The sequence below is a fragment of the Muntiacus reevesi genome, chromosome 3 (assembly GCF_963930625.1).
Source record: "Muntiacus reevesi chromosome 3, mMunRee1.1, whole genome shotgun sequence".
NCBI lineage: Eukaryota > Metazoa > Chordata > Mammalia > Artiodactyla > Cervidae > Muntiacus > Muntiacus reevesi.
Genome location: NC_089251.1, coordinates 78,038,685 through 78,109,765, shown reverse-complemented (window position 1 = coordinate 78,109,765; position 71,081 = coordinate 78,038,685). Strand labels below are relative to the sequence as shown.

Here is a 71,081-nt window from a genome sequence, read left to right as displayed (position 1 = left end):
CAGGTATCCCAAGTGAAGAAGCAGTGTCTGTGACTCACTATTTTCTGGAAGACTTTGATGAACCTTGATGAAACAGCTAGCAGCTAGCAAAGATGATGTGGAAAGGCTGAGTACTGAGTATTAAAGTCGCTTCAGTCATGTCCAAATCTTTGTGACCCTAAGGACTGTAGCCCTCCAGGCTCTTCCATTCACGGGATTCTCCACGCAAGAATACTAGAGTGGGTTGCCATGCCCTCCTGCAGGAGATCTTCCTGACCCAGGGATCAAACCCATGTCTCCTGAGTCTCCTGCATTGCAGGCAGATTCTTTACCGCTGAGCCACCGAGGAAGCCAGTGGGTAAGGCTACAAGTGGACATTTCAGGAAAAGGAACTGGGAGGGCCACGGGAAAACACTAATGACGGCTCCAAGTCAGGAGCCAGTGCAGGCAACAGGTCAGGGGAGTCTGGTTCTGCGCGGGGAAATGAAAAGAGGGGAACTGGGCCAGGTGGAGGGCTGGAGCCAGCTCGCAAAGGCCTGAAGGTCCAGTTCAGCTTCTCCTCCAGGTTTCTGAGCTGGAGAGTGACATTCCAAAAGAAGTATTTGAGACCTGGGCTGGAGGGAGAAGGCAGACAATAATGAGGACTGAGGAGAGGATGATATTCCTACCCTGGTAGCCTAAGAAAATCTGACAAAACATGCAGAAAGACATGTATTTTGAAGACATTTCCAAAGAAATTTAGTATTTTGGAGTTTGGACCATCTGCCTCCTCCCTAAGGATTGTTATCCAAGTGAGTGTTTGGATGGGGTGAGGGTGTGATAGGTAGAGAGAGCGGCTGGAAAACATGGTGTGTTTGAAGCAGTGAGTTCTTGAACAGGCACACAGAAGGAGGGCCCTCCCTGCTCTGAGCCGCCTGCGGGCCTGGGGACTCTGGTCAGGGAGGCCCAGGCTACCTGCCTTGCCAGGTCTTCGGGGCAGGGCAGATAGTAAATCTGGATCCTGAACAAGAGTTTTAGGTCTTTTTCAATTCTTTGATATGATGATTCTACTCCTTGGGTGGCAAAGAGAAAAAGAAAACAAGCACAATTTGGTTAAGAAGTCAAGAAACTGCCAGTTCAGAAACTAATCTGTGCAAAACGTTCAAGAGGCCAAAAACCTATTTCCATCAAAGATTGTATATGTCTGTATGTCTGAGAGCCAACGAGGGAGACAGAGTGAGTGTGAGAACGAGAGCTGAAATGCCTTTCTTTCCGTGTGTGAGGTCACTGTCCGTGGGTTCATGCATGTGCATTGTATGTATGTATATTCAGGCCTTTTCTCAGGCCCTGTGTGTACTGAACTTTCAAACCATAACAGAAACACTGAAGCTTGGCAAAGATATCACAGGAATAATTATCTAATTTCAGACCATGTTATTATAATACCTACATGATGTGTAACGAACTTAACAATGTTCATGTTATATTCACCAACTCTGAGTTAGAGATTCAACAATGCTAAACCCTACCTAGGAGGTTTCTCCAAGATCCTAGAGCAGGGGAGGCCCCAAAGAAAGCTCTTTAAGGAACATTCCCCCTATAATGGCTTCCCCATGGATCAGGAGGTTGGGCTAATAGATCCCAAGAGTTCTCTGGAAGGGAGGCAGAGGCTCGGGATGGCAACTCTGTCCTTCCAGAATTCCTAGTCCTCCCCAGCAGAGAAGCCTCTGAGACTAGTAATGAGTTAGTGGCTCAGTCATGTCCACCTCTTTGGGACCCCAGGACTGTAGCCCACCAGGTTCCTCCTGTCCATGGGGATTCTCCAGGCAAGAATACTGGAATGCGTTGCCATTCCCTTCTCCAGGGGATCTTCCCAACCCAGGGTTCAAACCCCAGTCTCCTGTGTTGTAGGCAGACTCTTTACTGTCTGAGCCACTGGGGAAAGGAAATGTCCATATTGGGGTCACAGAGGAAGAGATGTTTTCCCTGACTCAGATGTGGGCCCGGAGGCCTCAGGATCCGCAAGGCTCCCCTCTTCCCTAGGGAGCGGGATTGGACTGTGGCTGAGTGTGAGGGGAATGTTTGCTGTTTGCTGCTGCTCCCTGTTGACTTTAGCCAGTAGCTCTGTTTACAAACCCAGGTTGGTTTTCCCAGCACAGTTAATTAGACCAAAGACATCTGGTGTGAGGGCTGGGGAGGGCATCTGCTCAGAGCCTTCCCCCACAACCAGCAGCCAAGGGCCAGGGCAGGGCAGAACAGCTAAACAGGACCAGACCAAACTCGACCGAACCCAAGGTCCTCAGGAGAATGGAGGCTTCTCTCACTCTGCCCTTCTCCTGCTTGCTAAGTTAGACTGGACCCCAACTCTCCCAGTCTTAGGGGACCCTAGGAGTCAGGGCTGGATACCCCTACATCAGTGGGATCACAGGCTGGTGATGGAAGATTCAGAGCTGTCGCCTACCCTTCCAGGTCCAAAAGAACCGGCCAGAGATTTCTGTCTTTCTCATCACACAGATTGCATTCAGAACTCTTCACCCTCCTGGAGGAAAGATTTTCTAGGCCCTCCACCTCCTCCTGCCTCCTCTCGAGCTAATCTCTGACACTGCGTAGAAGAAAGAGATTAACCAGGAAAGGACCAGGGGGCAGGAAGGTGCCCAAGAAGGGTGGGGGGATCTAGGTGGACAGTTTCAGGGCGCTGAGGAAGCGGAGGGCTGCGAGGGGGAGGGGCGGCGGCTTATCTCTCCCAGGAGGGGGGAGCTCATTCCAAACAACTAATGCACTGGCGTGTGAAAGCTCCTCAATTAGCGCTAATGATGCAATCAGGGAGGGAGGAGGAGGGACCAGAAGTTCTGCTGGAGTCAGCACCTACTTACGCACATGGTACACACTCCCTTCCTCGGACACAGTGGCCCCTTCAGACACACTAACGCAACACGCTCCAGAGACAATCGGGACCACGCATGTCCGTGGGTACAAGTGCTCTTTGTACAAATTACTAGCCCGAATAAAGTTCGTGATCCGCGGCTAACGTCTGTCTGCAGGAATCCCCGGGGCAGGGGTTCGATGTGGGGCTTTAGGGACAAGGAAAATCAGAAAAGCCTGGTAGGGGAGATGGAAGAGGGCATGTCATGACTTTTCTTCGGATCCGAGTTCCCATCGTATGGGCGCTCGCAGGTGCCAGCTCCTGAGCGCCCGCCTCCCCATCCCTGGCCCCCAAATCCGCGACTAAGCGATGAGCAGCGCCCCCCGCGTGAGGCGGGCCCCACGCCCCTTCCCCGCGCCCAGCCAGCCCCACGGCCCCGGGTTCCAGGGAGGGCGCACCCCGGACCCAGCTGCTCGTCCCTTCCGGAACCCGTTACCCGCCGGCCTCGCCCCTCCGTCTGCTCCCCCACCCTGCCCCGCCGGCTCAGTTGACCGCCTCCCGGGCCCGTTATCTGGCCGCCCCGGCCCCGTTATCTGCCCTCGCTCTGGGTCCGATCCCCCCGGCTCGTTCCGGGGCCGCCGCCGCCCCCTCCCGTGCTCCCCCGGCCGGCGATCCCGGGCCTCGCGCTGGGCAGGGCCGGAGCCGCCTCCGAGCCGCTTCTCAGGCCGGGACGGCTGCGGGAGGAGGTCCCGCTGTCAGTCAGCGGGGAAGGCCGGGCCGGCCGAAGGGGGCGGCGCCGAGGACGGGCTCGGGCCGGGAGCTGGGAGGCGGAGGCGGAGGCGGAGGGGGCGGGGGCGGGGGCGGCTCCGGGCCTTATAAGCGGCGGGGGCAGGGCGAGAGGGAGGCAAGTGTCAGGCCGATGTGCCGCCCGCGAGGGGCCGGGGCCGGGGTCGGGGCCGCCGGGGCCATGCGCGTGGGCTGGGCAGGGGGCCGGCGGAGCGCAGAGCCGAGCCGCCTCGGAGCCTGAGCCTCCCGGGGCCGCGGCCGGGGAGCCGCGCGGGGCCGGCCGGCCGGGGGGAGGGGAGCGATGCGGCGCCGGCGGGCGGCGGTGGCCGCGGGTTTCTGCGCCTCCTTCCTGCTAGGCTCGGTCCTCAACGTGCTCTTCGCGCCGGGCTCGGAGCCTCCACGGCCCGGCCAGTCCCCCGGGCCCTCGCCAGCCCCGGGCCCGGGCCGTCGCGGGGGCCGCGGGGAGCTGGCCCGGCAGATTCGAGCGCGCTACGAGGAGGTGCAGCGCTATTCCCGCGGGGGCCCCGGGCCCGGGGCCGGCCGGCCGGAGCGGCGGCGCCTTATGGATCTGGCTCCGGGCGGTCCGGGCCTGCAGCGTCCCCGGCCCCCGCGGGCCCGACCCCTGCCCGACGGCGCTCCGGGCTGGCCCCCGGCTCCCGGCCCGGGCTCCCCTGGTCCGGGCCCGCGCCTGGGCTGCGCCGCGCTCCGCAACGTGTCCGGCGCGCAGTACTTGGGCTCCGGCTACACCAAGGCCGTGTACCGGGTCCGCCTGCCTGGCGGCGCGGCGGTGGCGCTCAAGGCGGTGGACTTCAGCGGCCACGATCTGGGCAGCTGCGTGCGCGAGTTCGGGGCGCGGAGGGGCTGCTATCGCCTGGCGGCCCATAAACTGCTCAAAGAGATGGTGCTGCTGGAGCGGTTGCGGCACCCCAACGTGCTGCAGGTACGAGGGTGCGGGTGCGGGCTGAGGGCGCTGGCTGGACGTGCCCAGGTCCGGCTACTCTGGCTAGAAGAGAACCCTTGTTTCCACACATAAAGAAGCGGAGCCCCAGTGACTGTGCCAGGTTGAGCTGGGGGACAGAACCCGGTCCATGGCAGCTCCCCCCCCCGCCCCGCCTGCTTCTCACTCCTGGGTGGCCTTCCGGAGAGACTCCCGGGTTCCTCAGCTTCCACACCATATCTCTTGAAGACAGACCAGGACAGAGGGTTCCCAAACTCGGGATGGGGACTGGGGTCCGTTTGGACTTAGGACCCTGCTTCTGGCTGGAGCTGGGGTGTTGTGTACCAGGGAAATGACCCCAGACCGAGACGCTGAACAGAGCTCATCCCTGAGTTAGGGGCACAGCTGCAGTGATCCGTTTACTTTCTTGATGGGATCTGAACCCCACTTCTCTCAACTTCCAAACAGTGACTTGTCTAAAGGTGGAGTGGGACAGCAAATGGGGTTGGGAAGAGCTAGAAGAAGACCAGGCTTGATTCCCCAAGAATATCTGGTACCCCACCCAGAAGCCACTGGAGGAACTGGAAGGGATAGAATAGTAGGCCACAAAATGCATGGCCCTTCTTGAGGAGACCCTGGACCTCAAAGTAGGCTTTGGGGAAGCCTTTGGGGTCCTAGCTCAATGCTCGGGGGACAGGCTGAGGGTCTGAGAGTCACATTACCTGAGCAAATGTGGCCAAGAGACTGGAGGATTGAGAAGGCCAGATGCCCAGGTTCCTACTAAATGGGACTCTGTCTCTCCCATTCACTGGGAAGCAGAGAGGAAAGATGAGACCCCACCTTGTCCCCTCCAGGCTAGACTGAGAGAGTGGGCCCCTCACAGTCCCAGCACTGCCCTAACACACCCACTTCCTCCTCTCCTCCAGCTCTCCTCCGTCCTTGAGTCAGTCCTGGGATTAGACAAACCGTTCTCTTTGCACATGTCTGAGCAGACGAAGAGGGGAATCCCTGACTGCTCCTGGCCCAGTGAACACAGGGTGTGTGCAGGCTCCCCAGCCGAGGAACCATGCCCACATCTTCCACCTCCCAGCCCACTCACATGAACCTTTCTGCACCCTGGAGAATTGAGCAAGAACCCAGGAGTCCCTCCCTCCTTTCCTCAGGAGTGAGTTGGACCCCAGGTCTGGGCATTACAGAGTAGAAGAGAGAAGTCAGAGAGCTATTGACACCACTGCTGGCTCCCAGGCTACCCCAGCCCTGATCAGACACGTATCGACTGGGTCCTGGGCTCTGAACTGGTTGCAGAAAGTCAGGCAGAGCCAGCAGCTGTGGGTGGCTTGCCTGGTGGCATAGCTGACTCTGGAGCTGCAGGGAGTGAGCAGCTGGTTACGTGGCCATTCTAACTGGGAGGATCTAGCTCTCTTCCCTTCCCAGGGGCTCCTGGGAACTTTTTGGAAACTGGGGTGTCGGTCAAATTCCGAGGCAGTGGGGAAGGTCTTGAGTGTGTTAGCAGGATATTGAGTGTTAGTTAATTGACTCAAGAACCCCCTCCCTTATGACAGATTGGAGGTTTGCTGTGCTCTCCTGTCTCTTAAGGAATTAACTCCTCCTGCCCTCTCTTACCCCACCCAGACTTAGACACGAGCATCAGCTAACCACCCCCCCATATATCACAGAATGATCCTCCACTTTAATGTCAGGCTCCCACTACAATGCTGGAGGTGTCAAAGAAAAAAAATTATAACTGGTTTTTACTCAGTCCCTCTCTAGACCAAGACTGGGTTGGCTGTGTGACTCTTAGAGGGTGGGAGATTGGGGTGAGTTACCCTAAGACACAAGTGTTACAAGACGGGGAGGGTCCCAGGTCCTTTCTGTCAGGGGAGAAGTGAAAAGCTGCCCTTACTTACAGGGAGGAAAAGGAGCCTTGGGGTGAATTTAGGGACGGCTTTGGTAGGGGTCTCATCCCCAGACCCCCAGGCCAGTATCCTTCCGACTTCAGCAGTGCCACTTCTGCCTCCAAAGAGGGTCTTCTACCTGGGGGTCTTCTTGCTCAGGAGGCTTCCATTCGGGTGTGCAGGGAACTAGAAATAATAACTAGAAATAATTCAAAAAAACATTATTTTTGAATTTAAAATTTTAAATTATTTTTGAATTTAAAATTTTAATCATTTAAAATTTCAAAATTGTTCGACTGTTTGCTGAACCAGGGAGGAGCCAGAGAGTGCTTCCCGCTCCCGGAGGCTCCTTCCCCCTCTCTGGCAGCCCCAGAGTTGGCTCCGTGGGTGTTCAAACAGCAAAGGCCCAGGACAGTTTGTCCCACTGGGCACTTTCCAGAGCTTGCCCTGGTCTCCGGCACTGCCCGGGTGGGATGTCTCCATCCATCTTCTGTGACTCCTCCCGAGCCCAGCTCTGACACACACAACACACACACACACACACACACACACACACACACACACTCCCTCACGTGATAGATGCCTCTATAGCCCAGGGTCAAAGGGCACAAGGGTCTCCCCTCCCCTGCACCTCTGTCGTTCTGGGGCCTCTGGCCTCAGATGGGGCCCCAGGCCTGCCTGGGCCCTGATTCTGGCCCTGCCAGAGTATATTTCTTCTCCCAGAGGAACAAAAGATGCGCCTGAAATGCTCAGCCTCACGCTTCCTGGGGGGGTTAATGGTGTCTTTTTATTTTTTCCTGAGGGGTGTTGATTAATACCTCGTTAACAGCGCATTTAACGACCTCCGGGTGTTTAATAACCTTCAGAAGTTTCCCACAAAGGCTCAGACTCTGGGCAAGAAAATGAGAACCAGGCCCCAGGGCTGCTCCTTTTACCTCCCCCTACCGCTGCCCCCTTTGGGATCTGGGGCCTCCCCGGGCTGATGCGGGGTGGGGAGGGAAGAAGAGGAGGGGAGAAGAGGGCACCCGGGATTTCCCCCGATCCCCCAGGTCGCCACCCTAGTGATCTGAGATGCGCCTTCCCTCTTGCCGGCAGGACTGAGGCGGCTGGCTCCAGGGATGGGGGCGCTAAAAGGTCCCTGCTGGGATGGAAGGGAGATGTAGGGGCCTGGAGTGGAACCGCGAAGGGGGGAAGCCTGCAGGGACATCTAGCCCAGGGGCTTGGCTCTGCTGGTATCCACCCCACCCCCACCCCCACCCCCATCGTTCAGCTCTCCTCTCTTCCTACTCTGGCCCCGACAACTTGGCCTTTGTGTTCCTGCCCCACAGGGTGCTGGGTGTTTTGAGCACCGGCTGATCCCCTAGCTGATGTGCAGCGAGGTGGGAAAGGCGGGAACAAGCAGGGCTCACCATGGATCCTGGTTTAGGTGTCGGTGACAAAGTCAGGCTGTGTTTCCCAGAAGCCCCTGGCCAGCTGAGCTGTACAAAGCACCCCCTCCCCCAGATCCTATGGAGTGGAAAGGCCCTTGTGACCATTCCCTCAAAGAACAGTGACCTTCCCCAGGAACTCACTACTACCCCAGCTGATATGGGGCATCCCCTCACCCCCACCAGCTATGCAAAGAACACCTAAGGGTTTGAGCCCTGGATTCTTTTTGTACTGATCAACACTTGTTACAAATCCTCAGGGAGATTGCTTTCCGTACAGAAAAATCAGAGCAAAGGAAAAATGAAGGTGCTTGTAAGTGGAAATGATGAAGCAAAGACAAGGATTAGAGCAGGGGAGGAGGTACAACAACCATTTGTTGGTTTGCCAGTTAGCAAATGGTACTCTTGGAAAGAACAAGGCTGTGGAATCAGAGTGACATATATTTAAATCCTAGCTCCTGCATTTCTTAGCTGTGTGACCTTGTGGAGGTAATTTCACCTCTCTGAGTTGGTTTCCTCACATGGAAATTGGAGATACTAATAGTACCAACTATGCCCTTTTAGGTTATTCTAAGAATTGAGTTATGCATGTAAAACATTTAGCACAGTGCCTGGCACATGGTTATCACATGGTGCTCAGACCTGCCCATTTACCTGAGTGGCCAGAGGTAAGGGGCCGCTAGAACAGTGGGCTAGAGCGCAGGCTTCCCAGGCAGAGTTGCTATTCTCTTCTGGCCTGAGCTGAAGCAGAGACCTAGGGATGGGAGGCTGGGAGCATCTGACAACCCAGCCCTTCCTCGTCCTATCCCCACCCTGTGACCTCATGACCCGCCTGGACCTCTTTCAGCTCTATGGCTACTGCTACCAGGACAGTGAGGACATCCCAGACACGCTGACCACCATCACGGAGCTGGGCGCCCCTGTGGAGATGATCCAGCTGCTGCAGACTTCCTGGGAGGATCGCTTCCGAGTGAGCAGGGAGGAGGGCCAGTCGGCCTTGGGCTCCTGGCTGGGATGGTGCTCCCTTAGAAGGTCAGCTCTCCAGAGCAGCTTGGACTCCTCCTCATCTGAGGGAGGGAGGGAGGGAAGGATGCTGCGAAGTTGACTCAGCCATCAGCCCAAAGGGTTAAAAAAAAACCAAGGCAGAGAGGATCCTGGTTTTGTACTCCTGTTACACACACACACACACACACACACACACACACACACACAGGCAGAGAGGATTCTGGTTTTGTACTCCTGTTACACACACACACACACACACACAGGCAGAGAGGATTCTGGTTTTGTACTCCTGTTACACACACACACACACACACACACACACACACACACACAGGCAGAGAGGATTCTGGTTTTGTACTCCTGTTACACACACACACACACACACACACACACACACACCCCCCGACTACAGGAGGGCCAGTGTCCTAGGTCTCGAAATATCTTAAGGTCATCTTGGCCTGCCCTCTATTTGCATGCTCTGGCCAGACCCACACTGAGATGCAACTTCAAGGAGGAGTCCCCCGGTTTCCCTTGCCTATTTCCCCACTTTCTCCGTGTTACCCTCAGGGTCAGGCCAGCCATGGGGTTGTAGAAAATCACTGGTTTGCTCCATAAGGTCCCAGGCCTCAGCCCTTAGTGAACACTTGAGCCTTTAAGAGAAAGGCAACTGCCCCCAGCTCAGTCCAGAGCCTCAGAGGAGGGCACCCTGGAGCTCCCAGGCTCCCCTCCCTGGAGAAAAGCAGTGAGCAGTCCGGTGTCTGCCCCTCAGATCTGCCTGAGCCTGGGCCGCCTCCTCCACCACCTGGCCCACTCCCCGCTGGGCTCGGTCACTCTGCTGGACTTCCGCCCCCGACAGTTTGTGCTGGTGGACGGGGAGCTGAAGGTGACAGATCTGGATGACGCCCGTGTGGAGGAGACGCCGTGCACAGGCAACGCAGACTGCATACTCGAGTTCCCAGCCAGGAACTTCACCCTGCCCTGCTCTGCGCAGGGCTGGTGCGAGGCCATGAATGAGAAACGCAACCTCTACAACGCCTACAGGTGACCTCCACCCCCACTCAGGAGGACCAGCGAGGGGCCCCAGGGGGCAAGGCAGGGAGCGGAGCTCACACGGGGTCCAAGAGACCAGCCAAGGCAGGAGACTGCCATGACCAGTGGAGTGCCAGGGGCGGGGAAAGGCAGGCTCCTGACCATGAAGCTAAAAATAGTCAGCTCCAAGGAGAATCCGGGTTGGGGGGTGGCAGCTGGAGGCTTCTTAAAATAGTGTCAGACTCAGCCTAGGGCTGGTGGGAGGGCCCTGCCCCTTCCTCCCGGGGCCCTTCACTTGTGGAAGCTCCTCTTAGAGCCAAGCCAGTGCAAGTTGGTTCTGACACGGGTCAACCTGGGGGATAATGTGGGGCTGAGGGGCGGACAGGCCCCCAGAAGGGATGGGGAAAACACACCTCAGACTTCAATTTGGTGTGGCCTTAGCATGTGCCCAGACTCCAACAGGGCACATGCTGAATTGACTCCTTAGTCTGAATCGACCCTTAGGCACCCTCTGGGGCTATATGGGTGAGATGGTTAGCCCAAGGGATCGGGCTCCCTAGTGAGACTGGGGTTCTGTCCCAAGTTGGGGTAGAGGAAGGCTATGTCCCCGCTGATTTTGAGCCCCTGATTTCTCTCGGCCCCAGGTTTTTCTTCACATACCTCCTGCCCCACAGTGCCCCGCCTTCCCTCCGGCCCCTGCTGGACAGCATCGTCAACGCCACAGGTGAGCCCTGCCTCCCATCACCTTGTCCCCCACGCCTCCAGCAAGAGTGGGAACAAGAATGGCCCAGGACGGCACACAGTCCAGAAACATCACTTCCCAAAGTAGATTCTTTGGCAAACCCCCGCCCCAGTCCTCCGGTCATCAGGGCCAAGGTTCCCAGAGGTGGGGTGGGTGGGAGTGGGGAGGGAGCCCAGGTGCCCTCTTAGAGCCACACTGCGCTCTGCAGGAGAGCTCAGCTGGGGGGTGGACGAGACCCTGGCCCAGCTGGAGAAGGTGCTGCACCTGTACCGGAGCGGGCAGTATCTGCAGAACTCCACCGCGGGCAGCCAAGCCGGTGAGTGGCCCCTGTAGGGATTCAGGGGCAGGGAAGGTGGGGAGCGGTTCGAGGAGAGTGATCCCCCTAGTTGGGGAGGTGGCTCAACCTCCCTTTGAGACTCACTTGGAGTGATGCAGAGAGACCGCTTGGCCTTCACTCAGAGATCTTCCCTCTGACTGAGCTACAACAACTCTGTATGTGTGTGTGAGTCGCTCAGTAGTATCCGACTCTTTGCAACCCTGTGGACTGTAGCTCACCAGGCTCCTCTGTTCATATGATTCTCCAGGCATGAATACTGGAGTGAGTTGCCATTTCCTTCTCCGGGGGGTCTTCCCAACCCAGGGGTCAAACCTTGGTCTTCCACATTGCAGCCAGATTCTTTACCATCTGAGCCACCAGGGATGCCCAGGAGTAACTATAATTCTGCCTTGAACTGGGGGTTGGGTTGTGACACCCCTTCTCTGGGTGGCTGCAAAGCTCATTCTGTAACTTACACCTTGAGCCTCACTTTCCTCATCTGTGAATTGGGTTCAGTATTACCTGCCTCACAAAATTCTTCCGGGGAGTAAATGATAGGTGAAACAGGGAGTAAATGATAGGTGAAATGTGTGAAAGCAGTTAACTCGTTTCCTCTTACACAATTGGAACACAGTCTCTGTTTACTTCTCTTTCCTTCCTCACCCTTCTGGGGCTAGGAGGAGGGCTGGAGGTGGAGAGGGCTCTACCTGATACCAGTTAAGAAGCCCCTGGGCAGAGAGAGAATTCCAGTCACGACTTGCAGGCTGCGCAGTCCCTCTGCTGAGCCCTGGGGTTTAGCATGGTTGGCAGGGGGCGAGGGATGGGCAGCCTCCGTATTCAAGGAGCTCTGGCCAGTCTTAGGGGTGGGGGAGCCCTCGTTAGCCCTGTAAATAAAGTTTAACGAGGTGAACAATGGCTGGCTCTGTCCCTGAGGACGCAGTTTATGGGGCTATAAATCACAGCCTGCCCTGGACTTTGGTCTAGTCCCTGTAGAAGAAGGAGGCAGGAAGGCGGGGTGGCCAAGGCCCAGGGCTTCTGCATTATCAGTCTGGAGCTGGGGCTCCCCAGGCAGCAGGAAAGACTCGGGTGAACAGGAGGCCTGCAGCAAAGCAGCTTCCGGATTGAGGAGTTTTCAGAGCCTCTGGGGGCTCTTTCTGTGAAATGGGAAGATTTCATATTCTTCCTCCAGCTCTGCCCCAAACACTCAAGTTGTGGATTCCCAAATGGTAATTCTTTGTGTTTTACATTCATCTGCATGCCTCTGAACTTCAAAAACTCGCGACTGACCCCCGATACCCAAGGAGCTGGCCTAACCTCTCTCCCCAAGGCCAGAAGGAAATGGGACCAAGGGCAGCTGGAAACTCTTGCTCCTCGAAGTGTGGTCTGCAGACCAGCAGTGTCCGAAACTGGTTGGAAATGACAGTTCCCCATCCCCACCCCAGACCTTCAGAATCAGAATCTGCATTTTCATAAGATTCCTGAAGATTCACATGTACACTGAAGTTTGGGAAGCCCAGTTTTAAACGTCTAAAATGTTCCAAGCTCAGCAACCAGCCTGGTCAACCAATAGCTCTGTGTGTGTGCGTTCGTCCCACACATGTGCCCGCCATCACACGCAGCCTAAATCACTTGTGTGCCCTTAGATTTGGGAGATATGTATCTCCCAAAAGGTAACCTGGGCTTTGCCTTTCCTGAGTGGTCATCCCAGTTCCACAGTGGTAGCTGCCTGCATCTCCATACTAGGAAGACTGGGCTGGGTTTTAGACTACATCTAAGAAATGGGTCTCCTAGCCCTTTAAGGAAAGTGGTCCCAGCCCTCACCCCTGGCCACATCTCACTTGAGCTCCATCTCCAACCCACAGAGTACCAGCGCCTCCCCGACAGTGCTATCTCCCAGGACGACTACCGATGCTGGCCATCCTACCACCACGGAGGCTGCCTCCTCTCAGTGTTCAACCTGGCCGAGGCCGTGGACATCTGTGAGAACCACGCCCAGTGCCAGGCCTTTGTGGTCACCAACCAGACCACCTGGACAGGTGAGCCCGCGGGAAAGGACATCCTGAGGGAGGTGACCAGACTCCCCAGAGGAGACTGACGGGTAGTGGTGGGTCCCCATCAGAAGCCAGAAACAATGAGAAGACAAGGCTGAGGGGATGAGACACAAGTGTCCTTGTGTTAGGGAGAGTGGCCCTGCCTCCAGGGAGAGAAACATCCAGTCCTGTTACCTCTCACTCCTGCCTCCAGGTCGGCAACTGGTCTTTTTCAAGACAGGATGGAGCCACGTGGTCCCTGATCCCAGCAAGACCACATATGTGAGGGCCTCTGGCTGAGCCATCTGCAGGCTCCGCTGACCATCCCCGCCAGCTGGGCTTGCCCGTGACTTGCCCTAGCAGCACTGCGTGTCACGTGGGCACCCCTGCAGACCAAGCTGACAGCCCAGACAGACCGAGGTCACCAGGACAACGTGCAATAATGCCAAATGTTAAAAATGTGAGTTTACCAGTCTAGGTCTGGGACTGCTGGCTCCAGGGCCAGGAATCGGGGGAGGGAGCCGACTGCCCCTCTCACCGTCTCGGCTGCCAGCGGGGCTCAGGCTGGTCTCCCCACTGGGGGCTCTGCCCCTCAATGGGGACAGTTGCATGGGCAGCCCCATCACTGTGTTTGTAGTGTGAGAATGTAGCCAGAGCCCCTGCTGCTGCATGTGCCATGGCCCAGCAGGGGCCGCGAGGGGACAATCGGTCATGGAGCGTTGTCTTAGCCAAGCTCCTGAGCGGAGACTTGAAGGGATGCTCCAAGATGTGGGTGATTCTGTGCCCCAGGGCAGCTGCCTCTGGGAACCCAACAGGGGGCGCCTGCCAGCCAGCCCAGGGGCACAGACAGAGGAGCACACAGGTATGAGCCAAGTCGTGGGTTGAGGAGCAGGTAGCAGTTTGAGCCAGGACCTGGGGCGGGGGTGGGGCCGGGGCCTTTCTGCCTCATTTGCTTTCAGTGAAAGCCGCAAAGCAGCCAAAACCAGCCTCTCCCCCATCCTGGAGTTTGTATATCCAGAAGTTTTTGTACTTCTTGTTCATTAAAATGTTTATTTTTGTAAAAAAAATAAAATCGATTAATAAAATGACATTTCACGGCAACGACTGATCTCCCCAGCCACAGTTTCTCGGCCTGACTTACTTGTGCTCAGATGTCCCTGGTGTGTGTCTGGGAGTTGGGGGAGGAGTGGTGTGTGACAAAGAAGTGAAACCTCCATGGCAGACACTGAAGTTTGCAAAATGTGTTTTCAAGCCCTGCTCCCTTGGCTTCCATCCCCCTCTCTGGTCCTCCACGTCCTTGTCCTGACCAAAGACATGATGAACCCCTTCCCCTAACAAAGTTAAGATTTTAATGTCAGCCATGCCAGGGGACCCTGGACAGTCTACAGTCTGGTTGGCTTTGCCTTGGTGGAGGGGTTGGTCCTGGCCATTATCACCACATGGTAATGCACACTTTTCTTTTTCAGAGCCTTTCTTTTCTTTTCTTTGAGCAAGAAATAAATATGTGGAAGGTGGGGAGACAGCAAAGTCCATGGAAAGCCCAACCTCTTCTTCATGGGTTTTGAGAGGGAGGGTCTAACAGGGCAAGGCCCAAGTCCATGGAGGCCCAGAGGGAAAAGGTTCAAGATCACACCGAGGCCAGAGAGAGCCCCAGCATGGATACAAGTCATCTTTTTTTTTAATAGTAATTATTTTTTAAAGCTGTGTGATTCTGTTTTGTTTGACTTAATTTTTCTTTATCTTTTGGCTGCACCATGGAGCCTGTGGGATCTTAGTTCCCTGACCAGGAACTGAACCTGTGTCTCTTGCTGTGGAAGCATGGAATGTAAACCACTGGACCACCAATGAATTCTCTGGATGCAAGTCTTCTAACTTGAGATCCCATGTCTTCTCTCCTATACACCATTCTACTTCTAGAATATTCTCAAAGTGCACAAGCCTTTGAGGGATTTAAAAAAATAACCAAACCTTACCTCGGAACCTGATTTCTTCTCACCAGATGTGAGAAGATTGGCATAATTTCTTAGGCACAGGTTGTCCCCTTAGTTTAAGTAATTGAGGAGCTGGTGTTAGTCCCGGAGTCCTCATTATGGAGCCGCTCAGACCTTCAGAGTTGTACCTCAGCGCCACCATTCCCAGCCCACACACGCTACATCCTGCCTCTGGTTACTGAGGCTTAGTGACTGTGGAGTGCAGGGAGCATCAGAGGCTCCGCAGAACCTCACAGAATGACTCAGCCAAGCTGGGCCCTGCCCATACTCATCACCCTCAGGCCCCGCCCCTCCAAGGAGGGGTTTGACTTCCACCAGCCTCCATACCCCTTTCGTCAGCTGAATCCATGCGCTGCCACACGTGTAGCCTGCCCTGTGCCAGCCAGGGTTAGAGTGTACACTGCCCTCTGTTGTTCCCCAACTGCCCACCAATCTGTGGAGCTCTGACGGTGGGAGAACCACGCCGCCATGCTGGGCCCAAGGAGGTCCCACCGGGCTGGGGCAGCAAGGTCTGCAGGGTCTGTGCCATCCACAGGGAAGCAACGACCCTGGTGGCAGTCCACAGAGAGGCCCACAGGGCTCAGGAACTGAGGAAAGAAGGCTGAAGATTAACCCGCCACTGCCTTCTGGGCTTCTAGAAGTTTCCAGATGAGGAGTTCACTGGCCTGTGGGGAGGGACAGGCTTTGGCCTCGGCAAGCCACAATTACCATTCCAGTTTTACAGACCTGAAAACTGAAGCCCAGGTCACAGCTGCAAAGGGATTTAGGAGGCATTCAAACCTAGGCCAACCTTCCAAGCCTGTCCTGGGAGAAGAATGAAGTTAGAGTCAGGGAGCCCATACTCTGAGTGATGTAAAACCTTTTCCGAAAGACTCACTTGCGGGTGGCTAAAGGCTTAGCAAACAGCTTTCTCCTCAGTGAGTGAGCCTTAACTCCAAACCCGTATCTGGGGGGCAAAAATGGTCAGACTCAGTCCTGCAGAATAGAAAGCAGTGTTTGCAGCTAGGGTTGAAGAGGGTAGTGAGTGAAAACTGACAGCCAAATCATCCCTCCCCCCACGGCCTTTTCCATGTAGCCACCTGTGAGCCTGGAAGAAGTTCAGCTCCTGAGAACATCTCGTCCCCTTCCTGCAGAAGCCAGATCCATAACTTTCCGCCCCGAAGTCTATGTTCTCTCCTCTCCTCTGCACAGCCAGTGACACCAAGACCCAGCACATGGAAGAAATGCATTCGTCCAAGGAAGCCTCAGGTGTTGGTCCCAGAGGAAGGAGGGGGGTCTTTCCCAGGGCTAGTGGAGTAGGAAAAACATCAGAGGGCCCATGATGCCACAAGGCCCCCAGGAGGCTCTGGAGGAACTCTGGCCAGTCTTTCTCTCTGCTCACTGTGTGGTCTGGGCTGTGACGACTCTCCAAGCCTCCATCTCCTTATCTGCAAATTTCAGATTTATGATACCCACTTCATAGCAGTGTTACTGGCATTGAATGAAATTACGTACAGAAAACTCTTAACTAGAATCAGTATGCAGTGCTTAAGAAACACTGATATTGTCATTGTTACTGATATGAGTGTGTTGAACCCTCCATGTTCTTCCATGGCCTGGCATACAAGAGGATCCAGGTCAGCTGTGGTGGACCCAGACACACCTGGACTGTCCCCCAACCCTCCACCTCCACCAGGGAACACTGGAGGAGGTGGAGCCAGGCTCCCCGGGTCAGTGCCCTGGATGCTGAGTGTGTGGCAGACAGAAACGGGAAGAGGATTAACATGAAAGCAGAAAATGGGATTAGGAGGCACAGGATAATGTGCCCACCCACCCCTGTCCACGACAACAGCTTCTTTCACTCTGTGGCTTCTGGAAACCAGAGTTTGGGAGGTTTGGTTGCCCCTTGGAGCCGGTGAAGAGCTGGGAAGAAGCTTGGTGGGCTTTGAATGTGGGACTACTCAGTTGGCCTGGAAGAGGGGCCCCGCTGCCTTTACATGCACTTTCTGGTCTAATCCTCATGGCACCTGTGAGACCAGTGATGGCCCAGAGAGATGAGGAGCTGGAATTCAAGCCTAGGTGGTCACTTCTGAAACTGTATGATCCTTCCCCTCTACCACTGTCTCACCCAGGAGCGCAGAGCCACCTTGAACCCAAGAGATCAATGATCTGCCACTTCCCTTGGGAACTTCCAGACTTACACTCTACCTTTGATGAGAAACCCAAAGAGTAATTTAAGGAGACCTGGTCTTCCTCTCTGGCCTCATCCCTTTGTAGTGCATGGGCTTAGGTGCCCATCTAAGGGCATGTGGGATCCTAGTTCCCCAACAGCAATGGAACCCATGTCCCCAGTATTGGAACACAGATTCTTAACCACTGGACCACCAGGGAAGTCCCAGGCCTGGGCATTTTTGAAGTACTCCTTTGAGGCCTGTCATGCAGCATTTTAATTTCCCTTGTTCACCTCTCTGTGAATCTAAGCCAGTGCTACCCGCTTGAGTGGAGAACGAGCTCCATCAGTCCCAACTATGTGAAGGAGACGGACCAGGATACTTCTCAAAATCACCTCTCAAGCCCTAGTGGATCTTTGATGACCATGTAGGGAGAAGTTCATTTTCCACCTCATTCCAGAAACCAGATCAAGGCCCCTTTCAGCTTTGTTTTTCAGGACACGACCCCTCGTCCTCCTGCCCCATCCTACCCAGCCCCCCACAGCCTCTCACCTGCCCTCCACTGGCCTCCTTCTAGCTCCAGGAGTCTCTCCTGAGTTGCAGTGACAAGACCTCCCCTCTCCCACCCCATGTCAATCATTCAGGGTCCCAACAGGAAACAGAGAGCACCAGGAAAGTTGGATATTTTTGCAAATGTGTGGGTACAAAGGAACCCCATGGGGATAGTGCAGTAACCTGGAACTAGTAGCAGTAGAGCTATTACAGACTCTACCCAAGGGAAGGAGTAGTATCTGCTATCAGAGCCCGGGAGAACCCAGGAGGACTCAAGTGACCACAGAACACCACCAGACACGATGACCTCACAAAGAGGGCCCCAGTCTCCCCTCATTCTTCATCCTCTCCTCCCCAACTCCTCCATCTCCTTCCGAGCTCTCCATCACCAAACCCACCTTGAAGCCAGAGGGAGCCTGATGTGAGGTCTGTAATTGTCACGCAGCAGGGGGAAGAAGGGGAGAGAGCTGATTGGGAGGGCCAGAGTAATACACCCAGCGCAGTGTCTGACTTCCTGTTTGAGCTTCTCTTTGGCTTGAGGGGGAGGGCAAGAGAAGACTTTTCTCTTTTGCTCCCAAATCCATTCTCAGATATCCAGCTCTTTATTGTTCTCTTAGAATAATAAGCCCAAACCTCCCAAGAGTCCTCTTCAGCATACATTCTCATCAGGGGCACCATCGTCCCCAAGAAGACAAAGCTTGGTTCTTGGGAGACGAAAAAAATCCTAGATATTGTACATATTAATATATCCAATGGAATACTACTCAGCCATAAAAAGGAACAAAATAATGAAATTTAAAGAGACCTGAAAGGACCTAGAGACTGTCATACAGAATTAAGTAAGTCAGAAAGAGAAAGACGGATATCATATACTATTGCTTATATGTAGACTCTAGAAAAATGGTAGAGATGAACTTATTTGCAAAGTCGAAATAGAGTCACAGATGTAGAAAATAAACTTGGGTTGCCAAGAGGGGGAAGCGGGGAGTGGGATGAACTGGGAGATTGGGATTGACATATATGCACTACTGTATAAAAAATAGATAACTAATGAAAACCTGTATAGTACAGGGGACTCTACTAACTGTGGTGACCTAACTGGGAAGGAAATCTGAAAAAGAGTGTATATATGTATAGGCATAACTGATATTCATTTTTCTGTACAGCAGAAACTAACACAACATTGTAAAGCAATTACACATGAACTTTTTTTTAAAAAAGGTGAAAAAAAATACGTTACACTTCAGTTCAATCAGTTCAGTCGCTCAATCGTGTCCGACTCTTTGGACGGCATGGACGACCCAATGGACGGCAGCATGCCAGGCCTCCCTGTCCATCACCAACTCCCATCAAACTCATGTCCATTGAGCCGGTGATACCATCCAACCAGCTCATCCTCCCTCATCCCCTTCTCCTCCTGCCTTCAATCTTTCCCAGAATCAAGGTCTTTTCAAATGAGTCAGTTCTTCACATCAGGTGGCCAAAGTATGTGGCCACTGATGGCAGCTTCAGCACCAGTCCTTCCAATGAATATTCAGGACTGATTTCCTTTAGGATGGACTGGTTGGATCTCCTTGCAGTCCAAGGGACTCTCAAGAGTCTCCTCCAACACCACATTTAGCCAACAACAGCAAAAAAATCTTAGATATCACAATAGTTTGTGGCCCTCCAAAGGGCCACAGTACACAAACAGACATGAGATGTAACTGTGCTGTTAAAATCCCATGGGGTGGTAGCATTTAGGAAAAAAGTATCCACAAGAGTATTGTCGGGGGGTGGGGGGGGAGATAACTGGGGGTGCAGTAATGAGACATAGGTTAAGAAGCACTGAATTAGAGTTGACCCAAAACCCTTATTTAGGCTGTCACTGAAAGCTTTGAATCTGTCACCCTCAAAAGTACACTTTATATTCTTTTCTCTAAACTGAAATATACGTTTATGTGTACTCTCTGTGCCATTCCTAATAAAAACAAAGGGCAATTTGAGTTATGTTTCACTTAATGTTTTATTCAATGTACCCTTGCCCATGATGAGCATCTTGGACCATGCAGGGTCTCCTGATCTGCGCACAGCTCACAGCATTTAGCTGATATTTGCCTACACAGAAGAGCTCGGGTCTCAGGCAAGCCAGGGGATTTCAATGCACAGTCAGTCTCTTCTCAAGGGATCAGGCCACAAAATATTTCTTGAGTGCTAGTCACTATAATGAATATTAAAATATCAAACATATCTCCTACCTTCTAGGAGCTTACAATGTCACTAGAGATGTCACAAAGATGGACAAATTCAGCAGGGCAATATATGAGCTGGGACTCTAGAGCAAAGAGACCGGTTTCCACATGTGGCTTGTGAAAGCAAAGGGCTTGATGGTCACATGTCTTACTACTAAGGGCAAGTTAACCTGGTCCCCCAGGAGCATCAGTTCCCTACCAAGAGCCCCACTGTTAACACTTTCCCACCCAGAGAAAGCCTTATCCTTACTCTGTGCCTCTTATCTGTAAGTCAGTCCCTTTTGTCACCAGACATTCCCCCCAGTCCCATGGTGACACAGCAGGCTTTGGTGTGGAGCCTGTCAGAGGCTTCTTGAAAGTGTAAATAGAGTGTGTCTACTGTTTCCCCCCTTATCCATACACTTCTTTGGCCCTTCAAAGAGCTCTAGTAGATTAGAGAGGCCCCATGTCTCCTTACCAAAGACAGGCTGCCTTTCCCCAGGAGGTGGAGTTTCTCAAGTGCTCCATAATCCAGCCCTGAGAGGTTCTGCTGACTGGCCTGGCATGGAAACAAAACTTGTGGGCTGTTTCCCAGAAGCCCTTCTGGTGCCCTTCAGGTCTTCAGCACAGAGGTCAGTCTCAAGAAAGGTCTCTCATTTTGTCCCACCCTTCCATAAAATCAATTTTCTTATCCATTTGAGGAAAGACACTGCCGCCAAAAATAACAATAATAATAAAACACACAGTATGGGGACTTCCCTGGTTGTCCAGTGCTTAAGATTCTATGCTTCTAATGCAGAAGGTGCAGGTTTGATCCCTGGTCTGAGAGCTAAGATCCCACATGCTGGGCAGTGCAGCCAAAAGTTTTAAAAAATAGAATGAAAAAAAAAAAAAAGCACAGTATGCTTTGCTCCCCATTGCTTGGAGGTTTAAGGCACTGTTATTCATCTGAACTTGCGCAGGAGATGGTCGTGAGGTTATCTGTATCACATTTCATTTTATGACATATCACCTTGTTTACACCACCTTTTCAGTTGTTTATAGGATATAGGATACCTTTAAATGCTCTGGTTTTGTTTAGTCATTTTTTTTTTCTCCCGACAATAAAAAATTTTAAAGGCAGCCATTGTTCTAAGAAATGACTATTGTACTTGGGGCACCAAGAGGCTTTAATGGGGAAAGACAGCTTGTCTTGTAGCTTGGCCTCCCGTATCTTTTTGAATCAGGCTTTGATGCTCTGCGGAGTTTTCTGACTCCATCATTGAACTATGCAGCGCTCTGCAGTTCTTAAGACCAAATGAGTTTCTTCTTTAAACATAGGCCTCTGCTTAGCACATTTAGTACTATTTGACTTGGGTCTCTAGATAGTGCTATTCCTGGAATGGACTTCACATGCTGAATTTTTCTTTTTTAATTACCCACACTCCTATCACATATGCTGAAGTGACCTTGTTTTTTTTTTTTTTTTTTCCTATAGCTTCTCCAACAATTTGCTGAGATGCAGAGATTTATAGAGAGTCCTTCTGGGTTAGGAATTTACCGGTTAACTCTTTCATGTGCAAGTTCATACTATTTCTGAAAATATACTCCCAGCAAACAATTCAAAATAGGGAAAGGTTCAAATGCGCACAAATGCTCCTTGCAACATTATTTAGAATAAGAAAAAGTGAGGGGGGTTATATGGCAATGTGATAAAACGTGTAAATTAGTGTTAAATGAAAAGAGGAGGATGTAAACCTAGGCCAGTGCTGCGCGGTACTTAGTCGCTTAGTCGTGCAACCCCTGGGACCGTATCCCACCAGGCTCCTCTGTCCATTGCATTCTCCAGGGAAGAATACTGGAGTAGGTTGCCACTCCCTCCTCCAGGGAATCTTCCCAACCCAGGGATCAAATCCAGGTCTCCTGCATTGCAGGTGGATTCTTTACCATCTGAGCCACCAAGGAAGCAGAAGCAGAAGCCCAAGAATACTGGAGCAGGTAGCCTATCCCTTCTCCAGGGCATCTTCCCAACCCAGGAATCAAACTAGGGTTTCTGCATTGCAGACAGATCCTTTACCAGCTGAGCTACCAGGGAAGCCCCTAACCTAGGCATATAACTATGTAAAAATGCACATGAGGTGATTTCCCCAGTGGCTCAGTGGTTAAGAATCTGCCTTGCAATGCAGGGGACTCTCAGTGAGGTTCTATCCCTCATTGGCGAGCTAAGATCCCACATATCATGGAGCAACTAAGCCCATACGCCTCAATTACAGAGTCCACACGCTGCAACTAGGACCCCAAATAAGTAAGTAAAAAACTAAGTTTTAAAAATGCATGTGAAAAAAGACTGGGAGGAACACACACAATTATTTTAAGTAGTTGTGAATATGCACAATTTTGCCAAGATGACAGACTAGCTTTTTTAAAGTTTTCTAAACTCTTTTTTCATTTTGTCATGTTGCTTGATTAATTTTTAAAAATGATTTCAAGTAGATCACTGCTTCGGTGGATTGATGGAGTAGCTCAATCTTTTTACCTGAAGATTGGGACAAAAATCTCGCTCCCATTTTGTTACATAACCTTCATTTAAATTGGACTATTGAAAAGTCAGCTCCACTAACACTGATTCATAAAAGGTGTTTGATGGCTTAATATAGGAGTTGATATCACAAATGAATGTAAGTCCAGCAGGGAAGCAAGTCTGATGGCTGATGCCATCTGGGGACGCTGGGCCTGAGTGCATAGGTATTTCAAGGAAATTGGGATTTTTTTCGTGATTCCCCAGATTTGTGCGTTTTGGCCACTAATCCAAATTCAAAACTAAAGTAGAAGCATTTGTGGGCCAAACAGAACAAATCTACAAGCTGGATTCAGCCAGCTGGCAGCCAGTTTGAGACCTCTAGCATGAAACCCGTTTCTGAAGTTACAGCTGACTGCCTGATCTCTGAGCATTCAGCCACCAAACCCCACCTCCCACCGTGCTATCCCGTTGACTCTTTCTCAGTGAGCCGTGCGTCACTTCTGGCTGTTTGATGAGGTTGGTAGAAGACGTTAGTCCTCAAAGTATGAAGGCTTGTGAACCTATCCCTGGTTGGAAGCATTTCTCCTACCAGAATGTGAAAGCTGGCAACATCTTTAATATTACTTTGTATTGCCGTCTGTCGCTTACGTTCAGTGTGACTGTGAAGAATGGATTTGAAGCTGTTCGAATAGGACTGGTTTCATCCTTGACCCCTTCAGTGTTATCAGATGTACCAGCCAGGTTTGGGCTGTGTTTCCAGCTTGTTGTCAATCAGATTTGAGCAATCAATGTGTTAATCACTGTTTTCTTCCAATATCACTGACCTGACACCAGTTATTGGTTTCAGAGAGCTTGCCCTCAAGATGTAGCTCCCTCTTCTGCTGTTTCTTCACTCTCTCTGTCTCCCTCTCTCTCTCATCCCTGGATACTTCTTTGGCACCATGACCAAACACAGAAGGATCATTCCTGCTTTTATGCTAGCATCTGCTTCTGCTGTCTTGGGAAGAGGCCCAGGCAGAACTTCCCTGATGGCCCAGTGGTTAAGACTCCACGCTTCCAAAGCAAGCGTTGTGGGTTCAATCCCTGGTTAGGGAAACAAGATCCCACACACAGCGCAGTCAGAAGATTTAAAAATAATAATGAGGAATGGGCCCAGGCAAACTTCACTTCTAGAAAATGACTCTTTTCCCTGCAGTGACCCCAATGGCTTTGCCACAGAGGTCGTCTCACTGTTCTCTGGAATATTTGGACCTGGACTTACAACAAAGGGCAGCTGATGCTCCAGGACTGACCATCATTCCCAGTCATGCTACACCATGGACTATCTGGCTCCACAAGGTCAGTGTGATGTCCTGAGGCCCTGGGGCCACGGCAAATGGCACCTGAAAGATCTAGGAGTTGGTGCATTGATCAATCAATTAACCACTCATCAATAAACAAATGAGCTGAGACTCCCCAAGTAGCCAACTTGGCTTTGACATAGAGACCAGCTCCCTCCTTCACCATCCGGGACCTATTGTGGTTACAAACGCCTCCTATTAGTTCTTGGTTTATTTGGGAACTGCAGATGCTGCCAGATGTTTACTTTTAACGTGAGGAGAATTACACTGCCCTTGTGGTTGAGGAAAGGGGGGCTGGGGGTGCGGGTGGGGTGGGCAAGCCCCTGCACGGCCCAGTCACTGGGGGCTCCTTCCCTCTCCCCTCCAGATGTGGCCCAGGCCCCCCGCCCCCCATTTCGCCAAGTCAGCAGACCCAGACTATTCCAAGCATGGAGGACCCTGCAGGCTCCAGAGCACAGGCAGAACCACACATGGCCCGCCATGTGGGACACATGTGTGTAACTCTGAGGTCATGCCTGGGCTCTACCAGCCCTCACAGTGCTCTCCTCCCCGCAGAATCCCCTTCTCACCTTGGTCTTTGAAGCAGCCCCTTCCTCGTCTAGACCAAAAGGCAGACGTCCCTGTGGAATGATTTGGACCATCTGTAAATGATGCTTTGGAAGTTATGGCCACGGCAGAACACCGAGACTACCCTCAGCACCCCAGAAAGCCCGATCCATTTTGCAGCTACAGTCCTGTTGCCTGCTCCCATCACCATTTGTAGAGCCCAGTAGGACTGTGGGATCTCAAGTTCCTAAGGGAAGCTGAGGCTGATGACAGAGGCCAAAAGCACCAGTATCTTCCCACCAGGGTCCAAAATCTCCCAGAGACACGGCAAGCAATTACCTACGACCCCTGCCCCTCGAAGGGAAAGGTCCTGATTCCACATAACTTTGCCACCTTCATCTCCACTGCTGGACGAGGAGGGAAAGCCTTCTCATTGTTCCAATCTATTCTCCTTCTCCCTTCTGCTTTCTTGGGCTCTAACAACCTAAAAGCTAAAAATATCCTCTTTTTCTCTTTTCTGCCTGCTATACCTGGAAAGCAGGATGAAATGGCAGAAACTCACAACCAGCCTGTACTTCCAAACAGAAACGGACCTGGGAGGAGGGAGAAGTGAGCGGCAGCACTCAGACCATCCCAGACAGGCTCCAGTAGCCTTGCAGAGAAGAGGCCCATGAATAGAGCCACACATACTTTCTTGAGAACTTATGATGTGACATCAGACTAGGCAGAGTATGAGTAAGGAGACCCACTTACTGGATTTTCTTAGAATTCCTAGGAACTATACCCGTCCCATGACTATACCCGCCCCACGTCTGAGCCATTCATCCCAAACTCAGCAACGACTGAGAGCTAGCAGGAAAAGAAAAGAACTGCCTTGATAACTTTCTCTAGATCTCATGTTTCCAACACTAAATGGGAGGCAGAAATCACAATTGTTATCTCAGTGTGGAATGTAAATGTAAGCAGTTCTTACCTGTATCCAACCCTCTCCACTGCCACCCTTCACCATCTCCATCTTCTGCAAAAACCCACAGTATATAATTATTCAGCTGGAAACTGAAGTACTTTCAATCCAGTGTTCATCTTTCTTTTCCCTCACCCATAGCTACTCCTGCACAGGACTAAGGCCAAGATGAAGGCAGCCTCCTCCAGAAAGTCCCGCTATTTTTTCCTCATGTATTCCTGCTACTCCCACCCCCGGGACCTGCTTTCTTTTCCTTCTTGTTTTCATAGAGTCTCTGACCCTTCTGAGAAGGTAGAGTCATCAATAAACAATTGAATTGTACATATATATTCCACTCTCCAGCTTTACTGAACAATGTTAGCACCAGGTAACTCTCCCTGAAAACCTTAGGATGCCCAAGGGAGGAGACACGGGGAATGAAGGACCTAAGGATACGTGGGGAGGGGTAGGGATGTGTGACTCTGGTGACTCCTGAAAGTGGCCATGAGTAAGGTTATTTCAAGGTTCTCAAGAAGGAGCAGGAAGTACCCAAAGGCTTACCTGAGTCTATGGCCTTACCCTCTACCGATCCCCTGTGGGTAGAGGTCATGGGAGACCAGGGAGAGGTCCCAGACCGGGAAGAGGTCGTTGAGGACAATAGAAGATGTAGCTGGGACCTTTGGATAGAGTTCCTGGGTCACCAAGGAGTCACTGTGGTCTAGTGGATATGAACTTGAGCTCTGAAGTCAAGTCAACCCTGGTTCTGAATCCTAGCTCCATAAATGATGCCCTGTGGGACCCCTGCAAGGATTCATTTATATCACTTAGCACTGGTTTCTTCATCTGTGAAAAGGGGCTAAAATAGTACTTACCTTCTAGGGTAGTTGTGAGGTATACATACGGACAGTAATGTGGCTGAATCATTGAGTTTATCACTTCATGTACTCTTGTTACTATTGTCTTTTACTCTTGGTTCCAGACCTGACTTACTCCAAGAGGTCCTCAGGAAAGATGACCATCTCTCTGTGGGTCAGTGTGACAGGGTCCATGCAGCCTCCCCCAGGCCTGTATTCAGTCAGATGTGGCTCTGTACATGGCAGGTGAGGCAGGCTGGGAGGGCCAGGACCAGACAGGACCACCCAGCGGGCTGGGGAAGGTGCTGGCAGGATGGCCTCAGCTGCAGCTGCTGGGCAGCCGTCCAGGGTGACAGGCAGTGCGCACGGGTGTGGAAACAGACAACAGGAGGCAGCGTGGCGGCAGCCGGCCGCTGGGAGGTGAGCGGAGGGCCTACTAGCATTTGGCAAGAGGGGGTCCTGACCAGCAGGTGGGCCACAGCCATGAGCAACTCCAGAGGGGGGCTCTGAAACCCAAGCAGGTGGGCAGCCTCAGGAAAATCTTGTCAACAGATTCCAGCACCCACCAAAGGTTAGAAGTGATGGAGAGAGGCCAAAGAGAACAAAGTAGGCCCACAGGCCCAGAAGGACATTCAGGTGGCCAAACGGAAGCTGTCAGCCTAGGACACAGGGAGGAGGAGCATTCCTGGGGCTCAGCCTTAAACCCAGCCCAGAGGATGGGAGAAGACCTGCATAGGCCGAGAGTGGGGCAGGGCCTGATGAGGGCCAGCCTGATGCTGATCCCTGGCCAGAGCCAGGCTAAGCACCAGGGCAATAGGCTCAGGCCTGACACTGAGATGTCCCCACTATATGGGTGCAGGAGAGGGAAGCTGGAGGCCATTGAGGGCTTAACTGTGAACTCTCTCTCTCTCACACACACATACACACACATATACTCTCTCTCTCTCTCTCTCTCTCTCTCTCTCTGGCTACTACTCCAGTATTCCTGCTTCTTGCCTTTTTACATTTTTTTCTCCCCCCAGATCCTCCTTGTTGGTAAAGAACCAAAGAACCAAAATAGGGAGGGTCAACTTTTTTTTTTTTTAATGAAAAGTCCAGTCCCTCAGGACCTAACAGCTCCCCCAACCGTCACCTGGCAAGTGACTTGTCTCTAGGCCCTGCTCTGCACCCCAATGGAAGGAACACACGCAGCGGTGAACAGGGAGCTGGACCCAGTGAAGGAAGGACAGTGAGGGTTCCCATAGCCCCTGACTCCAGTCCAACTCTCGCTTGTCTCTTTTTTAGGATCAGCTAAAAACTCCATGAATTCTGCTCCAGACCCATGTCTTGCCAATGACCCTGAAGACTTTTTCTGGGAGGGTAAGTAACCTTGGGAGCCAGGTGCAAGGTTCATCTCTGCTAGACCCACATCCTGACAGACACGAAAACTTAACCCACACTCATCTATATAGGCTGTTAAGCCTCGTGCTTGAGTGTCTACATTAACCCCTAAGCTTCATGTACACACACATGTTTATACTGTTTCTCAACCCACACGCCTATTCTTAGTCACTGGCCTCCAGTGTGTAAGGGCACGAGCAACAGGAGTGGGCCCCACATCAGGGAAGGACAATCACTAGATCCCCATGCCCCAGCCTCTGGGTACATCAGCCACGCTGTCCTTTTACCCGCCCTGGCCGGGCCCCTTCTTCCTGCCCAGCAAGTGATCTGAGATCTAGTGATCTGGACTTGATGGGAGCAGACCGAAGGCCTGCTCATTTTGCCCCCAGCTGTAGAGTATGGTTACTGGTGTGCATGACATTCAGATGCAGTGAGAGCTGAGCTCAGCAGACGCCATCTGGAGCTAGGGTCACAGGACCCTTCCCACCTCCAGGGCTTCCTGAATTCATAAAAGGCAGATGACCAGTGATGTCAGTCAGAGGAAATTTGATAGAGAGAAGAGGCTACACAGGTGATGGAAGAGGTAAGAAGCCATATAGGCATGCTAAGCCAATCCAGATGTGAGCAACAGCAGGGAGCCATTTCTGCCCCAGGGCTGGAAAAAGACCGGAAAGAGAGAAAGTGAGGTCACCAGGGTCCGAAGCGGGACCTGTCCAGTGGGAATCGCTACCACAGAGAGACGGGTTGTCTGATGTGAGCCGGAGCCATGAAGAGATCCAGCTTCTGCTAAAGAAGCAGAGAGAAGAGGAAGCAGAGAGAAAGAGATACCCCAAGTTTCCCCCTCCTTCCACCTTCTACCCTGCTGCCAGGCCCCCTACTGGATGAATTTACCTGAAAGCCAGAGGGCAAAGAGCCTGAGACCTGCAGGCCATACAAAGCAGCCCCCAAAGGTCAAGGGACCAATCTGAGAGCAAACAGGCTGTGGACCAGCACAGGAATGATAACCCACAAGGCCTCGGATGGGCCAGTGGTGAGAGTTTTAGAGAAATTCTAGAACCACCGCCCCAGGAAGCAGCATCCTTCTCCATCCTCTTGCTTCACAAAGATGGAAACGGACTAACTACCTGGGTGCCCTGTCAGCGTGCACAGTCAGAAGGTAATTCTGCACATTCATGACAGCGGGAGAGGCCCCTGAAGAAAACTGAACACTGTTTATTTTTTCCAATTTTTTTAAAAGATTTAGTCGTCTGCTTATGGCTGTGCTGGGTCTTCTTTGCTGTGTGGGCTTTCTCTAGTTGAGGAGAGCAGGGGCTACTCTCTAGCTGGTGCATGTGGGCTTCTCACTGCAGGGGCTTCTCTTACTGCCAAGCGTGGGTTTAGGCACACAGGCTTCAGTAGTTGTGGCACACGGGCTTAGTTGTCCCATGGCATGTGGGATCTTTCTGGACCAGGGGTTGAACCAATGTCCCCTGCACAGGTGAATTCTTTACCACTGAGCCACCAGGGAAGCTCCCTGAGCACTACTGCTTCCGTCATGTCTGACTCTCTGCGACCCCATGGACTGTAGCCAGCCAGATTCCTCTGTCCATGGAATTTCCCAGGCAAGAATACTGGAGTGGGTTGCCGTGTCCTCCTCCAGGGGATCTTCCTGACCCAGGAATCAAATCAACATCTCTTATGTCTCCTGCATTGGCAGGCAGCTTCTCTACCACTAGTGCCACCTGAGAAGCCCACCCCAAAGAAAGGGTGGCCCTCTCAAAGGTTATCTGGGTTTGTGCCCTGGTTAGGGGCTGGGCTGGGTCTAGGGTCCTTTGGGTCATTTCCTACATGGAAAAGGGCCTGGCCTGTGTCTTGGGGCATGGTGAGGGATCCAACTGGGGGCTAGGAAGGAGGCACTGTCCAGGGTACCAGGGCACTCAGCACTTCTTAGAGGAGACCAGAGAGCTCCCTCCTCCCGTCCCTCATCCCCTCCTCCAAAAAACCCAGACCACTTTGGCCCAGCTTCCTTCAGGCCTCTTCTGGTGACTCACTAAGATCTTCCGCCTGAGCTGGGCATCAGATGCCTCTACATCCCCCTCTCCATCCCACTCCCTCCCCAGAGCATGATACAGAAGCCCCTCCCTAGAATCCTTCAACAAAGGCTTCAATCCAAGTGTCCTGGGAATAGGTTGAGGGAGGCGGTACAGAGGGGAGAGGAGAATATTTCTCAGATTCTCAGATGCTTTTCTGGCCCCAGAGAAGGAAGATTTTTGCCCAGCATGGGTTTTGAGTCTGAATATGAGCCCAAGACAGCATGCAAAATGTGAAGATCTTCCCCACCCCACCTGGAACTCCTCTGGCAACAAGAACCTAACTTCTTTTTTCTTTTAAATTAATTTTTTAAATTGAAGGATAATTGCTTTACAGAATTTTGCTGTTTTCTGTCAAACTTCAACATGAATCAGCCATAGGTATACATATATCCCCTCCCTCTTGAGCCTCTCTCCCATCTCCCTCCCATCCCACCCCTCTAGGATGACACAGAGCCCCTATTTGAATTTCCAGAGACATACAGCAAATTCCTGTTGGCTATCAATTTTACACATGGTCATGTAAATTTCCATGTTACTCTCTCCATACGTCTCACCCTCTCCTCCCCTCTCCCCATGTCCATAAGCCTGTTCTCTATGTCTGTTTCTCCATTGCTGCCCTGCAGTGGAGAAGTTCTCAGTACCATGTTTCTAGATTCTGTATATATGCCTTAGTATATTATATTGATCTTTCTCTTTCTGACTTACTTCGCTTGGCATAATAGGCAGAGCCTAACTTCTGCTCAGACATTGTCACCCGCTAGTTCCAGTGTATCTGTGTCTCTTGTGTCCTCAGATGGTCTGCAAGTTCTCCATAGGCAGAAGGCCCAACTGCAGAGCGCAGAGTCTGGCCAAGGTCCCACCCCTCAGCTGCTCATATCATTCACAACAGGTCCTGCTGGGGACCAGACACCTGATTGGAAAAGTTTCAATGCAAAATGAAAATATGGTGCTCCTGGTTAAAAACTTAATTTTTTTAAAGTTATTAAAATTGTCAAGATGAGGACAGCAGAGCATTGAACCAGGTACAGAACTCTTCTAAGTGTGGGGCCCTGTGCCACGTCCCTGGTTGCACACCCATGGAGCCTGCCCTGGCCCATGTGGTATGAGTGGTAGCTTGCCTCCAGAGATGCTGGTATCAATTTCTCACCTCCCTCTGCCTGCACCCCACCCCCACTTCATGAGACAAAGTCCTTTCCCTTGAATGTACTTGACCAACAGAAGGCAATGGAAATGACATCCTCGTACCTCCATGACTAGGTCATAAGAACCCTCTGAGCCCTTCCTGACCCTCTTGGACACTTGCTCTTGGGATACTCAGAACCCAGCCGTCATGCTGTGAGAAATCCAAGTCACATGGAGAAACCATGTGTGAGTCAACAGCCCCCAGCTGTGCCCCAAGCAGTCAGCCAGGGTCAACCCCAGTGATGGGAGTGAACCAGCCTCCATGTGACCACAATCGCTGAGACAGCAGACTGAAGGCACAAGGGAACGTCGCAGCAAGAACCGTCCAACTGAGCCTGGTCAACTCACAGAGCCGTGAAAAACAGTCATAAATTGTTGCTTTGAACTGCTCAGTTTGGGGGATTCCCTGACAGTCTAGTGGTTAGGACGCAGCGCTTTTGCTGCCGGTGCCTGGGTTCAATCCCTGGCAGGAGAACTAAGATCTCACAAACTGCAGAGTGCAGCCAAGAAAATATAAAAACCTGCCAAGCTGTGGTACTAAAATAGATAGCTGGGATGGGCTCCAAGGAGTGGCATTCACTTGGAAAGCAATGTGAGCAGCCTGGGTTGTGAACCACATCGGTGCTAGCCAGCACACAGTAGGGGCTCAAGAAAGGCCAACTACCATTCACTGACCAGAGCAGCGTGTTGGCACCAGACATGTGCCACCCCCCCACCCTGACTCAAGTCAAGCCCTCCCCCTGGCGGCTGTCCTTTGTGATGAACTGTCTGCCATCTGGTTTCAACCTGACATCTCACTGACTGAAGGGGATGAGGATACTGCTGTCTCCAGAGACGCACGACCACTTCCTCCCAGCCCGTCCCATCTCAGGAAATGAAAAGCGATTTCTTTCCCCAGAGTCTGTTTACCCCTAGCAACATACCAGGGTTTCCAAAACCAGTCTCACAGCCCATTCCAGTATCTGTCTTCAGTGCAATAATAATGCAGATGCCGCACCTGCCCCCTGGGTTTCTTTTTCTGCTCTTGTGTTTGTTCATTTGTTTCTCCAGATCTTTAAACATCTGATTAAATTTCATGCTTCAGATGAAAAGTTCTGAAGATGGAAGATTATCAGACTTTGTAACTTTCATCAGCCCTCCTCTCTGCTCAACAGCTTTTTACAACATTTACTCTCTTCCTCCTCACCCTCAGCCTCCCACAGGTCCTCTTTGCCCCATGAGTTACTCTCCCAGTTGCTGATCACACAGTCCTCTCCCCTGAAGCCCATGACACCGGCAGCAGGTAGAGGATGATATCAAGTAGGCACTCAACCCGAGGCCAACAGAAGGTGTAGTCTGGCTGGGGGTGGGATTCCGTCTACATCAACTGAACACAGAGGTATCTCGGATCCAGGCTAATGTGACACTTCCTCCCTGTGATGCTTGTGATCACACATGTCCCTGCTTTTTTTAAAAAAAAAATAATAATTTTATTTCTTTATGGTTCTGCTGGGTTTTTGTTGCTGCTTGGACTTTTCTCTAGTTGCAACGAGTGGCACTCTCGTTGCGGTGCACGGGCTTCTCATGGCAGTGCAGAGCACAGGCTTTAAGGGTGCATGGCCTTCAGTAGCTGCAACACAGGGGCTTCAGTAGTTGCAGCTCCGGGACTCTAGATCACAGGCAGCACAGGCTTAGTTGCTCCGTGGCACGTGGGATCTTCCCAGTGTGGGCGTGTGTGCTAAGTCGCTTCAATCATGTCCAATTCTTTGGACCTTCCCCATGAACCTTATGGACCTTCCCAGACCAGGGGTCAAACCCATGTCTTCTTCATTAGCAGGCGGATTTTTTTTTTTTTTACCGCTGAGTCACCAGAGAAGTCCCCTCCCCCTGCTTTTTATAATACCAACTCTCCCATATTTCACCCCTTCCTAAAATGGGCAGACTGTGCAGGCAAAACCAAGAAACCAGAGACCCAAGGCACTGAGGCTGGGATGCAAAACCACAAAGTGGTTCCCAAGCCCCAGTCTCCCACTGACTCCCAACTACCCCTCCCATCCCTCAGGAAAATGCAGAGGAACACAGGCAATCCTTCATCTGCATCTGCACTCTGATCCTCATTTTTGTTTTGTGAACAAAAATCACCTCTTTAGAGATCTCGGTTGCAAACTAGGGCCTCTAGCAATTTTCACTTACTGCATTACTTGCAAGTAGTACACTCGGCTACAGGTGGCTGCTGGTCTCAAGAACAAAAATTCGAATGCAGCAGAAGACATTTCAGAGACAATGACCAATTTCTGTGCTCCCATGAGCTCCTCCACCACCATCCCACCCCCACTCATATCCAAGCAGCTAGTCTCCTCTATACTGTCTGCCTCAAGGGGAGGATGTGATAGGGGGGAAAAGGAAAATACAAGCTTTGATGTCTGGGCAAGATTAAAATATTTAGGAGAAACCTCTTGAGTGAGAGCAGGGTTTCTCTCTATCCTTCCTCTACACTCCCCAAAGATAAACAATAAAGATTCCTCTGCAATAGTGAAGGGAGATGGAGAGGCGGGAAGGTGATGGGAACAGAGAGGCTGGTGGGCCCCTGACCTGCGGGGCCCAGGCAGACAGGATGGAGAACATGCCAGTAAAGAGCCTCTGTGAGGGATACTGCCGCGTCCAGACCTCTGCACCCAGGGCCCAGCACCCAGGGACTCTGGGCTATATTTCCCAATGCCCCCACCTCCAGTGGCTCATCTTTCCACATCAGCCAGCACAGGAGCCATACTCAGCTCTCTCCCCATCCAAGCTACTGCCCCCTAGTCCCACAATGTCCCAGGACACCTGAAATCTCAAGAAAGTGGGACCCTCAACTTCCCCTACCATCACCTACCTTCACCACCCCACACACACTCACAGGGAAGCAGCTCAAAACCTCCCTCACCTCCCATGAGGATTAAATGTACACTGGCTGCAACACAGATTGAGCATGTTGAGAGCTAGCTAGGTGGCAGGCGTCTAAGCAAGGTTTTTTATGCCTAATCTTAGTGACAGAACTTTCTCCACCTGCCCTTGAAACTAAGACTCAGACCTAGTTTCCCTCCAAGCTTTCCCTCCCAGCACTGCTCATCTGCGGCACAGTTAGTTATACATCGTAACTTTTTCTTCTCTCCATTATTTCACTATTGCACTGCAATGTAACTATTTACAACCAGGTCTATCTCTGTTATTGGACTGGAATGTATTGGGACCAGGACCCAAGTCTTATTCATTTTTCCATGCCCTGTAATTGGCACATCATCAGTGTCAAACAAATGTTTATATAGTTAAATTGAATTGCACACCCAATTCCCTTTTTAGAGTCAAAAACAGGATTTGTTATTAAAACAGCTCCAGAGCAGACAGTCCTAAAGAACAAGCAATTAATGAAAGCACAATAAATCATCAGATTTCACCTGTTCCTAATTGCTGCTTATTTCTTGCTAGAGCGGTTTTTCTGGGACTTTCCACCTTGATTCTTCTCACCTTCACCGTTCTCAGGCCCCAGTCCTACCCCTGAGCCCCTTATTCTGAACTCAGGCCAGGATCTCACCTCTTATCTTACTGCGAAGGAGAATGTCTGATATGGACTCCCTCAAATTCTCATCACCCTTTCTGAAATGATTGGCAAAAGATGTGGGGGAAGTGGGATCCCATACATTGCCTGGGGGAGATTGACAAAATTGTATTGGAGTGCTGTTTGGTGAGAAATGTTAAATGTGCATAAACTTTGACCTAGTTGTTGAACTTCTAAAATTTTATGCTAAAGAAAGAATTGGATAAGTGCACCAAGACATCCACAAAGATGTTCTTTGCAGTGCTATTTATAAAAAACTAAATGCACCCTCCTACCGTAAAGACGCTTACTCCTTGGAAGGAAAGTTTTGACCAACCTAGATAGCATATTAAAAAGCAGAGACATTACTTTGCCAACAAAGGTCCATCTGGTCAATGCTATGGTTTTTCCAGTGGTCATATATGAATGTGAGAGTTGGACTGTGAAGAAAGCTAAGTGCCGAAAAATAGACGCTTTTGAACTATGGTGTTGGAGAAGACTCTTGAGAGTTCCTTGGACTGCAAGGAGATCCAACCAGTCCATCCTAAAGGAGATCAGTCCTGGGTATTCATTGGAAGGACTGATGCTGAAGCTGAAACTCCAAAACTTTGGCCACCTCATGCAAAGAGTTGACTCATTGGAAAAGACCCTGATGCTGGGAGGGATTGGGGGCAGGAGGAAAAGGGGATGACAGAGGATGAGATGGCTGGATGGCATCACCAACTCGATGGGCATGGGTTTGGGTAAGCTCTGGGAGTTGGTGATGGACAGGGAGGCCTGGCGTGCTGCGACTCATGGGGTCGCAAAGAGTCAGACACGACTGAGCGACTGAACTGAACTGAACCGAACCATTGTTTTTGCACCATCTTGTACCAACTTGCTATCTGGGATTCAGCTACTCTTCTTTGGATTCCTCTTTCTTCTCCCTTTGTCTATTATCTCAAAAGCCCACCCTAAAATTTCCTCCATGTCTCACCTCCACCAATTTCTTCAGTCTAGCTGAGACCCTCCATAAACCACCTGGAGACTATCACACTGGCCACCTTGAAGAAAGAGCATCTGTGTGAAGGGCATGCAAAACAGGGCGTGTGAAAGAGCCTCCGGAGCAAAGCGCAGCTTAGTGTCAGCTTTTCAGTTCCTGCCCGCTGAGTCTCTCTGACTCTCACCCTGGCTATGCCACTCAGCAGAGGCCTGAGCAAAATCCTTTTCTCCTGAGTCCATCTGAAATAGATTAGAATTTTTCAAAAGGGACTTTAGTTCTTTTTTTTTTAAGGGAAGGGAGGCAAATTCTGATATATTAAGCATTTAAAAAATGAGTTTGTGTGTTTCCTATCTTAAAATAATAACCACCTGGCAGGATATCTCTTCCCTAGTAAAGCTCTCTGAACTCCGAAACCCTGGCTTCCTGTTCTTCAGTTTTGTGTGCAATCCCCACCACACAGCCCCCTGCTCTTTGCCTTTGGAATGAGTGTATCAACAAGCTTGACCTGGGATGAATAATGGAAATCACACCTTTCTCTGTGGTTGTTCCAAGTAGTACTATATTTTACTGCAAACCTTTATTTTTGAAAAGGTTATTCCTAAACATGTTAAAAATATTTTTCAACAATGCCAAAATATTTACAGTGAAAAAACTTGCTTCCTCTCATCCCTAAGCCAGGCACCCAGCTCCTTTCCCCAGAGGCAGACAAAGTCTTCCCCGGCCAGCATGTGTGGAGATGAGTAGGCAGTATTCAGTCTATGCCCTGTTCTTCTCTGTGCCTTTTTCAATAATATACTTTAGAAATTGTTCCATAACATACATATAGCTAGGCTTTATTCCTCTGATCAGCTTTATGGATGTACATAACCCATCCACCAAGTCCCCTGTGGATGGATATTTAGCTCATTTCCAATCTTTTGCTGTTGTAAACATGCTGCAGTAAATATCTCTCTGTTAAAAAAAAATCTGTGTTTCCTTTTGTATGTCTGTTTTAAAAGCTAGGAATGTAGTTTTTAGGTTAGATCAAATGTGTATTTAAAATTGTGATAGATATTGTCAAACTTCCAAAATAGTTGTTTCTGTTTCCGTTTTCACCAGAAATATGTCACAGTATTGGTCTCCTCCAACCACCCACCAAACTTTTTATCTTTGTCAATGTTATCATATAAAGAATGATGTTTTGGTGTGGGTTTAATATGGATTTCTTCCAGAACAGGTGACACAGAGCAAGTAGTATAGCAGAGTGCTTGAGAGGAGAAACTCTGATCCTAGGTGGCTTGAGTGACTTGGGTAATTTATTTAACCTCTCTGTGTTTTTGGTTCCTCATCAGTAAAATAAATATCATCATCATAATGCATTCCTCATAGCGTTATCATGAAAATCAGATGCATAAATAAAAGCAAAGCCCAGTATAAGTGTTAATTGTCACTGTTACATTTTCCTGTGTTTAATGACCATTGTAATTTTTTCCCATAACTGTCCATTCATGTCCTTTGCCCATTTTTCCATTGCTTGTTATTTTTTCTTTCTGAAATGTAAAAGCTCTTTGTATATTTTTAGGAAAGAGACCCTCTGTCACTTGCGTAGCAAACATTTCCCCAGTTTGTCCTTGTCTGTTGACTTTATTGATGGCATTTTTGCCATGTAGAAAATTTTAAATTTTTATGTAGTTAAATATATCAACCTTTCCTTTTATGACTGCTGGGCTTTAAGCTATGCTCCAGAAACCTCACACTTCTTAAAGTATTCAATATGAATGAATAGAAACTAGAACTACTTCCTGCTTTTCCCTCCCTGCCCTTCCTCCGATGACTGGCTTCCTCTCCTACAAATGAGTCAAGGTTATCGCCTGGTACAGCTTTAGTGGGTTTTCCACATTCAATTTCTCCCTGCTCCCATCTGAAGTCCTTGAAGAGTAACTCCCATCTGAAGTCCTTGAAGAATAACTCCCATCAGGGCATTTCCCTGCTCTAGAGTGTTCAGTAACTACCCATCACCAACCGAAGCAAGGATAAACCTCTCATTAGAGGCATCTTTGTCAATGACATCAACTTACTTTGCCAGCTAGTGATCCCCCTAAATGTCTCTTGTCCTCCCTAAAGGAGGACTCTTGACTCTTCAGTGTTGCCCTAGATAATCTATTCCTCCTCCCTGATTTCTTTGCCACATCTACCTGTAAATTCTTCTGCCAATCTCTGCCTATGCAAATTCTCCTCATCTTTCAAGACCCATCCCAAACACCTCTTCTCCATAGTCACAACTGGTCCCCAACAGTCAGATGCGAACTCTTCTTCCCTTGCACACTCGAAGCACCTTGCTCGTTCTTTTCCTGAGACACTCCTCTCAAGCTGCCTTAAACAAACCAAGAATCCTAGGAAAAATGTGAACTATTCCCATTCATCTCTGCATCTGCTGCAGTTCCTTAACCTTTAGTTGAAATAAATTATAGACACAAGTAATCAGACTGATGGGGGCAGGAGGGCAGATTATGAGGGAGATTTCTCTCGTGAAACCAACGTATCCAGACATCTGGGCTGGGGGCTACAGGAGCTGCCTTTGCCAGCCAGCCTCCCGGCTGTGTGAGAGGGTGGGTGCTAGTTAACCTTCTTTCAGTTGGAAATGGAAGAATAGCAACCCTTAAGCAAAAGAGATAGAACTTGTTGGGTGGAGGAGCAGCCTTCAGCCTCACTGCCTGCCTCCTGGCTTCATTGTCAGACAGGGATCATGTGACCCCTGTGGAGGCAAGATGGCAGCAACAACTTAGCGGGCAACTATACTCCCGTATCATCTCAGATTCAAGTCCAGAGAGAAAGGGCACCCTCCTCCCTTCTAGAAGCCCCAGCAAAGCTCCCACTACCTTTCCTTGTCTCTTAATGGGTTAGGTGTCCACCTCTGAGCCAATCACTGTGACCACAGGAAAGCATCGCTTTAATAGGACCTGAGCACATATCTACTCCCAGATATGGATTGGGTGGATTCTATGAGTATCAGGACACAGCACACAGCCTAAAATACTTCCCCAGAAGGAAACTGACATACTGTGACCAAAAGAAGGAAGAATAAGCGCTGTTGACCAAACCACCAAACAATGACCACACAGAATACAGGAGTACGCACGGCTGCCCTCCTAGAAGACGGGTGGGTCAGCGCTGTTTCTCTCCTGCCTACCACTCTCCCTGGCCCTGGAGGCAATGGTTCTAGCTTCCAAACACAACACAGTCCCCCAAGGTTTGTGGCTGAGCCGCAGGACCAGTGCGAACAGATCCTAACCAAACCCCAGACCAGGCAATGCCTGGCGTGGTCCAGCCGGCTCCACGTTATTAGAACCAGGAGTCCCAGCCCCAGTCCCAAGAGTTGTAGGATTGTTTATCTTTGTTGGGGAAAAACTGCAGCCAGAGCCATAAATCACTGCCCAGCTGGATGGCTTCGCTGAAATGTTTGTTTAAACAGTGAAATCTCCTGACGGACTGAAAATATAGGATGGATCACTCTGTCCTTCTTGGGCCTAGTCGTGCAGGCTGGAGCCTGAGGCCTGTGAGGGGGTCTCAAAATTGGCTCCCCACCCCCACTCCCCATCCCTCCCACCCCCCAATATCAGCACTAAAGTATGAAGCCACAGCATAGCTAATCCGAAACAGCAGATAATGCAAAAGCCGTGTCTATCAATCTTTGAAATGCAATCTCTAGAGTGGTTTGCATTGGACGTGCCTTCCTAATGGAAGCTGCATTTCTGGGCTAATGTGCACAAAGAGGGTGGTCTCTGGAAGGACACTTGCGCGGAGCTTACGTGGTGAGGGCAAGTGAGTTCCACTCTCTGGGCCTCGGTTTCCTCACTTGTTATGTGAGGGAATCAGACTTGGTCTTTACATTTTCTTCCATCTCTTGCCTGCCAAGCAAGGCTGCTGTATGTTTACATTCCCCAAAGAAAGACTAGATAAACAGGACGAGAGGAAGCAGGAGAGAGAAGGGCACTGATAATTCCCTGAGGTCCCTTTCACCCCTGGGGTGCGCCCTCCAGGGCTCTCTGACCCTTCAGGGAAGGAGAGGAGGCAGCCGCGGACTGAGGGTGTGGTCGGCAGACACAGAACCGGGAGTCGGATGCGCTCCAAGAAGGAGGGAAAGGGTAGCCTCTGATGGATGTGGGTGACGTAGACCAAGTCAGACTGCAAGACCGGGGCCTGGGCCCAGGCGGGTGGACGCTTGTGACGGAAGGGAGGAAGGAAGCCCATCTGGACTGGTGAGGCTTGGTTGGGGCGGGGCAGCAACCAGAGTTGAGCAACTCTTTTCGGTCCTTTTCTGAAGGAAGAAGGCAGCAGAGGCCTGAGTCTTCCCAGTCTGGGGGCCGTCTCCCCGTCTCTGTGATGGGAGCCACGACAAGCCTGTGATAAAGTATGTGATGTGGGGCATTGAGCCATCCCGTCATTGGTGTGCCAAGTATTTTTAAGAACATATTGCCTGTCTGGTACTGTGGGAGGCTTTAGGAATGTAACAATGAATAAGACCAGGGTTCTTTAAGAGTTCGTGATGGGATGTCCCAAAGGTGTGAGCGATGGGATTTACAACAAGGAGGAGATTGGGAAAGAATTGAAAAGGGATTTGTTAATGGTTATGTGAGGAAGGTGTAGGGGGCTGGAATAAGGTCTGTTATTAAGGTCTACAGTGGAGTCTGTGATGAATGGTCCAGAGGATGGGATGGGTTTTGTGGGGGCGGGGTGAGAATCATTAGCTATAAAATGGGAATATAATGGGGTGCATGGTGGTAGGTGTAACAGGGTATGTGAAGGGGTAAGAACTGTTAGGACCCATGGTGATTCATTAATAGAGCTGCCTTTCCTGACCACCCAGAGGAAATCAATTCTTACTTTTAATAGCGTCTCAATAGCACTTTATATCTATCACTGCTAACACTTTTGAAATCAGTTCATTGGACAACTGAAATGAGTTCATTGTTTTGTAATTGTTTGTCTAATTTCTGTCTACCTTACTAGGCTACAAGAGCTGTGAAAAGAGTAGCCTTAGTGGATCTTGCAGGATCCTGTTCACTGCTGCACCCCCGCTTTCCACCCCACTCAACAGGGCTGTGCACGTAGAAAGCTCTCCGTAAAGTCTTATTGAACAGATAGCCCCCTGGTAGCCAAAGCGCCAAGACCCTCCCCTAAATAATGCCAGCAGCTGGATGGCTTCAAAATAAGTAATTTTGTGTCACATGAAGGAGTGCTCTGGTTCTGTTTGAAGGGATGTGGTGCCATCTGGTGGTGAAAGGGGAGAAATGCATTGAGAAGCAGCACTCATCTGCTGGGTGTTAGAGCCTCCACTACCTGGGGGGCCAGCAGCTACCCCGCTTCCATCCCCCCACCCCCACCCCCAGCTTTCAGCCCAGCCCCCAGCCTCAAGGAAATCAGCCCCAGTTTTCCTTGCTGTCTCAGGAGTGGAGCAAGAAGAGGTAAGAAAATGGAGACCATGTGAGCCTTGTGCGGAACTGCCCTTTTCTCCATCTGCGTCATGGCCACCAGCCCCGCCGGCCTCCGACTGGGCTCAGCCTCCTTCTCCTTGACTGTGAATTCAGCCCCTCATCCTAGGAAGCAGCCAGTCCAGGGGAGGGCGCGTGGTACAAACAAAGCTTAGATTCAGTGGCTTCCATATGAAAATTTCTCATCATTTGAGGCTTCACTGTCCAGAGTGGGTCAATCCAGTTTCACACACGCAGACACACGCACGTGATATCTCTGCTCTACATAATGGTGAGTGAGTTCTGATTAAAACTGACCCCTACAATCCCATTTCTGTACATGGTATGGTCAAGCAAGTGAAAGTCTCTCAGTCATGTCTGACTCTTTGCAACCCCATGGATTGGGGGACCTCCCAGCCTCCTCTGTCCATGGGATTCTCCAGGCAAGAATACTGGAGTAGGTTACCATTCTCTTCTCCAGGGGATCTTCCCAATCCAGGGATTGATGGTATGGTCAAAGGCCCGAATAAAACACTAGGCAAAAAGCCCTGTCCTAGCGAGAACAGGTGGACCATCTTTAATTACACAACTTTCACTGTGGACCTCCTCATCCTCAGCTATAAAGTGGCCTATGGAATAGTAATGAGAGAGTTGAACCCTGAAATGATTGGTTCACTGGAACACAGCTGCCCTGTACATTGAATTACCAGTAATACTTGTATGTGTTTTGTACTTGCTTTCTTTTATTTCCAAGTAACATGTTTTATTTTCATTATTGCAGTTGGATGCGGGACAGCAGCAGTGACCCCAAAAGCATGCCATATAAACACACACACCAGTTCAACACAAAGAGTGCGTTCACAAAGCTCACCTGTTGCCACTCTCCACCGAGGCCCCAATCCCTTCTACATGGGGATTCTGAAGTTGTCCCGGCCAGCAGAGTTCCCCTAAGGACATAGGAACATCTCTGAATGTCCTCCATCAAAATGTGCCTTTCCAGTGAACAGGCAGCATCCCAGGCAGCTCACAAGTAATAGAAGATTTCCTCCTGCTCCCACAGCACCACTTGCTGCTGGGACCCAGGTACCCAAGTCAGCCTTGCTTCCAATACTGCAGTTCTCACCGAAGTAGGGAAAAGTCTCCCCAGTGTGAATGGCTCTTTTTATTACTTTGCCAAAAGGTGGCCTGATTCTTTCCGTTTCATTGCAGCCCCCTCTCTTTCATAACTTTTTAAATGGTCCCCGGGGCAAAGCTGACGGACACAGAATACTATCCACTAATGCCACCTTACAGCATCCTTGGGGCCCAACCCCAGAGCAGGGCCCTGCACCTCAGGCCTTTCCTACCTCAGGTGAGTCCCCGCTCCACCGCAAGAGCAGTCAACCCCAAGCCCTCAGCCTCGTCCTCCACCTTCTTCATCCATTTTGGTCCTAACCATTGGTCGCCAATTTTCCTTCACTGTTCCTCGAAGGAGGCCCATAATATTCCATCCTTATGACCTACAATTCTTACCACAGGTATCTAAAAGCAGCCTCTCCAGGAGACACTCTCTGTAAACAGATAGACTAGATACATGGAAAGGATCTTAAATTAATACAGATAAAAGAAGATAAATCAGAGTAAAAGAAAACAGCTCCTCCAGGTTGAAACATACACAGCCTTTTCTCCAGTAAGAACCACTGAAAACATCAAAGTTAATGTCCTGTTTGAAGGCGACAAAGTTAGGATGGAGAGAGAACACGCATGAAGGGCTAAAAGAGAAGGTGAGAAGCCCATGGCACAATCCTGGCTGGAGCGCAGTGGGCAGGCACCCTTCAGATCCCACCACGGGGTCCACCTGAGGCCAAGGGCACATTATTGTGTGCATGTGTAGCGGAAGGGAACACTCCAGAAGCTGCCTGAATGGGGGTAGCAGGAGTCAGACCACCAAGGGCAACAGCAGATGCTCAAGTAACAAAGGATGGCGATCCAGCTACGCAACCACGCTCCAAGGAGACAGGCTTTGGTTTAAGTGGTGGGATGCGTACGATCACTCAGGACAGTCCAGAGGAGGCTGAAGCTGCCAGGAGAGGCCCCTGAAGAGAGGCAGCTTTACAGACAGAGAAACGAAAGCAAGAATGACAGACGCAGTCTCATCAGAGACCGGGTAAGTCAGGTTTGCTTCAAATGCTGAAAGGAAAAAAAACCTCTCATTCCTCAAAATCTGTACACAGTGAAATAGTTTCCAAAATGGAGAAATAAAAGCTTTTCAGACAAACAGAAGCTGAGAGGATCAAATATCAGTAGGTCTCTTTTATAAGAAATGTAAAAGTAAGTTCTCCAAGGAGAGAGACCCCAAACTGAACCTGAGATTCACACAGAACATTAAGATCTCCAGAACAAGTTAAAATTGAAATAAATATAAAACGTTTTTTTTTTCATTTTGAATCATTGTAAAAGATAATGATTAAGTCAAAAATAATAGTATTGTGGGTTTTTAGAGTAACGTAAAACAATTGCTAATAGCCTAAAAGTTGAAAGGGAAAAAAAAATGGGGTGGTAACATTGTAAGGTTCTTTCATTCTAGATGAAGAAGTATGGTATTACACGGAGATAGGTTGTGATTAATTGCAATGTATCTTTTAAATCCTAGGGCAATCTAAAATTATGATTAATTAAATATGTGCAATTTAAACCCAGTGGCAACTTGAACATTTTTAAGATATAAGTAAAGATGCCATCGTGGATACAAGAAGGAAAAAAAAGATAACAAGTTCTCAATCAAAAACCAAGCAGAAAAAGAGGAAAAATTGAACAAATAACAGATAAATAAAAAACGTCTAGCTAAATGTCAGAGTTTGATCCATGTTAACGATCTAAACAATATTAAAAGACAGATCATCCTGGATAGCATAGCAAGATCTAATTATATGCTGTCTACAAGAAATTTATTTTAAATAAAAAGATGTACATCAGTTAAAAGGAAAAGAATGGTAAATGATACACATGCAAACGGTAATCAACAAAATAGGTAGTGGTTCCATTAATACCAGGCAAAGTAAATTTCAATACAATAAATATTACCAATATAGAGAAAGATGTATTTAATGATAAATGAATCAATTCACCAAGAAGATGTAATAATCCTAAATTTGTAAGCCCTTAACAAATACATGATGAAAAAACTGATAGACCTGAAAGAAGTAGGTAAATTCACAATTATAGTTGGAGCTTATAAATAAATTATTAAAAAGCAGGTAGAAAATCATTAAGAATATAAAAGACCTAAGCATCACCATCAATGAACTTGACCTAATGGAACATACAGAACACCCCACCCAACAAGGGCAGAATCCATATTTTTTTCAGGTACTTATGAAACAGAAGTCAGACTATTTTTGGGGCACAGAAGCAAAGCTCGACAACTTTTAAAGACGTGAAGTTATACAGAGGATGCTCTCTGACCAAAATGGGGTTAAATTGGAAATTAACAACAAAAAGATAACTGGAAAACCCTCAAATATTAGAAAATTTAATGTCTGATTTGAGTATGACTAGGTGGTTGCTGATTGGTGTGAGATACATCCCTCTTCTCAACTGCTTCACAAAAATCCTTAGTAAAACCTTCCTGGCGGACTAATGCTTTAGCTCATGTGTACATGCTCAGTCATGTTTGACTCTTTGTGACTCCATGGACTGTAGTCCATCAGGTTTCTCTGTCCATGGGATTTCCCAGGCAAGAATACTGGAGCAGGTTGCCATTTCCTTCTCCAGGGGATCTTCTCCACCCAGCGATCAAACCCTCATCTCCTGCATTCCTGGCAGATTCTTTTTGAGCCACCTGGGAGAACCAATGCTTTAGCTCTGTGGGTGGCAACCTGGGGCTTTTGGCCAGTTGTCTTCTGGCCTGCAAGCTAAGAATGGCTTTTTCCAGTTGGAAAGATTGCGAAGATGGGGTTGGAGGAGAAGGAAAAGGAAGAACAGCAGTAGCCACCTAAAACAGCCTAAAATACTTGCAAATCTCTCCTTTAATAAATGTGTTTTCTCTTCTATTTTCCAAAAGTTTCATGACATATTGTGTGTGTGTGTGTGTGCTTTAAAACTTCAACAGAGAAGCCTGGTGTTTTGGAGTTTCCTTTGGGGAATGGTTTCTAATTATATATACAATTTCTGTACTAGTTATAGAGCTACTCAGATTTTTTAATTCCCTCTTTTGTCAGCTCTGGTAAGTCACTGCTTTGTGTTAATTAACATTTCCTTCTGGTATCATTCTCCTTCATTTTGAAGGATTTTCTTTAGCATTTCATGTAGAGCATTTTACCACTGTTAAGTTTCTTCATCCTTTGTTTTTAAGTACCTTTATTTCACTTTCATTTTGAAGGATATCTTCTGCAGGATATAGAATTCTAGGTTGACATTTTTCTTACAGAATTTTAAATTTACCATCCCCTATCTTCTGGGTTTTGTTGTTTCTGAGGGGAAAATTCAGTGTTGATTCTTACTTTTGTTTTCTGTTTGTAGTGTATCCTTTTCTTCGGACTGCTTTTACTGTTCTTGTCTTCATTATTAAAGTTTAACAATTTGATAGACTTGGTGTGGTTTTCTTTGTATTTATCCAGTTTGGGGTTTGTTGAGATTCTTCAGTATTTGAATGTGTACCTTTATCAAACTTGGAGATTTTCCAGACACTGTTGTTTTTTTTCCAATTCTGCTATATTCAGTCTTTTCTCTCTTTCTGGAACTCTAATTACATGTTTATTGAACAGATGATGTTGTCCCATAGGTCACTGAGCCTCTAGGAGCTCCAGTTTGGATAGCTGCTATGTTTGCACATTCATAGGTGTTTTCTTCTACAAACCCCTAATCAGTATTCTGTTCAGTCCATTCAGTGCACTTTTCACTCTAGATACTGTATTTTTCAGTTCTAGAGAAAAATAATATTTTGTTTTTTTTTTAATTTCTGTTCTCATTATTTTCTTGTTTCCTCTAAATGCCTGAACATCTTTTTTTTATTATTTTATTGGAGTATAGTTGCTTTCCTGAACATCTTTTTAATAGTTCTTAAAAAGTTCTTGTGTGCTAACTCAATAATCTCTGTCATTTATGGTTCTGGTTTTCAGAATTGATTTTATCCTGGTTATGGGTCATCTTTTCCTACTTTTTCGTATGTCTAATCATTTGGATGCTCCTGGACATTGTAAATGTTAAATTGTTGAGTTTCTGAATTTTGTTGTCTTTCTTTGAAGAATGTTGAGATGGGAGCCGGGGAGGTCAGGTAGTTGAGTTACTCATAAATACACTAAATGCTTTCAAGTCCTTTAAAGTTCTGGTGCTTTTTTTAGGGTGAGTCTAAAGCAGTGGATCTATATCAGCTTCCCTGGTACCTCAGATGGTAAAGAATCTGCCTGCAATGCAGGAGACCTGAGTTCGATCCCTGGATTGGGAAGATACCCCGGAGAAGGAAATGGCAACCCACTCCAGTATTCTTGCCTGGAAAATTCCATGGACAGAGGAGCCTGGTGGGCTATAGTTCATGGACACAACTTAGCCATTAAACCACAAAGCAATGGTTCTATATCAGACACAGTTTTCCCTTAACCCCCACCACCAGGATATTAGTATTGTCTGAAAACATTTTTAGTTGCTACAACCAGGAGGCTGCCAGCGTCATCAAGTGACTAGAGGTCAGGAATGATGTTCCATGTCCTACAATGCACAGGAAAGCCCTCCCAAAAGAAGACTTATTCTTCTCCCCAAATGTCACTAGTATCAGGGTTGAAAAACCCATTCTAGAGTACTTGTACAGTGGGGCCACTTAGCCTACTACTGGGATATTGGCTAGATGCCTTGATATTCAAGAATGCTTCTCTCTTCTCCAATTTGGCCAGCTGGAGTTCTAACAAGTAGCCCAGTGTAAGCTCTGGAAACTGTTCCGTTTACAGCTTCCAGGTAGTTAAAGGTGGAGCCTGGTGGGAGTGTTACCTACATGTGCAGAGCTTAGTATTTAGCCAGAACTCAAGGGAACGCATGCAAATTGCCGAGGCTCTTATCCGCGCAGCTGCCTCCTCTCCAGCACTCTGTGCCACAAATTCCAGTTGTCTGAGTCTTCCTGACCTCTAACCTCTGACATTTCAACTAAATGAGACCTTCAGGCTCTGTTGGGGTTGCCCTTTCTCTATGCTTGTCTGTAAAGAGCCTCCAGGCAGAAAGCCTGGGTGATGAAAGGCTTCTCCGTGTGTCTCTCCTATTTCTCCAGGTCTTGCAGGATAAGACACTAATTCCCTTTGCTTCTTACTTTCTTTTCAAGAATGTTGGCATAGTGAAGAGCCTTGAAAGACAGAGACAGTGCTTCCCTTTAGAGCAAAGGGCAGGTTCGTGTACAGGGTCATCAATGTGATATCTCCCTGCAAGGCAAAGTTGAAGAGGCTTACTCTTCATTGAAAATTATTCTGTTTTCCTAAGCTCAGGGTGCCTCTTCTGTAATGCAACCCAGGACGTGTGCATGTGTCAGCTGGACCTCTCCACATCGTCCCACAGGAACTGGGATGAGGAACCAGGGCAAATGCTGATACTCTAGCTCCTGCTGTTGCTTTAAGTAATAACATCCTTTGTGTCTGACCTGGGAGTCTTGTGTCTTCTGCCAGCATCCACGAAACAGCATGAAGCTAACTTGTTAACTAGCAAGGAGGGTAAGTTCTCCTTCACATTTCATTTATCTGTTTACTTAATTGCCTGCACTAGGTCATGGTTGTGGCATAAGGGAGCTTCGATCCTCATTAAGACTTTTAGTTGTGGTATGCAAGCTCTTAGTTTCTGCATGTGGGATCTAGTTCCCTAATCAGGGATGGAACCCAGGCCCCCTGCATTGGGAGCGAGGAGTCCTAGCCAAGCCACTGGACCACCAGGGAAGTCCCTCTCCTTCACTTTTCTTGACACACCTGTTACGTATTAGGCACTATGCTCAGCTCTGAATATAGGAAGTGAATGCAGTCTCCAGTCCAGTGGGAGAGGCAAAGATTTTAAGAGACAAACACATAAAATTTTTAAATGGCACAGTTAGTAAGAAAGATATAAGGAAATTACAAGAGGATGACAAGGAGGACAATAGACTGGATTAGAGGAGGTTAGTAATGGGAGCAAAGAGATAAACTGGGAAGGTTTTGAAAGTGTCTAGGCAAGAAATGATGGAGGTTTGGGCTAAAGTGTGGCCATGAAGAGAATATTGGGAACACTGGGAATAAAAGCTGGATGAGTAAAATCTGGCTAGACCATGAATAGTCTGCCACAGGACCTTTGTAAATGTTGCTCCATCAGCCTGGAAAACTCTTTCCCTTCCTTATCCTGTGTCTGCTTTTTCTTGTCCTTCAGGTTCAATTTTTAAAGTCACAGGTCAAGAAAACTAGACTTTACCCTGTAGGTGTTGGAGGAAGGGGGATATTTGAGAATCTTGAGTTAGGATTATGTCTAGACGCACATAAAATAAAAGCATGACTTTCAGTGTCTTAAACAAATATAGGTTTGTTTTTCTCATATGAATAAGGAATCTAGGAGTAGCATTTGCTCAGCTGCTCAGCGAGATCAGGAACAACACTTGATCTTTCCCTCATAATTGCAAAATGGCTGCTGCAGCTCCTTCAGCCGCATGTAATGCAGCAAGGAAGGAGAACGGGTGGCACCGTTCAAGACGGCCTATTTTAACAAGCCATGACAAACTTTCCCCAAAAGAAACCACTTCTACTTATTTCTCACTGGTTATAACTGATTCCTTTCCCTTTAGAAAACAAAGCATTTAACTTTTCCCAGACTTTACCACGCAAGAACTTCTGGAATTCTTGAGCTAAGGAATAACATCATCAAAGAGGTGCTTTAGGAAGGTACCGGCTGAAGGCAATACAGTGGTAGAATGGGAAGAACTAGGAACAGAGATGAGTTAAGAGGCTATTGCTGTCAGTCAGCGAGAAGAAGGTCTGAATTAGAATAAAAACAGAAAAAATAAACTGCTTAACTTAGGGGATGTGTCTACTCACAGCTTTAGTCATAGATATGTGCGTTTCTATGCTGTCATGTAAATGTGTGTCGTTTCTGTAAGGAGAGAGAAATGTATGTAAGTAGATGTGGTGTTGGAGAAGACTCTTAAGAGTCCCATGGACTGCAAGGAGATCCAACCAGTCCATCCTAAAGGAGATCAGTCCTGGGGGTTCATTGGAAGGACTGACGCCGAAGCTGAAACTCCAATACTTTGGCCACCTGATGCAGAGAGCTGACTCATTTGAAAAGACCCTGATGCTAGGAAAGATTGAGGGCAGGAGGAGAAGCGGATGACAGAGGATGAGATGGTCAGATGGCATCATCGACTTGATGGACATGGGTTTGGGTGGACTCCGGGAGTTGGTGATGGACAGGGAGGCCTTGGGTGCCGCGGTTCATGCGGTTGCAAAGAGTCGAACACGACTGAGTGACTGAACTGAAGATGTGCAATTTCTGTGTATTATCTTTTTCACTGTGTCTGTGACTGTATCATTTATTCATTCACTCAGCAAATACTTGCTAAGCCTTTATTTTGTGCAAAGCAACGTGCCAGGTACTAAGGGGGAACATGAGCATGAATCAAATAGAAATCCGACCCTTGAGGAGCTCACAGACTACAAACAGCAAGCACATTCCTCAAATAGCTAAAATGCAAATTAATAAAGTGATAAATATCATAAAGTTATGAAAGTTCAGCAGAGAAAGTCATTACCTTCATTGGAGAGATAAGAGAGAATATGGCATTTGAATTTGATTTTAAGAAATTAACAGGATGATGAAATCACCATACGATCTGGGCACATATCCAGAGAAAACTCTAACTCAAAAAGACACATGCACCCCAGTGTTCATAGTAGCACTATTCACAATAGCCAAGGCATGGAAGTAACCTAAATGTCCACTGACAGATGAATGGGTAAAGATGTGGCACATACCTACCACAAACACCCACATATATAACGGAATGTTACTCAGTCATAAAAAAGAATGAAATAATGTTATTTGCAGCAACATGGATGGACCTAGAGATTATCACACCAAGCCAACTAAGTAGGACAGAAAAAGACAAATATCACACGATATCACTTATATGTGGAATTTTTAAAATGATACAAATAAACCTATTTACAAAACAGAAATAGACTCACAGACATAGTAAACAAATGTATGGTTATCGAAGTGGAAAGGGGGGAGGGATAAATTTGGAATTCACAGTTAACAGATACATACTACTATATGAAAGATGGATAAATAAAAAGGACCTACTGGAGACTATATGAAAAAATGGATAAACAAAAAGGACCTACCGGAGACCTCCCTGGTGGTCCAATGGCTAGAACTTCGCACTCCCAATGCAGGGGGCCCAGGCTCAATCCCACTTGCCACTACTAAATGTTCCACATGCCACAACTAAGGCCCAGCATGGCCAAGTACATAAACATTAATAAACAAATAATTTCTTTTTTAAAAAAAGGACCTACTGTATAGGACAGGGAACTATTTCAGCATCTTATAATAACCTGTAATGGAAAAAAATGTGAATAAGAATATAGACAATGTATAACTGAATCATTTTGTTGTACACCTTGCAAATCAACTACAATAAAAATTTTAAATTTAAAAGCGAAAGAATAGGAATGTAGGCAGGGGACAAGTGACAATCGAGCATTCTTAGCAAATAAGCTTGAAAAGGTGGTGAAAAATAAACCTGAAAGAAAGCTGATCTAAAGAATTGGGACTTTATTTTGTAGACCAGCACATACTTAATTGGACTCCTACCAAGGACACGGTACTGTGCACGATCTTGAATTTCCACATACGATTGTGTTTCTGTGTTTCCATGTAGGCCTGCCTGTTTGCCAACGTGTATGTTTCACAGCGTGTGCCTACTTCTGTGGGTCTCTGTTTTAACACCAGTAGTCACTTTCTTTGGGTGTACTCTTACACATAGCTGTGTCCATGTGCTTATATATGGCCAGCAGGTGGCGCCACAAAATCACAACTAGCAAGGACAATTCCGCCTGTTCCCAGCCGACTACTACAGCATCTCAGGCTCTATGGGGCCATGGAGAGATCCTGAGGCCCTTGCAGGGGCTGGGGAGTCGTTCATTTCAATCACTAGCATTATTCACCACCGCATTCCCATGCCAAGCACAAAATCTGGCAAACCGAATTCCTCCATAATTGTGTATTGAAGAAATGCTAACATGCCCTGTGGGAGACGTGGGAGATGGAGGGAGCCAGGGAAAGGACAGAAGTACAGAGAAGGTGGCCCACCAGTGAAGACCCCACAGGAAGTGGGCCATCAGTCACACTTGAAGAAGTCTCAGAGGGATACAGAGGGGGACGTGTTTGATAAAACAGTAAACTCAGCCATTGCTGTCACCCAGAAGACTTCCCCTCCTTATAATGTGGCGTCTGATCCTGATCCTTTTATTTCGTGCTTAGTAAGTACTAGGACTTGTGGGAAATACCACCTCTGCTCTCTAAGAGCTTACAATCTAGGAAGAGAAATACAGTTGTTGTTGGTGGTGGTTTTAATTTATTATATGTATGATCCTGGATTTGGATCCTGAACTAGAAAGGAAAAGGAGACATTGAAGAGTGAAAGAAATGTGAGTGGATTTCAAATTTGTGAACTAGACGGTAGTATTTTAACTTTTAAAAATAATAATAATTACAACCAATAAATCCTCTCTGCCTGTTGCTAAGAAAGTTCCTTCCTGCCCAGAGTGAGAAGTGCTCTATTAGCGACAGGGGCTTCCCTGGTGGCCCAACTGCCAATGCAGGAGAATAAAGAGATGCGGGTTCCATCTCTGGGTGGAGGAGATCCCATGGAGAAGGAAATGGCAACCCACTCCAGTATTCTTGCCTGGAAAATTCCATGGACAGAGGAGCCTGGTCGGCTACGGTCCATGGGGTCGAAAAGAGTCAGACATGGCTGAGCGTGCAAGCATGCACGCATGCAGGGAACACGGGCACAGATCTGGGAGAGGGTCCAACTGGGTGTGTTGACAGACCCCCGGGCTCCTGGAACCTCCTCCCCAGCCCCTTCCCACGCCAGGAGACTGATCAGGAGACTGGCTGTTCTCTCTCCCCTATCTGGGCTACCCCGAGGTCTCACCCTTCTCAAGCCCACACCTGTGATCTCCCCCACAACAGTGCAGGCACCACCCCCTCCCGCAATCAGCCTGCTCGGAAGAGGGAGGCTCTGAGTGCTTGCAGGAGCTACCGCTCCGGTCATCACACACAAGAACACAGGGATCACCTTCCATACCCCTTCTGTTCCCAGACGGGCAGGAAGCTTCAGGTTTTTGCAGCAAAAACCTTGAACCAACGAAGATCTACGCAGTGGGACCAATTTCAGGTCAGCTGCACATATCAGGGGCCGGGACTATAAAACACTTTAACGGTCTGGCTGAGCTTGCACGGCCGCGTCTGGCTGCTTCCCCATGCCTCCGCCATCCTCCGCATTGCCTCACTCCTTTCTCTGAGCTGCCAGCAGCACGTGGTGCCGCGTGTGTCGCCACTGCCGCTCAAGGCCTCCGCAGGGCCCTCTGAGGAATCCCAGGTACCTCAGTCTGGCACTCAGAGCCCTCTGCAAAGTGCACCCGCCTCCTGCCCCAGCTGTTTCTCCCATTACTCCTCTGCACCCATTTCTGCCCAACACGCTCAGCGTCCTGGCTGTGCTTCCACTTTCCTCTCCTGCACCTTTGTGGACGCAGTTCCTCCGCCCCCGCAGGGCCTCCCTCCCCATCTCCACCTGGCAAGTGCCCATCTGCCTTTCAAGTGAAAGTTGCTCAGTCATGTCCGACTCTTTTCGACCCCATGGACTGGAGCCCACCAGGCTTTTCTGTCGATGGAATTCTCCAGGCTAGAATACTGGAGTAGGTTGCCATGTCCTCCTCCAGGGGATCTTCCTGACCCAGGAATTGAACCTGGGTTTCCTGCATTGCTGGTAGCTCAGAGGGTAAAGCATCTGCCCACAATGCGGGAGACCCGGATTTGACCCCTGGGTCGGGAAGTTCCTCTGGAGAAGAACATGGCAACCCACCCCAGTATTCTTGCCTGGAGAATCCCCATGGACAGCGGAGTCTGGTAGGTTACAGTCCACAGGGTTGCAAAGAGTCAAGACACGACTGAGCAACTTCACTTTCTTTTCCTGCATTGCAGGCAGATTCTTTACTGTCTGACCCTTCAAACGTGTGTCTTCCTAAGGCCTTTCATACTCCACCCCAACCTGATTTGGCCTCTTTCTCCTCTCTTGGCAATTATTTTCAGCTTCATTACCTTAATGCTTTATTTTTGGAATACCAATTCCTTCTGTCCAACTCTAAGCTCTTCAAGGGAAAAGCCTGTCTCTTATTCATTCAGTACCTAGCAACTTGTTGGGCATGCCGTAGGTGCTCAAAAAATGCACAGGAGGTAATATGGCTGAGTGTTTGCTATACTTCAATGCTATGAGACACAGGCTCACAGAACCGGGAGCTCTGAGGAACACAATGTGGGTGCTCTTTCCAGGAGGAGCTGGAAACAACAGCTACACTGAGCATCCATTAGGTGCCATCTGGCCCCAGCCCCATCCCCATCTGGCTCCCAGCTTCCCAGTCCTCAAGGACACACTTTTTTAAAAAATCACTCCCTGGACTTCCCTGGTGTGGCTAAAACTCTTCTTTCCCAATGCGGTGGGTCTGGGATCAAACCCTGGTCACGGAACTAGATATCACATGCCACAACTAAGAATTCACAAGCTGCAAGGGAAAACTGAAAATCCCACATGTGGCAACTAAGATCCAGTGCAGCCAAATAAATAAATAAATATGTAAAAAAAAAAAATATATATATATATATCCCTTCCTTGCCTCCTTCTTCTCTTCTATGCCTTTCTCCTTTCTCTTCCTTTCTCTCTGCTAAAGCCCTCAGGTTCCTGCCCACAAAACACTGGGGAACCCACCAGCTTCTGAACACTGAGATGAGGAAGTGATTATCAGAGGTCACTGTCTTGGTCAGTTCCTGTTTCTGGAGCAAAGATGCCAAAATCTGTTCCTTTTTCTTTTGAAAAATGTAGGAGTTTTGATTTCCAAAATTCCCAGAACCAAGACTGTCACTGTGAGCTGTCTGTGTTTCTGTCTGCCTGCATCTGTATGAAGGGTCTGCCAAGGCCTCCTGGACCTGCTCCTCGTGGGCAAGCATCCAGGGGCAGTCTGGAAATGACACCTTACTCCCTGCCCCTCCCCAGTTCCACCACCCCCCACTCGGCCGACTGAGAAGAGACAAGTGCCTGAGGACAGGCCTGCCTCTGGCCTCCTAATGCCTCCTGGGGCCCCAGGTTTAGGTCTGGCTATTGAGGAGCCCTAGAGAGAGTAGAAATTTAAACTGATAGCCTGGACTCAGAGGCGGATCAATTTGGGAAACCCTGTCCCTGCTTTGCTCCCTTACTTGAAACTATCCCATGGGAGTTGGGGGGGGGGGGTGGGGGAATGGGAGGAGCAGACACAGCCACCACTGTCTCTGCCCCTAGGCTTGGCGCAGGCCCCCACCTTCTGTGCCCCAGTCCAGACAACCCACTTCATGTGGAATCAGACTCTCTTGAGGCTTCTGCAGAGGGAAGAGGAGGTCCAGGGGAAAAAAAAAAAGGACTTCCCCAGCAGTCCTCCAGGTTCCCTCCCTAGGTTTAGGTTTGATCCCTGATCTGGGAACTAAGATCCCACATGTCATGGGGTATGGGCCAAAAAAGAAGAAAGAAAGGAGGAGGGCCAGCATGGGAAGTATTGTAGGTAGAGATGTGGAAGGGTGAGCTAGCAAAAGGAGGCACTTCCCGCTAAACCAAGCTCAGAGCTTAGAGCAAGCGGAAGAGAGAGAGAATGGGCCTTGGCGCTAAGACCAGGCTCAAGGTGTGAAGGTCAACGCAGTCTCGGTGCCAGGGCCTCAGGGTTGGGTTTGCCTCACGGTGGCAGGTTCTTTGCGAGTGAAGCAGGGAAAACTGAGCGCTTTCTAGCAGGATCTACATTTGGCCTGTTTTTCATTTATTTGGTCTCTGCTTTTGTTTGTACTGTGCCTGCCCAATTCTCATTCATTCATTCATTTAACAAACACTTCAATAGCCTAGAACATTTGCAGATAGCGGTGGCCAGGGCTTTCCAAAAGCATAGGCTGGGGCTTGCAGAGGCCTCCCTGCCTGGAGCTTCAGCATCACGCTCTGCTGAGGCCCCCGCGTGCAGTGCGCCCCGGTTGCACCGACCCAGAAGTGGGGCCCGAGGCCTGATCGGCAGGGAGGCTCGAGGGGATTGAGCAGGGGCGCAGAACAGTTTCCCAGATGGCCGGCCCAGACAACAGGGACAGGTTACGGGGCCAGGACACTGGGCAGGGCCGTGGTCTCTGTGGGGGCCGAGCCTGTGCCCGGGGAGCGCGGATGCTGGCAGTGAGTGACGGCCGCGCTCCCAGGAAAGGGGTGCCCCCTCGGTGCCGCGGGCTGGGAGCCGCGCAGCCCTCGCCAGCGCCCCGCCCGCCCCGAAGCCCGAGCGCGAGGCGCCGCGGGAGGAATTCCAGCCATTTCCTCTGCGCCGAGCGGTATGCGGCCTGCTCGCTGCCCGACCGCAGCGCGGCCCGGAGGTGGGGGCCGGCGGCGCGGGCCAGTCACCAGCCGCGTCTGGCAGCTGCCCGGGCCTCGCAGTCCCGCTCCGGATTCCCGGAGGGCCTCCTCTAGTCCCGGGGACCAAACCGTCCCTCGAGCGGCCCCAGACCTGTGCGGCTCCCCCGACCCCGGCTCCTCCCCGCGAGGCCGCCGCCTGCAGAACCGCCCCCGCCCCGCGCCCGCCCTCCAGCCTCCTCGGTCCCCGCCGCGCCCCCGGCTGTCGCCGACGCCCGCGGGCCCCCGGAATCTGAGTTTGAAACTGAAGGTGGCTCTTGCTACCTCCCTTTGAGGGCACGTCCCTTGGTCTTTCTAAGCCTCAGTTTCTCCACCTGTGAAATGGTCACCCTAACAACAGCGCCACCACGTTTGTGCCGCCCCGAGGTTTGAGTGAGAAAAGGAACGTGCTGGATCAACATCGACGATGTTCTCATTTCTCTAGGTACCGCTGTGGTCCTTAACCTCCCTGGATCTTCCGCCCACCCTGCCCAGGGCCTCTTCTGGTGGAGCAGACAGGGCGGCTTTAAAACAGGTAGGCGCTCTAGACGGCCGCCTCAGGGACCGGCGGAAGACTCTTCCTCGGGTTTATTTGCCCTCAGGTTCTTTAAAAGCCTAAAGAGCAGTTATTTTCATTTTTTGAAATGATGTCATCGCAGTCTGAGAACAATCAGGCACGCAGTGATTAGGGCAAGTTGAGGGTGCAGACCCGGATGGCCTGGACTCTCTACACAGGGGTCTGAATAGAGAAAGGCCACCCCGTGCCCTCTGGGCTCCTCTTTCCAAAGGCAGATACCTCCCCCCACTCCCACCCCCGTCCCCTCTCGGAGAGTGGACAGCCGTTCAGGCTTTAACCCTTTGGAGGAGCAGGAAAGGCAGAGCCAGAGCCCCAGGCGACGAGGAAGGTGGGAGCCACTTCCCCCGCCGCCCACACCCGCCTCACCCACGCCCACGACTGCGGTCAACGGAACACGAGGTGGGGTTGGAAAGCCCCGGGCTTCACCGGGCCTAGCCGCCCACGGTGAGAGCCGCTCTCCTCGAGGTTCCCCCATATGGCCTTCGTTTGGATCCTGGAACTCCCTCTGCAGCCAGAGCCCCGAGGCCGAGAATCAGCCGCAAGAGGTGCGCTCCCTCATCCCCCCTACACCCGCTGCAGCCCCAGACCGCAGAAATCCAGGTGGAGACAGGTCTAGAAACACAGGTGCTAGAAACGTCCCAGTCCAGTTGGGAGACGCCGCTCGCAGGCAGCCCCTCCCCGCGCACCCTCTTCCGAGCCCGGCACTTCCGGCCATCGTTGCGCTGCAGGCGGCTGTCTGAGTCGGGAGGGGCGGACTCCATCTGTTTCTGAGGCCTGGCTTCCCTTTCCTGTCCCCAGACCCCCTAACTGCCTAACCTGAGGGTTTTCTCTGTACTCTGGACACACCTCCCTAACTGCCGTTCGCAGACGGCTCCCTTCCTGCGCTGGAATTTTTTTAAAGGCTTCTCCCAGGGACCCCAGGCTGTGTGGCCAGTCTTCCGGAAATGCTGGCTCCTCTTACAATGATGCACAAGGGGATGCTGCCTTAGGTTGGAAGGCAACCAACTAAATCACATCTTAAAATGTAAAGTTTGATTCTGAATTTTTGATAGCACTTTTTGTTTGAGGGGAGGCGGGGTGATGGTGGGGAACAGGCTGGAGGCAGGCTGTATTTAAAAGAGGGGGAAAAAGAAGAGGGGGAGTTAAGTATATGCCAAGAGTGGGTATGGCCGCATTAGAAAAGAGAGTTGCTTTCCCAGCACGCTGGTTCCCAGGAGTTTAGTGGGACTTTCAGAACTAGTCTCCTGAGCCTGGGACTTGTTGAGGTACAGCTCGCTGAGAAAGAGCCTGTTGGACAGGAAAAGACTCCACTGGGGAGAAGGCTAATGAAGTTCCACCGCCTGGGGCTAAGGGATTCAGACACAAAAATTGTCCCCAGGATCTCAAAGAATCTTATGGCTCCAGGAGAGAGTGGCAAAGAGCAAGGCAGGTTTGGAGATGATGAGTGAAACAGATCTGAACCACCAGTTTTCAAATGTGACTGTAAAAATGAGCTCTCACTAAATACTAACTAGAGCCCTGGTTTAAAAATGAAGTCACACCCCTTTTCCAATGTGGGTGCTTACTCTTCAGTGGCTGTGCACAGGAAGCACTTGCCCAGCTCATTACGCTGAACCCTACTTAGAATGTACTATTAATTCCCTGTTTTACAGATGAGAAAACTGAGGTCAGAGAGACTAATTAGCAGAGGAGAGGTTCAAGCCCAGGGATCTGACTTCGATGGCTACCTGTGGAACCGCTGCTGTAGGGTAATCCACTCTGATGCTCTTTCTGACCAGAGATTGAAATGACTCCACTTCAGCCTTCAGCTGCCTTTCACAGTGAGGAAGACGTTGCTGTCTCACCCACCAGCCTCCCGCAGGCCGCAGTGATTGCAGCTTCATTGAAATCGATGGTTTTCCTGAGGGGGCCAGGCAACCTATTCCAAGACTCCAGAGTACAGAGGAACACACTGCCCATAGGAGGAGGACTCTGAGCGGCCTGGTTACGGTCATCAAGGTCAGGCCTTCCTGTGTGATTTCAGGACCACAAGGAGCCCCAAGTGGCCTAAAAATCAACTATAAAAGAACCATTGTGCCCAACACAGAATCAGATGTGTGCTTACAGGTCACTGCTGTCTCATCTTGGGTCATGCATGGGCCAAGACGACCCGAAGATATTTGTCTAGCTTTCCTAGTGTTTCTTAAAAGTTGAGTTAATTACCAAGCATTTAAAATTGGAAGATGGTACAGAAATATCTGGGTTTTCTTTCTTTTTCTTTTAGCTTCTCCCCCTACATCTTAAGAGCTGGCCACACTGATAAGTACTTTGTGGTCCATCCTAATCCCAGCCATCGCATCCTGTTTTTTACTTCCATCTTCGTATTGGCCCACTAACATTTGAATTTGCTGACCCGCATCTCTCTCACTAAAATGCAGTTATTCACTGAAGAGGTAACTGTTGAGTCTCACTAGTCACATTCTGGTTTGGATATCTTTTCTGGAGAGCTAGTTAAGGTAGAATAGTTGAGGTAAGTTAAAGTGAGGGTAGGAGAGAAAGTAGGGCTCCCCTGGACAAGGCACCCAATCATACCAGAGCAGAGCAGATTTCTGAGATCCTGGAAGATCGCAAGATGAGAAATTAGTGTTTGAACAACTGACTTGGATGTCAGAACATCAGCTGCTTCCCAGAAGCTCGTCCTTTCATGTATCTTTGCAAACACCACACTTTTATTAGCATCTTGGACTGCCTTCCCCAAACCTCCTTCTGGAAGTGCCTTGGGGAGTGTCCAGAAGCACACCCTGGAGGTGATTAGAGGGCTGCCGGCTCAGGCTGTGAGCGAGCCCAAAGGAATAGATCTGGCTTTCAACCAGGACAGAACTGAGCCCGGAAGAGGAGCTGAATGAAGACGAGGACCAAGTGATTAACCGGGGTTTGAGCAGCCAGGAACTGATGCACGATCTCATTCACCAAGATGGTGAGCAGCTGTGCACTCTGAAGTGTGGACCACAGGAGGGAAAACCATCTTCCCCGAACTTGGAAGCTTTCCTGCCAAGGCAGTTTACTGTGCCGGCAGAGAGGAGAGGTTTTGTGTGGCGACGTGAAGGCGGATGAGATGGCTTTAGACGGGCTACCTGATAGACCTTGGGACTGCCTCAGCCTTCCTCAGACGTCCGTGGGGGAGAGTTTCAGCCCTGAATGTTTGAACTCAGGCCTTCTTGGCAGCAGTCCATGGGACAAGGGTGTCAACAGAGCCCCGGATGTGCACTCAGGTGTGGAGGGCGTGAATGTGATGAAGTACTTTTAGAACTTTTAGAGAAACAGGAAACACAGTTATCAGAGACAGGAAAGTCTGTCCACCTTCTTTCAAACCCAGTGGATACTGTGGCACTCAGACTTGTCACAGCTGCCTTTGGAAAAGGCGACCAATTGAGAGAGCAGGAAAGGAGTAGGAAAGGCCCCTTCAGGGAGTTGACTGTTGGGTCGGGGCACGTTTTCTTCAGAGAGCCTCCTCTCACCTCCCGCATTAATGGGAGCCCCTGAAAGCCCCGCGCTCAGCCTTGCCACCATCATCTGCTTTGTATCCAGTGGGACTAATCTCACGGTGAACTTGCTCCTGTTATGTCAGTCCTGAAATCCCCCTGGCTCCCAGAGGCCCTGTCTTTCTCCTATTCTGTGGCCTCTCCCACTCTCCCCACTCTTGAAACTCTTCTTCCATGACGTCTGGAGTTCATAATCCATTATTAGCAAACTTTCCTTTATCCTCAGTCTATTCTCTGAGCATCCTCTTCACTTCTTTCCCTGTGGGACCCCCAGCTCTCCCCTGAGTTCATTGCTGACCCCACAGCTTTCTCTAGTGGGGTCTTTTTTCTCCCAGCCCTCTTCTCTAGGCCTAGAGGGGAGTTAGGTGTCCTCCTTAATCCTGATTGTCACCTTTGCAAGTAGTCTCTTGCATACCATATTTAGTTGCATCTTATCAGATTTTACCACTCCCTGCTATCTTCTCCTGACCCCCTGGTCATATTTTGTTTGCAATTTTTCTAGATCTTGGTTCACCATCACTCTTTCCAACACTGTCTTAACTCTTGGTGATTCGGTATACATATCAATGACTCTTCCAATACCCAAACCTTTCAATCTCTTGAATTTCTGTCCTCCAGTGATTTTTCCCTCCCCTCAACCCATAGTTGTGATTACACATGACTGCAGTCTCTCCATAATCTCAATTTTATGCATCCTCCTATCTTTCCAAGTTATCCCCTTGCTTGATCTCAGTTATCCTCTGACCCAATGAGAACCTTCAATCAATTGATCCCACCACCCTTCACTGTTGCCCACCCCTTTGATGTTCTTACTCCCCTCCTGACCCAGTGTAAAATTTCATGACCATGTCAGCTGGAGAAATACACACAGCCAGGCTGCTTGACCTCATTTGAAGTTCATACTGATGAAACTTAAGTGGGCCCTTTAGTGCTTCCCGACTGTAATACTTAGGTTTCCCTGATCCACTCACTCACCTAGGCTCCTGGATGACAGTTTCATACTTTCTTTTCTCTTCTCAAACCCTTCATATTCCCTCCACACTCTCTATCACCTGAATTCTCAAAGAATCTAATGGGATTCTTTTTCCCCTGGGAAAATAGAAGGAGCCAAAGGAGAAAGCTGCATATCCATAACATTGCATTTCTCCCCTGTCCAGAAATTTCATCTTCATACTTTGCCTTTCCACCTACTATCTCAGTGCTGACTCATCCATCAAAAGCAAATTCCTCCACTTGTGTAGGCAATCCAGTCCCTCTCACCTACTCACGGACATTACTCAGTAATTCTTTCTTTCCTCTCCTACTCCAAATTATTACTCTCTGCTGGATTCTTTCCATCAGCACGAAAACATGCTATTATTTCCTGCATCTTTTAAAAAAATAGTCTTTTAATGACTGTACTTCCCTTGGCAGGCTGTCACATTTTTTGCTCCACATTAGAGCAGATCCCTCAGAAGAATCATCTGTACTTGGTATGTCCAATTCCTCTCCTCCAGTCCTCTCTTACACCAACCCCATAATCAGGTCTATATCCCTCAGAGTTCCACAGAAATTATTCTGGCCCAAGTCAGCATGACTTAACTAAATCCAGTGGTCAGTTCTCAGTTCTCGTCTTATTAACAGCATCTGATACAATGGACCACATCCCCCTCCTCCGTATATGTTTTTCCCTAGGCTTCCAGAGCATCTCACTCTCTTGGTTTCTGTCCTCTCTCACTGCACCCATCTTCTTGGTCTCTTTCCATGGTTCCCCCTCTTTCTCCTGACCTCTAAATGTTGACTTGCCCAGGACTCAGACTTCAGTTCTCTCCTCTTCCTTTATCCACCTTTTTTGATGATCTCATCCAGATATGTGGTTTTACATACAATCAATACACCCATGACCCACATTTATATCTCTAGTCCAGACCTCTTCCCTGAACTCTAGATTCTGTCTGCCCCATATCTCCAAACTCAAGATGTCCAAAACTGAATTCTTGAGATGCTCCCCAAACTTGATCTGCCTGCAGTCTTTCCTATCATAATGGGTGGCAACTCTATTCTTTCAGTGGTTCAGGCCAGAAAACTGAGTTATCCTTGACTCTTGTTTTCTCACACGCACATCAGATCTGGCAAGAATTAACTCTACCAACAGAATACAGCCAGAATCCAACCGCTTCTCACTTTCATGGCTGCCATCCTAGTCAAAGACACCATCATTTCTCTCCTGGATTACCACTGTGCCCAACTGTCAAGTTTCCCCACATCTACTCTGGCCTTCAGCAAAGAAGCCAGAGTGATCCTTTTAGAAAATACTTTAGACCATATCACTCTCTAATCAAAACTTTAAAAGCCCTCTGTCCTCTAATTCTTTTAGTATTACTCTTTAACAAGTCCCTATTCCTCTCAGTATAAAAGCTAGTCTTTATAATGGCTAAAAGAGGTCCTACATTAATTATCTACCCACCTCTCCCAGCATTCACCTCTTTCTTCTTTGGAGTATTTTATTTTTTTATTATTATTTTTTTTTACCAAGCTGCATGACTTGCAGGATCTTAGTTCCCCAACCAGGAATCGAACTCCAGTCCCTGGCAATGGAAGCACAGAATTCTAATCACTGGACGTATACGTATCAATGACCCAGGGAATTCCCTGTCTTCCTCTCTGGATACTCCCTTCCTCACTCATTCTGGGAGCCCAGCCTCCTTGATGGAGATGTACCCTCTACCAGAACACTCTTGCCCAGAGTCTACTTCCAACTTTCTCATTTCTGCAGTCTTTAGATTCTCAACTTTTCAATAAGACCCACTTGACCACCGTGTGTAGTACCGAGACTTGTGCTTTCCCTGCATCCTGACACTCTTGATCACCCTTAACCTGCACAACCTTGTTCTTTCTTGTCCCCAAAGCGTTTATTATCTCCTAACATACTATATGATTTATGTATTTATGTTTATTGCTTATTATTATCTATCTTCCCCTCAACTCCACCCCCACAGGGATCCCTCTCTATCTTGTTCACAAATATATCTGAGATGACCAGAACAATGCCTGACACATGGTAGAGAAAACAATGCATGTTTTTTGGAATGAGTGAAAACAATCCAGATACAGAGAGACTTACTCCCTTGCCCGTCCAAAATTTCTGTGCCAAGAGCAAAGGGGAAAATGGAACCAGAAAGAGAAGTTGGAGCTGACCATAAACACATGATTCATGGGGAAAGTCAGGTCAGATTGGAATGAGCAAACTGAATGCTCATAATCACTAGATAGATAGATAGATGATAGAAAGAATCTCCCACGTGGTAGGTAATAAAGTGACTTTATTAACCATATATAGAGTAATAAAAGCCTGGACCAATGACACTGACTTACCCAAGTTCCCATCATTGTCAGTTGCTTTTTAGCTGTTCTCCCAGCCCTAAGTGGGCCAATTACAGTTGACACTTGAACAACGTGGGTGTGAACTGCCTGGGTCTACTTGTACATGGATGATTTTTAATAAATGTAAAATCAGCACTCCCTATTTGCAGGTTTCTCATTAAGGGGTTCAATCAACCACAGATTGTTTAATCCATGGATATGGAGGGTCAACTGTATTCAGTGGACTATACCATCTTTCATAAAGTATTTGAGCATCCACGGATTTTAGTATTTGCAGAGACTCCTGGCACCAGCACCCTGTGGATACAGAGAAACAACTGTACAGGTTGACAGAGCCACCAGAGACAGTAGAGGCCAAAGGACAGGATCCTACAAGTGAAGACTTTGAAAAAGAAACTCCTGTCTCTTCACCTCCTCCTTTAAGTGCCTTCTCGGTGAAGGATGCTGCAGTACCAGATGTCTGGGGCAGTACCCAGGCCATTTTATCAGATTTCTGCCATTATTGGATGCAGATGGTTAGCAGTTCTGCTTGCCTGGCCCTCACATATCCACTGTTAACACAGGCCTTCTGGAGGCCTTGCCTTCCTTTCCCTTAGGGATTACAGCCTCCAGGTTGACAGCCAATGAATTCCTTCTCGAAAGATGCCAATGTTACGCAAGGAGCCTCTGCACTAAGGATAAACCAGTTAAATGAGGCTCCTGAGGCCCTCCAGACAGTTTAGATGGAGACCCTGTGGTATCAACCGTGTGGCTGCACCAGAAGTTTGAGGCCAGAATAAGGTCTGGGGCAGGAGGCTTTATGGGTCCTGAGGCAAAGTAGAATCTCAGAGACTTTACAGAGTTGAGGCTTTAGCTTGTGACAGGCCTAAATAACTATAGGCAGAACTTCCAAAGAGCTCTAGGCAGAAGCTCCAGAAGATCCCCCTTGACCAGACATGAAGACAAGACCCCCATTTAGAAGACAGACTCAAACCAGCTTGCCTTTTTTCCTAAACAGGGGCGTGTTCAGCAGCACCTTCATCTTAAGCAACGTATGTGCATTGATGGAGCTTACCTGGTGCCAAGAGAGTGGTGAGAGGCATGGAAATAAGGTAAACCAGTGTCATTTTATCCATAGGAAACCTTCATTCATAAGGAAGGCATTCATCTTTGACATGAATAGGGATGCCCTCTGTGGTTCAGAGTAGACACAAAAATACAGCGGAAGAAACAGCACTCCTGTATAACAATATAATTTAAATTAGTTAAAAATATTTACCCAGTCCCATGAGAAAGGTCAAAGGGCTTAAAGTATATTCTCAACACTCAATCTAACATCTCCTTCCTCCACTCACCATTGCCCCATTCACTCTCCCCAAAGTCAGCTAACAATCCTCCCCCCCTCCTCTGTACCTCCCTCACACATACACGTGCACACACACAGGTTCTTGATGCCCTTCCTCGCTTCTGTCTCCTTGGATCTTTTCTTTTCTCCATTTCCAGTGTAACAATTCCTGGCCTCTTCAGGCCCCTTTCAAGTCTTAGTTCTTCCCAGTTCTTACTCTGATTAGCACAGTAGCAGACCGGCTGAGCTGGAATCTTTCTTAGGCAGTAGTTAGGTAAAGTTGTACATATTCATGGGGAGATATTGTGTAATCCTATACCTTTCCTCCACATGTCTTTTAAGGATGTGGGTTTTTGTTTTTTTTTTTTTTCATTTATTTTTATTAGTTGGAGGCTAATCACTTCACAATACTGTAGTGGTTTTTGTCATACATTGACATGAATCAGCCATGATTTACATGTATTCCCCATCCCAATCCCCGCTCCCACCTCCCTCTCTACCCGATCCGTCTGGTTCTTCCCAGTGCACCAGGCCTGAGCATCAGCATTTTCTTCCTAGGAGAAAAGAGAATGAGGGAAGGAAAATAGAGTGAGGGGAGTCAGAATGTGTCTGGGGAAGGAACGAGGCAGAGGTTCTTTTGATCTGCTCCTTACATTCAGCTCAGATGCCTACACTGGACAGTGCCCAGGTTATTGGTAGATTCTGGGACATTCCTATGTTCGCATAATCAAAAAGAAAACTGAACAAAACCAATAAGAGGTTAAGGCACAAAGTCAAAGTAGAGAGGAATCTCTGGGCCTCTGAACTTGACTTGAAACATTCTGTGTAAAGGCAGGAGCTGGGAGAAGAAGAAAAACAGAGAATTGTGTTTTGGTTATTTTTTTTCTGATTGCAAAAGTAATATATGTTCAATGTAGAAAACCAAAAAAATACAGAAAAGTACAAGAAGGGATTGGAAAAACAAAAGAGGCAACACTTCTGTTCCCACCACCCAGATATAATCAATATGAACATATTTGTTTATATTTATACTGCATGCATATTCTTTTTTAATCAAATTATAAGCATAGTATATACGCTCTTTTAGAAATTTTTTTCTCATTTAACAATATATCATAATTTCCCCAAGTCACTAAATATTCTTACATACAATATGATTTGTTAAAGCTGTTTATGATTTTATGCTGTGAATTTACTATCATGGATTTGACCGGTTTTATATGGGAGAGTATTTAGGTTGTTTCCAAACAAGGAAATTGTGGCAAGGTTGTCTGCACCACCTGTGTTTTCAGACAAGCTAACCTTTTTCCCTTACCAGCAAGTAAGGATCCCTTCAAAGTTCTAGACCAAGAGAACCCTGTATTGGCAGAAGTAACTCCTCACAAGCATTCAGCTATCCCTGTGTCCTTCAGAGAAAGCCTGGCATTAGGCTTACTCTGAGCATCAGAATAAGGATACTTACTCTTATGGCCAGGCCATTCTTGAGCAGATGGAGGGAAAATATTTGTCATTCTAAATCAGGGAGTCCATCCAACTCATTCAATGCAATCATCCTCAAAAATATATTTCTGTGCTAGTCCTAAGCTAGATATTATGGAAGAAAAGATACGGTTTCCATGTTACCTAAACCTGCACTCTTTGTGTGTCAACAAACATAGAGGTGTGAAAGAGTCAGGTAGAGACAGATTATGTGTGAATGACTACATGCTAACTCTGTGGTTCGAATCACAAGTGCTTTAGGAGGTGAGAAAACTATAAGCACAAGGTAGACTTGAGTGGTCTGGGAAGACTGCATGGAGAAGGTGGAGCTTGGAGGCTGGGTGGGCAAGGAACATGCCATGTGGAGGGGACACAGAGTCCAGAAAGCACAGGAAGCAAGAAGGAGGTGCATGTGGCTGCAGTCTGCAGTTGAGGGAGACGCGGTCCATCTGATTGGATAAGTCATATATGGTGCACATGCAGAGAGAGTCAGAAAGATGTTTGGCCCTAATTCTGTAGCTGTTTCCCCTTGTACCAGAGGTGTAGCATCAAGAAAGGAAATGTCTAGTCAAATTCAAGCTGAGTTGTTCTTGTTGTGTGTGGGGTAGCAGGGTGGGGCCAGGGGAATGGTTTATAAATAGAACTTTTCGAAGCCTTTAATATTGTTTATGTATGTGGCAAGGTCAAAAGAGGAGGGAATCCCGACTTCCCAAGAGTCTTTGACCACAGAACTCTTGTTACCATGGACCATCTCCTTGGGTGTTCAGGAGACACAATTAGGAGCTAGTGAGGACTTCCCTGGTGATGCAGTGGATAAGAATTTGCCTGCCGGTGCAGGGGACACCAGTTTGATTCCTGGGCCGGGAAGATGCCACATACCACAGGGCAGCCAAGCCCGTGCCCCCCACAGCTACTGAGCCTGCGCTCGTAGCCTGTGCTCCCCAAGAAGACACCACGATGAGAAGGCTCTGCTGCGCAACCAGAGGGTAGCCATCACTCGCCACAGCTGGAGAAAGCCGGTGCACAGTGACCGATTTTTGAACTGGAGAGTAACACGTGAGGGAAAACAAAGTTTTGGAAGGTTAATCTCATCATAGAATGTAAGGTGAACAAGAGAGAGAACAGCCTGGATTCAGGCAATACAATTAGATGATTGAATAAAGACTCCAGATAAGTGGGCAAGGTTGGAGCATACTGGAGCCGAGAATGAAGAACAAAGCATTGATTGAATGCCGCGTCTGCTGTTGGGCTCTGGAGAGATTCGAAAGTGTCAGAGTTCCTAGGTCTCTTAGGAGTTCGAATTCATTCGTTAGGATTTTTGTTGCAAGGCACAGAAATCAACTTAAAGCAGCTTAATCAAAAAAGAGTGTTTTTAAGGAAATAGGGATACTTCTTGAGGAGCTGAAGCCATGTACTGGAAAGTTGGCAAAAAGTCCCTGTCCATCTGGTCTCAGCTACTCTGTGTCTGCTTCATCATCCTCATATTATTTCTCTCTCCTCTCCTGTCCTCTAACAACCCCTCCCCTCTCCCCGCTCTCATTTATGGAAGAAAATGGCTTCTCTACTGCTCCCGAGTTTGCATGTTACACTGTTGGCATGACACAGTTCCAGCTATATCAGAAGCTGAATATCCATCTCTTGTTCCCAATTTCAGATTTCCAATGGAAAGAACCTCGTCGACCAGCTTGGGACACATCCTACTCTAACTAGGGGGACAGGTTTGAAAACTGAAACATGGCTTCAGGAGACCCAGCCTGTGAACAGTGTGGGGGAGCACCGCCAGCAACAGGTGTCTGCTGCTGAGTGATGCTGGGCGTCCCTGGTGGTACAGTGGTAGAGAACCCGCCTGCCAATGCAGGAGGCTCGAGTTCAAGCCCTGCGTTGGGAAGATCCCCTGGAGAAGGAAATGGCACCCCACTGCAGTATTCTTGCCTGGGAAATCCCATGGACAGAGGAGCCTGGTGGGCTACAGTCCAAGGGTTGGCAAAGAGTCAGACATGACTTAGTGACTAAATAACAACAACATAGTGATGACTTGACCTTTCATTGAAAGCTTGCTTCTGTAAGAGTTGAACATGAGCTCACTATTGTTGAATGAATGGATAACCAGGAAGCTTTAAGGCAACTTCACTAGAGTCCATATTCTTGTCCCTTTCCCAAACTCCTTCAGTCTCCCAGTTCTATAAAAACCTGCAGATGAAGGAACCAGGATACACAATGGTTATTAGGACACGTCTGTGTTAAATTGCCTTATTTTCGATCCTGTCCTTGAGGACTTGAGTAAGTGATGGAACCTACCTGAGCTTCAGGCTTCTCACCTCTAGAATGGGGATCATGAGAATTAACTAAGATAACATGAGTAAAGTGCTCCGCACAATGCACCTAATTATGTTGAAAAGTGAAAGTGCAGTCCCTCAGTTGTGTCCAGCTCTTTGCGAACCCGTGGGCTGTAGCCACATGTCTCCTGCATTGCAGGTGGTTTCTTTACTGCTAAACCGTTGGGGAAGCCCTGCAGATTGGGTCAAAAGAAACAGAAGCAGAAAGTGGAGTGGGTTCAAATACCAAACTCAAATACCAGGCTTCTCTGTCTATGGAATTCTCCAGGCAAGAATACTGGAGTGGGTCGCCATTCCCTTCTCCAGGGGTTCTTCCCAACCCAGGGATTGAACCCAGGTCTCCCACATTACAGGCAGATTCTTTACCATCTGAGCCACCAGGGAAGTCCAGTTATGTTAAGAACATAAGTTTTAAACAAAAAAATTAACTGATGGAGGGGGCTTCCTGGTGGTCCAGTGGCTAAGACTCTGTGTTCCTAATGCAGGGGGCTCAGGGTCAATCCCTGGTCTGGGACCTAGATCCCGCATGCCACACAAAGACCCGTTGCAGCCAAATAAATAAAATAATTTTTTAAAAGAATTAAAAAAGAAAATTAACTGATGGAGCTGAAGTTGACAGGAGCAGATCCAAATGTCTTTGATAAACGGGGCAAAAGAAAGATGAATTGTCAGATGGGCAAGTGGTCAGCTTGGTTCTCCAGATATCCCCATGAACGTGGCCTTTGGAATAAGAGGTTTGGGGAGAAAAATAAGCCACGAAGATCTTATGGCGCCAACAGGGACTTTAGAGATCACAGGTCATATGGGCCAGTCACACTCCCTTTTGTTCCTAGAGATTTAATACCTACTAGCCTATTAAATGGTCATGATTTGGAGGAGAGAAGACAAGAAGAGGAATTACTTTCAGCTGGCCCCGGTCTTTAAATAACCCGGGGTACAGCATCTTTCAAACACAAAGGAGACCATGTGTAAAACATTAGTTAAATTCAGATATAAATCTAGTCTTTGACCAGTCCAAAGCTAATCAATATGCTTTTCTACTCTCTTTGAACTTTGAGTTTTCTGGCAACGACGAAAACCCCAAACCCCATCCAAAACCATCGTCCAGACAGCCCAACTCCTCTGCTCCCCCTCTCTCGTGTCACATATTGTTGACAGAACTCCTCTCGTTACCACATTCATTCCAGTGGTGATTCAAATTCTTCTGCAGAAATGGACTTGAAAGACAGAAAATTGCTCTTGTAATCACTTAATAAGGAACCCTGGACAAGAAATACAGGACCATGGATATAGATTTACTTTTAGCTTTTATGGATGCATTTCCCTCAGTTATTTTCATTGAAAATCATGATGAACTAATTTAAATAGCAAGGTAAACTGAGATGGAAAATGACCCATAATAAGAATTTCGATGGAAAATATAGATTGGCCTGGTCTTCAGCACCTCAAGGACTCTCGGTTTCAATTACAAATTCAGAGAGATTTGAAATGTGTTTGTTTGAATGTGTCAGTTTTAGGCAGAACTAAACTACACTGTCCCTTTCCAAAAATCAAGAATCTGCCCTGGAAAAAAATTATGCAGTATGATGTACAAAGCAGAGGGGGAGGAAAGTAAGTAGTGGGTGAGAAAGACCCACCCAAGGACTGCAGCCAGCTTCCCCAGGAAGATTCATGACCACGCTTCAATCCTGTCCTGTGATTCTTTCCAAGGGATTTTACTATAAATCACTAAAAGCAACTGCTGCTGTTACCAGAGCTATCTTTGCCTCACAAAGAAGAAAATTCAGGACATGCAATATAATCCTCTCACTATCTAAGAGCGAAACCAGCCCATTTGTCATGAGAACTGAAAACACCAGCTATGTAGTATATTAAACATTAGCGTTTCATCTTTCATAAAGGGGGGGGGGGCACACATAGGACGTGATTGGATGCAACCATGATAAAGTGACTTAAATTGGATTGACTAACTGTAACCTACAAAAACCATTGTATTACAAATCCTTTTCAGTAAAAGGTAAGAAAATTCTATCAACTTTTTTTTTTTAACCATTCTGAGCTATTCACAACAAATAGATCCTTACTCTTACCAGATGTATGAGCATAATATGTAATGCAGGGGTTTCATAACTTGGAGAGTATCATCAGTGTCAGAGTTGATACAGTGTTCCTCCCTTTGACTTGAATGCCTTCTTCCCTATACAGGGTGATTATTGCTTCACAGTGTCCTAGGTATGAAAGGACTTTGAAAGGTCATTTGCCTTGCAACCCAACTAGCAGTGTCAGCATTACCAAGGAGAGGCTGATTAGAAATGCACAGTCTTGGGGTCCACCCCAGTCTTACTGGCTCAGCTTCTGCATTTTGACAGGATCCCCAGGTGATTCATACGAACACTGAAGGTGAAACTGTGCCACCCTAAGTCATCCTACTGTCTCTGAGCAAAACGTGCACAATGGAATGGATGGACTGGTCTCCTGCAGCCAATTTCGGGTCCTTTATAGTTTATCCTGTTTGAGTCATTGAGAGGAAAGAGGAAATACACTCATTTAAGGAGGTCTCGCATAGCCTAACAAAGCTAGCAACTTCTTCAATACGTTCAAGTACCTATTCTTGGAAGCACTGCTGTTCTATATCCTGTTGCTCGGTCCTGTTGACTCTTTGCGACCCTTTGAACTGTAGCCCACTAGGCTCCTCTGTCCATGGGATTTTTCATGCAAGAATACTGGAGTGGGTTGCCATATCATTCTCCAAGGATCTTCCTGACTCAGAGATCGAACCTGAGTCTCCTGTGTCTCCTGCATTGCAGGGGGTTTCTTTACTGCTGAACCATTTGGGAAGCCCTGCAGATTGGGTCAAAGGAAAGAGAAGCAGAAAGTGGAGTTAGGTTCAAATACCAAACTCTAATCAAGTAAGGGTAGCACAGAAGCTGAGACTGTGAGGGATGGGGAGAACAGTTTCACCAAATTACCAGTTCCAAAATTGTCTCTGCACTGTGGGTGATTTATAGCCCTGGAAGCTTAAAGGCTTGAGTCTCTTGCTGTATTTTATTTCAGATTAGGAATTTTTATCTAGTCCTTCCCTGAAATTTAAAATGAAGGCCCTGGAACTACAAAAATGAATTTATCTGGTGGGCTGTGTTCATTCTGTAG

The 71,081-nt window shown here is 48.7% G+C and overlaps 1 protein-coding gene and 1 long non-coding RNA gene across 3 annotated transcripts; both read left to right on the top strand.

Annotated features, from left to right (window-relative positions):
• The first annotated feature begins 3,736 nt into the window (after window positions 1-3,736).
• PKDCC (protein kinase domain containing, cytoplasmic) lies at window positions 3,737-19,418 on the top strand. 2 transcript variants are annotated; one of them, XM_065929378.1, is made up of 7 exons: window positions 3,737-4,547; window positions 8,714-8,836; window positions 9,728-9,912; window positions 10,545-10,624; window positions 10,851-10,958; window positions 12,821-12,994; window positions 13,203-19,418. In XM_065929378.1, the coding sequence occupies exons 1-7, from the start codon at window positions 3,909-3,911 to the stop codon at window positions 13,286-13,288; spliced, it is 1,395 nt and encodes a 464-aa protein (XP_065785450.1). In that variant the 5' UTR covers window positions 3,737-3,908; the 3' UTR covers window positions 13,289-19,418. The 2 variants fall into 2 exon arrangements, with proteins under 2 accessions (XP_065785450.1, XP_065785449.1); XM_065929377.1 differs by having other exon boundaries at window positions 9,641-9,912; window positions 13,203-18,136.
• A 36,142-nt stretch (window positions 19,419-55,560) lies between these two features.
• LOC136162965 (uncharacterized) lies at window positions 55,561-70,399 on the top strand. The gene is made up of 3 exons (XR_010662180.1): window positions 55,561-55,866; window positions 63,790-63,883; window positions 67,250-70,399. It is a non-coding gene; the product is annotated as an uncharacterized lncRNA (long non-coding RNA).
• The last annotated feature ends 682 nt before the right edge of the window (window positions 70,400-71,081 follow it).

Coding starts and splice junctions, on each gene's coding strand:
- PKDCC (XM_065929377.1), top strand. CDS start 3,909: ATGCGGCGCCGGCGGGCGGCGGTGGCCGCGGGTTTCTGCGCCTCCTTC. Junction 9,913..10,544: donor AACCTCTACAACGCCTACAG/GTGACCTCCACC, acceptor TCTCGGCCCCAG/GTTTTTCTTCACATACCTCC. Junction 10,625..10,850: donor CAGCATCGTCAACGCCACAG/GTGAGCCCTGCC, acceptor TGCGCTCTGCAG/GAGAGCTCAGCTGGGGGGTG.